Genomic DNA, 72,089 nt, shown 5'->3' on the forward strand with positions numbered 1-72,089 from the left:
TTTGTTGGTATTTTTGCTAATACACAAGAGGTATTTTTTTTGTTAATTGGCTAATTTGTTAATTTATTTTTTCCAATAGCTGATTGTTAATTAGCTCATTTGTTAATTTACAGAACAGACAATATTTCGTTCATTACTGAGGGTAACTGAGTATCATGTGTTATTTGGAATTGAGAGTTATTGTTAACTTTTGTTAAGTGAGGGATGTTTAGATGAGACATTATTTCTTTCATTGTGCTATTCATTCATTACAGGAAATGTTAACTTAAGCATTTTGAATAAATGCATTTTGAATAAAATTATCATTTTTTTATTGGAGTTTTTGTTGTTGCCTTTTACTGAAAAGCATTTTTAATAAACCAACTGTAAATATGTTATTGTAGGATTACGTGGGCCTATGTTAAGTGAGTGCATGCCACAGTATATGTGTTATATGTTCCCTCTTGCATTAACCCATGAATTATTTGGGACCATTCCAAATTAAAAGTGAAGCCAAGAAAACCAAATTGAGCAGATTTCACTGATCTACTGCATTGAGAGATGGACACTAAGGAAAAAAGTAAGTGTTCCTAAATGTTTCAAATCTGCAGGGATTAAACCATTACTTAAGAAACCTAATCTTGACCCTAGTGTATTGAAAAACTATCGGCCAATATCAAATCTATCATTTTTCTATAAAATTCTGGAAAAAGTGGTGTAGGGTTAGGGTTAGGGTTAGGGTCTTACTGAGAATAATCTCTTTGAGCCACTGCAGTCTGCTTTTAGAAAATATCATTCCACAGAGACGGCTCTCACTAAAGTGGTGAATGATATTCTGCTTACAATGGATTCGGACACCACTACGGTTCTGTTGCTGTTAGATCTCAGTGCTGCATTTGATATAGTGGATCATCATATTCTACTTGATAGGCTGGAAAATCATTTGGGGATTACTGGGAGTGCCCTTGCATGGCTGACGTCATACTTGACCAGTCGTTCTCACTGTGTTTTGTACAGTAACACTACCTCTCGTAGTGAGAGGTACGATTTATGTGAATCTCGTTCACATAAATTCTTAGAAGATTGCCTTGCAGCAGTGAGAAGTTGGATGTCTAGAAACTTCCTACTTTTAAACTCTGATAAGACTGAAATGGTGGTTCTTGGTCCAGTGAGACATAGGCATCAATTTGACCAGTTAACGCTGAGCCTCGGCTCATGCGTCATACATCACACTGACAAAGTGAGGAACCTTGGGGTAATTTTTGATCCTTTGTTGTCCTTTGGCCTCCACATTAGAAATATTACTAGGACTGCTTTCTTCCACCTGAGAAATATAGCGAAGATTCGTCCCATCCTGTCTATGGCTGATGCTTAGACCCTGATTCATGCATTCATCTCATCTAGATTGGATTACTGCAATGTTCTATTTTCTGGTTTACCGCAGTCTAGCATTAGGGGTCTCCAATTGGTTCAAAATGCTGCAGCCAGACTTTTGACATGAAGCAGAAAGTACAACCACATTACACCCATTTTGGCATCCCTTCACTGGCTTCCTGTCCCTGTGAGATCAGATTTTAAGGTTCTGCTACTAACCTATAAAATTATTCATGGACTGGCACCTCCCTACCTAGCTGACCTAATTAAACCTTACGTACCGACTCGGGCTTTACGATCTCAGGGTGCAGGACTACTTAGTGTCCCTAAGGTGAATAAGAAGTCTGCAGGTCACAGAGCTTTCTCTTATCGTGCCCCTGTTCTGTGGAATGATCTCCCTGCATCAATAAAATAGTCAGATTCTGTGGGAGATTTTCAAGTCTAGACTTAAGATGCACTTATTTTCCCTTTTATATGGCTAGCATACTGGTACAGTTTTGTTTTACGCTTTTTACTCTTTTAATTCATTTATTAGTAATTGGAAGGGGCCGCGGCCTCAACTTTACCTAAATTCTGGATCTTTTAGTGAAGTTTAGGGCTAGTGGCCGGTGATCATCTTAGTATTTCTCTGTTTTTCTTGTTGTTTAATGCTGGCAAATTATACAGTATTTTTGTCTTTCTGATGCCTGATTTGTTTTTTCTCTCTGTTTAAGGTGCAGCTCCATCCAGAGATGGGAGTTGTATTTGTGTTGGCGATCCTCCTGTCCTGTGTGCCAATAGCATTTCTTGTATATTTGTCCGTGAATTGTTCTCTAATTTATGTTTGTAGCATGGCCCAAGCAGAGGGTCACCCCTTTGAGTCTGGTCTGCTTGAGGTTTCTTCCTCAGAGGGAGTTTTTCCTTACCATTGTTGCTCTGGGGGTTGGTAAGGTTAGACCTTGCTTGTGTGAAGCGCTTTGAGGCAACTCTGTTGTGATTTGGCACTATATAAATGAAAAGAAATTGAAATTGAAAAGTGCTACAAAACAAAAGTGTCTGCTTCTATATTTATAATTCATTCATGAGGTGTTAATAAATTACTTAGAAATACATATGTCATAAAATATTATTCATTTCAGACTCTCTAAAACCCATGTTAATACATTGTTGCATTTCTGCTGGGGTTATGTGAGGTTAAGAGCGATGACTGTCAGCACGTTTGCACTGGGTCAATATGTTCTTGATATCTGCACAGTAAGTTTTTGTACTTTTGTCCGCACCAAAAGAATATCTTGTAAAAGCTAAGCGCCATTCATTATCTTGTTATCGTGTGAAAAGATGTAAACAGCAGGCAACAGTTCCACATTACACAAGGCCCTACTTTTCACATCTTTAAAGTTTGACCTAGTTAGCCACATGGCCTATAAATGACGTGCCATTTTTTTAATCACGTAAGCACACACATGGGGGGATCACTTCTTTATCAATGATGTCAGTTGAAGTATCATTTCAAGTTGACCTGAATTGGAAACCATGCCGAGGATGCCCAAAGCAAGCTGATAAGGATGTGAATGAGATTTTGCCTATCAAAGGATAGGCAAAATAAAATAACAAAATTTTAACTATTAGAGAAAAATTACTCATAACCATCCCAAAGACGTATTGTTATCTTTGGCTGCTTTCAGTGATGCCGGTATTTGGTTAGAGTCTTTCTCTCAGATTGTTCTGTCTGAGTTATTTTCATTAGTTACTTCATCCAAACCATCAACATGTCTATTAGACTTCATTCCTACCAGGCTGCTCAAGGAAGCCCTACCATTATTTAATGTTTCGATCTTAAATATGATCAATCTATCTTTATTAGTTGGCTATGTACCACAGGCTTTTAAGGTGGCAGTAATTAAACCATTACTTAAAAAGCCATCACTTGACCCAGCTATCTTAGCTAATTATAGGCCAATCTCCAACCTTCCTTTTCTCTCAAAAATTCTTGAAAGGGTAGTTGTAAAACAGCTAACTGATCATCTGTGTTGTGTGGGCCGCTGAAGAGGAGGTACTGCTGGCCCACCACCACCAGAGGGCGCCCTGCCTGGAGTGCGGGCTCCAGGCACCAGAGGGCGCTGCCGCCGACGAAGGCTGTCAGGATGACAGCTGTCACCCATTACTGGACACAGCTGACTGCACTCAGGACGGAGTATATCAGCAGGACAGCGTCTCCACCTCAGTGCCGAGATATCGCCTTGAGCCTAAGGTAATCTTCTCTGCAGCTTATTTAAGTAAAATATTATAAATACGTGTTAAACCTTTCAGGACAGCTGACTACCGAAAGCCGAGTGATCGGATAAGTACTCACCTTCCTGCTTATTGTGACAAGAGGTGGAGGCGGCTTGCCCCTCTCATCTACTGGGTGCGGTCGCATCCCAACCTGTGTGTTTGTGTTCTTTCCCGCCAGCAGTACCGGATCCGACGAGCGAAGGCAGTGGCCACCTGGGAATTCGGGACTTGGCGGTTCCAGTACTTCTGGGTTTCGGTGGCAGAGGAAATCTGGGTGGTTCCGGTTCGACTAGGACGGACGTCTCCTACCTTCGGGCCTGCCCACAGGACACCAGCAGATTTCGGCTTACACCTCCAAATTGTGCATTATTGTATCAGTTGTGCTGATTTCACAACAGTAAAACTTGTTATTCACCTTTCTCCATTGTCCGTTCATTGCGCCCCCTGTTGTGGGTCCGTGTACCTACACTTTCACAACAATCTGCAGAGGAATGGTCTATTTGAAGAGTTTCAGTCAGGTTTTAGAATTCATCATAGTACAGAAACAGCATTAGTGAAGGTTACAAATGATCTTCTTATGGCCTCGGACAGTGGACTCATCTCTGTGCTTGTTCTGTTAGACCTCAGTGCTGCTTTTGATACTGTTGACCATAAAATTTTATTACAGAGATTAGAGCATGTCATAGGTATTAAAGGCACTGCGCTGCGGTGGTTTGAATCATATTTATCTAATAGATTATAATTTGTTCATGTAAATGGGGAATCTTCTTCACAGACTAAGGTTAATTATGGAGTTCCACAAGGTTCTGTGCTAGGACCAATTTTATTCACTTTATACATGCTTCCCTTAGGCAGTATTATTAGACGGTATTGCTTAAGTTTTCATTGTTACGCAGATGATACCCAGCTTTATCTATCCATGAAGCCAGAGGACACACACCAATTAGCTAAACTGCAGGATTGTCTTACAGACATAAAGACATGGATGACCTCTAATTTCCTGCTTTTAAACTCAGATAAAACTGAAGTTATTGTACTTGGCCCCACAAATCTTAGAAACATGGTGTCTAACCAGATCCTTACTCTGGATGGCATTACCCTGACCTCTGGTAATACTGTGAGAAATCTTGGAGTCATTTTTGATCAGGATATGTCATTCAAAGCGCATATTAAACAAATATGTAGGACTGCTTTTTTGCATTTACGCAATATCTCTAAAATTAGAAAGGTCTTGTCTCAGAGTGATGCTGAAAAACTAATTTATGCATTTATTTCCTCTAGGCTGGACTATTGTAATTCATTATTATCAGGTTGTCCTAAAAGTTCCCTGAAAAGCCTTCAGTTAATTCAAAATGCTGCAGCTAGAGTACTAACGGGGACTAGAAGGAGAGAGCATATCTCACCCATATTGGCCTCTCTTCATTGGCTTCCTGTTAATTCTAGAATAGAATTTAAAATTATTCTTCTTACTTATAAGGTTTTGAATAATCAGGTCCCATCTTATCTTAGGGACCTCATAGTACCATATCACCCCAATAGAGCGCTTCGCTCTCAGACTGCAGGCTTACTTGTAGTTCCTAGGGTTTGTAAGAGTAGAATGGGAGGCAGAGCCTTCAGCTTTCAGGCTCCTCTCCTGTGGAACCAGCTCCCAATTCAGATCAGGGAGACAGACACCCTCTCTACTTTTAAGATTAGGCTTAAAACTTTCCTTTTTGCTAAAGCTTATAGTTAGGAACCATCCCATAGTTATGCTGCTATAGACTTAGACTGCTGGGGGATTCCCATGATGCACTGAGTGTTTCTTTCTCTTTTTGCTCTGTATGCACCACTCTGCATTTAATCATTAGTGATTGATCTCTGCTCCCCTCCACAGCATGTCTTTTTCCTGGTTCTCTCCCTCAACCCCAACCAGTCCCAGCAGAAGACTGCCCCTCCCTGAGCCTGGTTCTGCTGGAGGTTTCTTCCTGTTAAAAGGGAGTTTTTCCTTCCCACTGTCGCCAAGTGCTTGCTCACAGGGGGTCGTTTTGACCGTTGGGGTTTTTACGTAATTATTGTATGGCCTTGCCTTACAATATAAAGTGCCTTGGGGCAACTGTTTGTTGTGATTTGGTGCTATATAAATAAAATTGATTGACTGATTGAAAGGAGAACAAAGGTGAGAGGACAGTGCAGTGGGTGGACCGTGAAGATGGATGGGACTCTGACCAATCAACAGAGAGCAAATTCTGATTATAAAATGTAGTGTAGTCAGAGAGGCTTCAGTCTTTTCTGCTGTCTCCTCTGCTGGTGATTTGCTAAGAATTACATTAGGAAGAGCCAGCCGAATGGATCCACAGAATTCTGTGTCTAGTAAAGTTATCTTTACTCACTCTGTTTGTTTGAATAATAATTTGTTGTTAAATTACCGAGTAAGAGGTCTGTCTTCCGGGACAATGTACATTTTAAATTGAGACTAACTTCCTTATTTTGCATCAACGGACACATGGGGTGTGTGACCTAAGGTAAATAGTTTTGCTGTTTACATGTTGTTTGGGTTCACAGATATTTGACAGAAGTAAACAAATCCGCTCCAACCAGGAGGCTGATGTCTTGGGTTTTCAGTTAAATACCGTGGTAAAAGTTCCGCTCCAACATGTGAAAAGGTAAAAACTCTACAAGGTATTAGGTTTCACACTCCAACAGAGGCAAACAAAATGTCAACAACACTTGGTAGGTGCAACTTGGAGTGGTGGCCAGTGTTTGTTCTGCCTTTGTTCATCTTTTGGCGCAAGTTTTAGGGAGTGATACGTTAATTTAAATAACTTTAAGTGATACATTAATTCAAATGACTTTAATGTATATTTAAACTCTTTATCTTTAAAAATGTATCTCTAAACTGTTTCACTCCATAAATGAAAAGTTTTTTATGGACTGATACGTTAATTTATATAACTTTAAGTGATAAAGTCATTTGAATTAATGTATCTTTAAACTCTCCATCATTAAAATGTATCTCTAAACTAATGTTTCACTCCATAAATTAAAACTTTTCTTATGGAGTGTGGAGGAAAGTATTTGCTCACCTTTTGGTACATATATATATTTTTTTTCCAAAACTTTATTTCATCAAATACAATAAACAAACGAATAAAACACAAGGCCAAAGAGATATACAAGAAAAAAAGTTCCTTATGGAGAAGGTGTCAGCATTTTGTGTTCAAAATTGTTCGTTTTCGCTCACACTTTATTTACATTTGTAACTTTTTTTTTTATTGATAAGTTGCGCAACACTGCATTTTTTTTCCTTTTGGCATATTAATCGTATGATAATCGCGTGAATGACAGAGTTAGGGCTGACTTTAGCCACTTTTCCACTACAAAGCTCCAGCACTACTCGGTCTGGTTCCAAGCGCGAGCTTTTCCACTGCAAATGGCAAATGGTACCTCTTCAACGTGGGCGGGGTCAGCAGAGCGAACTGCAGTGACGTCGTTTTATACGCGACACAAACAAAGGCGAATTCCGTGTGTTTACTGCTGTGAGTTTTTAAGAGAAAGTTGCTGGCGGTGAGAAAAACACGCTTGAGACGTATAGAAGACTTTGGGAATTCATATGAAGACGATTAGATACAAGCTGCTAGAGATGAAAAGGCAAAGCATGACGGTAAGTTAATCGTTAGCTTCCTAAGTAGCTCGTCAATAACTGCAGGCTGTCGCTATTACAATTTTAATAGTTAATAATTAACTATTAAAATTGTGGCTGTCAAAATAAAGCGTTAATTTAGATTAATTACAATACCTATCAGGCCTTCAGTCACACTTGGCTCCATTTTGTTTTGACGTCAGTGACTTGGTCTGTGAATAAAGACGCGTTTCTGAGCAATAAACGTGATAATGTCAATACACAATCTCAAATTTACTGACGTTCACGCACAAAATGATTCGGTTTTAATGACCGTTAATTAACGTCGTCACTGAACTGGAACAGGCTTAAAACACGTTTGTTTTTCATCTGGATTTTAATGTTCAATGGACAAATTTAAAATATGAAATCTAATAAGATAATTATTAAAGGAGTTATATTGTGCAGAAAGAATCAGCCTCCAAACTCCCACAATTCTGTATATAGACACTTTATAATATATCCTTTAATTGTCATTGTTAACAAATACAATGAAATTTGCCTGCATTTAACCCATCCAAATTACACTTAGACAGTTCTCCCAATTTAAGACCAATTTACAGCTTGTTTAATACCTCCTTGATATGTAACAAAAATAACCCTGATCCTTTTTTACCTGATTATTAAATGCCCCAAACACACACAGATCTGTTTTTTTTTAATATACCTGCAATTAAATGATTTAGATTAATCACAAACCCTGTAATCACTTACATTATTTTTTTAATAACCTGACAGCACTAATTAAAATGTATGCTGTATGTGTGTGTGTTTCAGATGGTTTTCTCAGAGTCACCCCTGCAGAGGTTCATGCCACAGAATGGGACACCTTTGTCATCATCATGTTATACACCAGTTATGTTTCACTGTGAAGTTTGAATAAATTATTGTACTTTTTGCTAAAATGTCTCCACTTGTATAACATCAGTTTGATTTGTAAAAGTTACCAAGGTTTACTGATTTAAAGGCTAACAGTTTAAGCATAATCCAGTAGTAAAATAAGTTTTACATTTAATGGGGTCATAAATGTAACAGACAGTAAAACTGGTTGTTCAAAATTCCTTGATGTAATGGTGCCTTCACTGAAGTGAGTAAACCTTTTTGTTTATGTTAAATACCATTTGGTAAAATCTCAGTTTAGACATGATTATTCCAGCATCTGTGTAAAGATTCAGCCAGGTGTCATGTGCAGTGTCTTCTGGAGAGGCTAAAACCCAAATTAAAAATTCTTACAAATGAACCAAAATGTTTTTTACCGTTGACTCAGAATGAAATGACAAATTATGATACAGTCACATGAGTCAAATTGTTTACTGCAACAAAAAAGAGCAAATACACACACACAAAAGAAGCAACACAAACTATACAAAAGTTTCATGTGTCGATCACACTGAAACCAGTTCAGCTTCAGCCTCAATGTCACTGAAGATGGTCAGATTCTCCGGCTCCCTTTATCTCTTGCCTGGACAATAATGAAGGTAGAAATGGGAAAGATAGTTAAAAAAAAAAACCTTCAATCTCTGTATGATCATTCCCCAGAGTTGCAGTTATCTTATGTTCTTTCAAACTTATCCTCTAACAAATCATCATTTGGAGCATCTATTTGAAAGAACATGACTTTTATGCAAAGCGATCAAGATAACTGAAACTTTGCAAAGGTCCAGCAAAATTTGCTGGATTCTTCGACAAAAACACAAAATGGCGACATGTCAAAAAAAAAAAAAAACATCACCGTAATGGCACTAAATGAGTCAAATGTACACGTTTGTTGTCTTGCTGACTTGAGGTGTTTTTCTGTCAGAAGTTAATACTTTAAAGCGGAGCACGGAGTTAGCTAGCTCGCTAGTTAGCAGTCAGCTAGCTCACTGTGTCCGCGTACATGAGACAACGATGTTACTTTAACACAAGTTTAGACACAATCTTCGGTTGTTAAAGTGTACTTCCCACCAATGTAAAAGGAACGTTAAACGGTGCTTTCAAGCAGACTACAGTCACAAAAACACTTACCATCCGTCGCTTCCAAGCCGAGTCGCGGTCATTCTGCCTCCCGTTGCTCGCCGGTCGGTGTCCGTAAACAGCGTTCCTGCGGTCGAACCGTTTCCAGCCCTTTTACGGTCCGACCTACTCCGGTCATTGTGGTCCTTTAATCAGTTTTAAGCTTTTTCAGCTGTTCTCTGAGTTGATGTAATGTCCGGTGAGCCGAGTGCGGCCTCATTTCGGATCGCTTCATCCACTCTGTATTTTCTCATCCGCCACCAAACATAAACGTCCGCAGCTCATCCACAGACCACGGTGTGGTTTTGTGCGAGTATAAAAAAAAAAAAAAAAAAAAACTCGCCGTGAAACGAAAGAAAACGACGGTCGCTGTGACTATTTAAAAATGGCGGGTTTTGATTTTCCTCTCGGACGGCGCACTTTGTAGTATCGGCTCAGCTCGCTTGGAACCGCTCCCGAGCAGATACTAAAAAAAACCTACCCGGTACTAAAAACTACCCTAATGGAAAAACGAAAAAACCGAGTAGAGTCGAACCGAGTAGTGCTACTACTTTTGTGAAGTGGAAAAGCGCCTTTTGTGATTGGCTCGCTGTCGGGCTACCTCGTTCCTGGTTGGAGGAATGTCGAGGCGTAATGCGTGATTTCGTCATGAGCCAGCGTATGGCGTGATTTCGTCATTGTCAAAATGGCTGCCTGATTCGTTCAGCCCGACAACGACTAGCTTCCGAAGCTATAGTTAGCTATTTGCAAACTAAAAAAAAAAAAAAAAAAATCTCAGACACAGTTTAAGATTCACTCTGTAAGTCTCTAACTTGTTTCTTAAGTGGTTCCAGAGCCACAAAATCGGAAGAAGGCGGATTAGCGCAGAAAGTCACATAGCTGAGAAGTGGCTAACGTTATAAAAAAAGCACAGCGCGTAAAGAAGAAAATAGTGTTAAGAAGCGCGTTAAAGTGTTGGATGCTGTTTTCAAGCCTGAAGTTCGCTGATGCAGAGCAGGTTTGTTCCCTAAACTTCACTTTGGACCGACACTAAAAACGCAAAATCTTATCAAATATATTTGTCTGCTTCACCGAACAGTGTTTTTCTCTATTGAAAAATATTGAAGTTTGAAATACTGTAAAAATTGAAGATTCAATTAGGCAATGTTATTTTAATAATTTTCTTCAGGGGTTAATGATTTCATAAAAAAAAATGTTTACACAAAAGATATTTATTCTCCTGACTTATGTGGCGCTGACAACATACATGTATTAAATTGCAATTATAAATATACTGAGAGTTTTAATGACTATAATAAAACACTTTAATTCAATTAAAATAGATACTTATGCTATGTACAATGTAGAAATATTCATTATAGGACCTCTAATTATAAATAAACAACAAATTAGTAACAGTTCACAGTATTTCTATATTTCTAATGTTCATTATAGTACCTGCTATTATGAATAAGCAACAAATTGCTAACAGTTCATACTATTTCTGTGTGTGTGTGTGTGTGTGTATAAAATATAAATTTGATTCTTACTTTGAGATTTGTAATCGGTGTCACAACAATATAGAAGCTGGTGCATGTGTCAGATTTCACCTGCTTCAGTTACTTTTACGACTATCTGAAGAATACAGGATTACTGCACAGGGTATAAGTGTACGACCCCCCCCCCCCCCCCCCTTTTCTTTTTCTTTGCTTGCTTTGAAGGATTACATCAAAACTATTTCACGGATTGTGACCAAATTTGCCCCGCAGATAGATATTGGAAGACTCTACTGAATTTTGGAGGTGATGTGGATCCATATTGGTAGACATCAGAAATCTCTGATTGCTCTTGTGGTATATTATTTTTTATATAGTATTGTTTAAAAAAAAATCAGTTTTATTATAGCAGGGGTGGTGGCCAAGTGGTTAATGCACTTGGTTTTCAAATCCCACCCCTGCCACATTTCTTCATGTAATGTGGAGTTGCGTCAGGAAGGGCATCTGGTGTAAAACCTGTGCCAATTCAACATGCACATCCACCTTGGATTTGCTGTGGCGACCCTGAGTGCAAACAAGGGAGCAGCAGAGGGACTTAATATTATCACTTATCAGGGCTGTGAAAACTCAGCGGATATGCGGAATTCTGCACATTTCATCATTGGGGGGGGGGGTTAGTGTTGTACTCTGTGATTGTCACTGAGTTTATAAAATGCCTATCGCAAAGTGTTCTTTTTTACAACATTGTGCAAGTTTTAGAAATCCGTGAACACTGATCTGTATAATAGATACAGCTCAGTGCCTGTGGATCCGCAGAGGAAAAATGCCTCACTCAAAGCGTGGCTGTTACATTTGTCGTAAAGCGGGACTGGTTGGTTGCTACAGTGACGTTGTTTGCCTCCTGCTACAAGACGCTGTTCTTAAGCTAAAAGTAGCATGTGGGGCAGCAGTGCAACCCAGAAAGGAACCATGCTGCCACAAGGAATTATATCTACCTGAAATTTAACTTGTGAAGTGATTTTGGTCATACTTTAAGTGTAATAAGATTTTGTATCAAAATGAGACAAATACTTGTAAGATTTTGTTTTTCCAGTGAACTGCCACATCAAATTTATACCTGTTAGTTTATGTTGAATTTATTATAGAATCAACACCATGTCAGCAAAACATTCAAGATTCAAGATTGTCTTTATTCTCTATCAAAACACTCTGAAATGCTGTGTGAAATGAAATTATGTTGCATAAGTCCACCATAACAGAGAACTATCACCTTCAGCAGCCATAATACTTAATCTCGAGCTGCTTAAACTTTATAGAAGTATAAATCTAGGATCATTTAAATATGCACTTCTTTTGGGCTTGTAATGTAGCAACCACACATTCCAAAAAATGCACACATTTTGCACATTATTTTCCTTCAGATAGAACAGAGTAACAGCCTGTTACACTGCTGCCTGAAAAAATTATGCTGGATTTGGGCCATTAGATTGTTTTTGAGGGTGTGTAATGGGAAAATGGTCATTTCTCTATGTTGATTGTGAACTCTGGTTCTGATTTAGAAGCAGTGTGTCCACTATTTATTCATCAACCTCTGTCAAAGCCATTTAAAGATGTCAGTTGTGACTCATCTTTTAAAGTCACTAAACGGGATTCTTTTCTGTTGTTGCGGGCAGAAGCGAGAATCGTTCACCGCTTCCCACAGTATTCGTTTGTCATTGACATGCCTTTTTTGTTGGGCAGCCAATGACGCGTTTCTCTGGCGTGAACTGAACCATTAATATGTCTCACTTCACTGGTTTGTAAGCTGAATTTATTGTCCCTCCTGTAAAGGAAAATAACAATAATAATGTCCTCTGCTCCGTGTGTGTTGTGGGATTTGCTGTGGCTCTCTGCTGTGTGTAGTTGGAAGGATGATCATTACGGAATCAATACCTTCAAAGCGAATCACCGTTTTAAATCAAAAGACACTTCTTTCCAAACATTGTAAAAGAGACAACAAACTACAACTGACTGAAACTGTTTTTTCCCCAAAATGAGACATACTCTGTTCTGTGGGAGAGAATTCAGCATGCACAGCCATGCAGCGGGTGCTACAGATGCAAGTGTTGTAGGGGCGACCAGAGGCATTGTCCCCCAGAAAAATTTTAAATTCATAACCCTCTGAAACACTATTGCTTGCATTTTGAGGGCCAGATTTTGTGAAGTAAAGCCATAATTTTTAAAAATCTTTGTTACAGCTTTACTTTAAGCCAAAAAGAAACGAGGCATCAGGTCAAAACACAGTAGAGCAGGGATAGGCAACCTGTTCCAGAAAGAGCCATGAGGGTGCAGGTTTTCTTTGCAGCCACTGACTCCACCAGGTGATTAACTGATTCCATCTGCTCAAAGTGATATTAATCAGTAAAATCACCTGGTGGAGTCAGTGGCTACAAAGAAAACCTGCACCCTCATGGCTCTTTCTGGAACAGGTTGCCTACCCCTGCAGTAGAGTGTAGAAATATGTGACGGGCATCAGGTCAAAACACAGTAGAGTGTAGAAATGTGTGACAGGAGCATCAGATCTGCTAATTTATACACAGCAGTTTTCAAAAGAAAATCCTTACAAATGGCTTTTTTTTACTTCAAGATTAATTTCTGATTACTGTACATTTTGAAGTTAAAAAAACATTTCTTGCATTTAAAAACTTGTAATTAAATTAGTTTTAAGAAAAATCTTAAGAGATCTTTGTGAATTAAACCATATCTTATCTGTTGTTATTGTTTCAGATGAGATGATTTTTTTTGATTGACATTATAAAGAACCTTTGGCATTTATTTTCAGACAAATAAAATGGCATGAAAGTAATATGTACATTTTTAAGTCTGGTAGATTCATTAATTCATGTCTAGATTTCAACCAGGAAAAAAGACACTGTAAATATAAATATTTATTATAAACACAACAGGAGATGATGATACAGTGTGTCTGTTAGGATTAAGATTTCTAAATGTGACATAAACCTCATATTTTTTTATTTAGTCACTTCAGCATTTAATTTTGTCCTCATTGACTATGTGATTGATTTTAATGTTGTAATCAGTACATAGTAATTACTAAAATATGAATTTGACTATTCTTGTGATTGTGAATGATTTGAAATTATGCACAAAGGGGTGGGGCTTCTACCTGTGCGAATGTCTTATTGACTAAACTTTGACTTTATGGACTTGTTTATTGATTCATTCATTTAATGTTAAAATATAAAAGGAAACAGCTTTTTCAAGTAATAAAATAGTTGCTTTTTAAAGAGCCTTTGTTTTATTTAGAAGCATAGCAGCAGGTGTGGGTTTTCAGAGATGACAGGTGAGCTGGGCCCTCAGCACATTTTACCAGACGTCTCCTCTGAAGCTTTGACCTGTTGGAGTTTTTGGAGACATTTTCCTCACATTTTGAAGTGCAGAGATGTTCTCTTCAGGTTTTGGTATATTTAGACTTACAAAGAAGGACTTTTAGAAGCCCATAATGCTAATGCTTTTGGGGGGGGGGGGGGGGGGGGTGCCTAAGCAGCCCACGTTCCCTCTGCTTTTTAAGGTGATTCTTCTCAGAACCCTGCAGTTGGAAGGAATCTGTCACAGAACTGCACACCTGCACCAAAGGGCTCTGGTGCCATCTGAGGGCAGGAAAGCAAACAGATTGTGACAGGGGTGTTTTGAGTCCCTGATGATGTTTTTTTGCCCTTGACAGTGTTGTTTGGTAAGCTCTCCAATAGGTGGCAGTGTGACCCCATTAGTCCTCTCAGCTGACCGTCCTACTCTGGGACTTTTCCTCTGAGGCACTGTTACTCTCATGCCAAAGAGAGTTGCTGCTTGTTAATACACTTTCATTGGTTCCCCTGTAGAAGGTGGTGAGGACCGATGGACTGAAGTGGGCCTTTTTCATTCTCCTAAAAAAAAATATAGGCATTGGTCGGCTTTTTTAATGAGGAAGTATGCAGGGACCAGGTTAGGCAGTCGATCACATGACATCAGGCAGACTGTTTTATGATGGACTTTGGAGGTTCCTTGTGAGTCACTGTTTGACTTTGTGTGAAATAAATGGTTACTTAGGGAGACTCCATTGAGGAGGATGACTTAATTTGTGCCGCAACATCAGCTATGACACTTTGGCCATCTGCAGCATTTCTCTGGTCATGCTCCAGAGTGCGGACGACAGTGTTGAGGACCCCAGTAACTGGAAAAGGCAAAAGACATGCCCAAATATCACTTAGATGGCTACTTTTTTACAAGTTTTGATGGAGTGGTGCAGCCACATGGGGTGTGCAGCCAGTACATTCTGAGTGCCGGTCCCAAGCCCGGATAAATGAGGAGGGTTGCGTCAGGAAGGGCATCCGGCGTAAAACAAGCCAACCCAACTATGCAGACTCGGAACCGAATTCCCATACCGGATCGGTTGCGGCCCGGGTTAACAACGTCCGCCACCGGTGCTATTGCCCAACAGGGTGCCGGTGGAAATTGGGCTACTGCTGGGCGAAGACGACGAAGAAGAGGAGGAAAACGTTGCCACGAACAGCGGGAGAAGAAGAAAACTAGAAGGGTGGAAATGAGAGTGGGGACTTTGAATGTTGGTAGTATGACTGGTAAAGGGAGAGAGCTGGCTGATATGATGGAGAGGAGAAAAGTAGACATATTGTGTGTGCAAGAAACCAAGTGGAAGGGAAATAAGAGCAGGAGCATCGGCGGTGGGTACAAGTTGTTGTACCATGGTGAGGACAGGATGAGAAATGGTGTTGGGGTCATTTTAAAGGAAGAGTATGTAAAAGTGAAGTTAAGCGAGTGTCTGACAGTGTGATGAGTGTGAAGTTGGAAATTGAAGGGGTGATGATGAATATCATCAGTGCATATGCCCCACAGGTAGGTTGTGAGATGAAGGAGAAAGAAGATTTCTGGAGTGTGTTAGATGAGGTGGTGGAGAGTGTGCCCAAGCATGAAAGAGTGGTGATAGGAGCAGACTTCGGTGGGCATGTTGGTGAAGGGAACAGAGGTGATGAGGAAGTAATGGGTAGATATGGTATCAAGGATAGGAATGGGGAAGGACAGATGGTAGTTGATTTTGCAAAAAGGATGGAAATGGCTGTGGTGAATACCTACTTTAAGAAAAGGGAGGAGCACAGGGTAACATATAAGAGTGGAGGAAGGTGCACACAGGTGGACTACATTCTTTATAGGAGATGCAAGCTAAAAGAAATCACAGACTGTAAGGTGGTAGCAGGAGAGAGTGTCACTAGACAGCATAGGATGGTTGTTTGTAGGATGACTTTAGAGGTAAAGAAGAAGAAGAGAGTGAGAGCTCAACAAAGGATCAGATGGTGGAAGCTGAAGGAGGAAGACTGTTGTGTGAAATTTAGTGAGCAGGTGAGAGAAGCACTGGTTGGAGGGGAAGCAATTTTGGACAACTGGAAAAGTACTGCAGATGTCGTGAGGGAGACAGCTAGGGCAGTACTGGGTATGACATCTGGACAGTGGAAGGAAGACAAGGAGACTTGGTGGTGGAATGAAGAGGTCCAGGAAAGCATAAGGAGAAAGAGGTTGGCGAAAAAGTTTTGGGATAGTCGGAGAGATGAAGAAAGTAGACAGGAGTACAAGGAGATGCAGCGTAAGGCGAAAAGAGAAGTGGCAAAAGCAAAGGAAAAGGCATATTACGAACTGTACAAGAAGTTGAATAGTAAGGAAGGAGAAAAGGAATTGTACCGATTGGCCAGACAAAGGGACAGAGCTGGAAAGGATGTGCAGCAAGTTAGGGTGGTAAAAGATGCACATGGTAATGTGCTGACAAGTGAGGAGTGTGTGCTGATAAGGTGGAGGGAATATTTTGAAGAGCTGATGAATAAAGAAAATGAGCGAGAGAAAAGGCTGGATGATGTGGTGAGAGTAAATCAGGAAGTACAAGAGATTAGCAAGGAAGAAGTGAGGGCTGCTATGAAGAGGATGAAGAGTGGAAAGGCAGTTGGTCCAGATGGACATTCCAGTGGAGGCATGGAAATGTCTAGGAGAGATGGCAGTAGAGTTTCTAACCAGATTGTTTAATAAAATCTTGGAAAGTGAGAGGATGCCTGAGGAGTGGAGACGAAGTGTGCTGGTTCCTATTTTCAAGAACAAGGGTGATGTGCAGAGCTGCAGTAACTACAGAGGCATAAAGCTGATCAGCCACAGCATGAAGTTATGGGAAAGAGTAGTAGAAGCTAGGCTTAGAAAACAGGTGAAGATCTGTGAGCAGCAATATGGTTTCATGCCGAGAAAGAGCACTACAGATGCAATGTTTGCTCTGAGAATACTGTTGGAAAAGTACAGAGAAGGACAGAAAGAGTTACATTGTGTGTTGGTGGACTTAGAAAAAGCTTATGATAGGGTGCCAAGAGAAGAGTTGTGGTATTGTATGAGGAAGTCTGGAGTGGCAGAGAAGTATGTTAGGGTAGTGCAGGACATGTACAAGAATAGTGTGACAGCGGTGAGATGCGCAGTCGGAATGACAGACTCATTCAAGGTGGAGGTGGGATTACACCAAGGATCAGCTCTGAGTCCTTTCTTGTTTGCAGTGGTGATTGACAGGTTGATGGATGAGATCAGACAGGAGTCCCCATGGACTGTGATGTTTGCAGAGGACATTGTGATCTGTAGTGAGAGTAGAGAGCAAGTTGAGTCTAGTCTGGAGAAGTGGAGATATGCTTTGGAGAGAAGGGGAATGAAAGTCAGTAGAAGCAAGGCTGAGTACATGTGTGTGAATGAGAGGGAGCCCAGTGGAATAGTGCAGTCACACGGAGTAGAAGTGGTGAAAGTAGATGAGTTTAAATATTTGGGGTCAACTGTTCAAAGTAATGGAGAGTGTGGTAGAGAGGTGAAGAAGAGAGTGCAGGCAGGATGGAGTGGGTGGAGAAAGGTGGCAGGAGTGATTTGTGACCGAAGAATATCAGCAAGAGTGAAGGGGAAAGTTTACAAAACAGTAGTGAGACCAGCTATGTTGTATGGTTTAGAGACGGTGGCACTAACAAAAAGACAGGAGGCAGAGCTGGAGGTGGCAGAGCTGAAGATGTTGAGATTCTCTTTGGGAGTGACAAGAATGGACAAGATTAGGAATGAAGTCAGAGAGGTGAGATTGAGATGGTTTGGACCTGTGCAGAGGAGGGACCCAGTATATATAGGGAGAAGGATGCTGAGGATGGATCCACCAGGCAGGAGGAGAAGAGGGAGACCAAAGAGGAGGTTCATGGATGTGCTGAGAGAGGACATGCAGGTGGTTGGTGCGACAGAGGAAGATACAGAGGACAGGGTGAGATGGAAACGATTGATTTGCTGTGGCGACCCCTAACGGGAACAGCCGAAAGACAAAGAAGAAGGTGGCTTTGCAGATTTGTTAATAACCAGGATCCAGTGCAGTTCATTACTGTTGTGGAAGCAGCAATATAAAATACCAGCACATGCTCCCAAACCTGAACTGAATTCCTTAGTATGCTGTAGTTGGGTCACTGACATGCCAATCTAATGCTTTATCTTAATGTTTTCTGAATTTTATTCATTTAAATTCTTCCTTGCAGACATGCAGCAGCTGTTGGCGAGTAAAGAAGAAGTTCTCCTGAGCAGCAGGAAGGGAATCTGTGTTTGTACGAGATGGGCACTGAGCTTCCAATCATTAAAGAGGAACAGGAGGAACTCTGGGTAAGTTAAAGAAGAAGTTCTCCCTGAGCAGCAGGAAGGGAATCTGTGTTTGTACGAGATGGGCACTGAGCTTCCAATCATTAAAGAGGAACAGGAGGAACTCTGGGTAAGTCAGAAGGGAAAGCAGCTTCATGAGCTGGGGGAGGCTGGTATCACTCAGGACTTGTTCACATTGCCAACCCGAATCCTTCATTCATTCATTTTCCTTCATTCACTGGTTATCTGTGTCTTGGTTGCGGTGGAGGAGACCCAACAGCTCATCCCACACTTTCCTATCCTTGACCACATCCTCTAACACATCCTGGGGGATCCAGAGGCATTCCCAAGCCAGCTAGGAGATATAATCCCTCCAGCATGTCCTGGGTCTTCCCCTGGGCCTACCACCATTTGGACGTACCTGGAAGATCTCCCTAGAAAGTAGACCTGGGGTTTTCCTCAGCAGATGCCCGAACCACGTCGGCTGGGTACTTTCAGTATGAAGAAGCAGTGGCTTAACTCCAAGTCCCTCCTGCGTAGTTGAGGTTCTCACCCTGTCCTAGAGTGTAAATACCCAACATAAGAACCTCATTTTCACACCTTGTACCTTGTTCTTTCAGTCATTACCCATAGTTCATGATCATAGTTGAGGATAGGAGCATAAATCAACTGGTAAATCGAGAGTCTCACCTTTTGACTCAGGTTCTTCCTCACAACTACGGTCTGGCATGACATTGGCAGGACCTCACATGCTGTCCCAATCCATCTCCCGATCTCACGCTCCATCTTACTCACTTGTGAAGAAGACCCAGAGATACTTGAACTCCACTTGGGGCAGTAACTGCCTCCTGACCCAGAGAGGACAATCCGCCCTTTTCCGATAGAGGATCATGGTCTCAGACTTGGAGGTGCTGACATTCATCCCAGTTGCTTCAGACTCTGCCCCAAACCTGCTCAATGCACATCGGAGGTAACTGTCTGATGAACCACATCATCCATAAAAAGCAGAGATGGAATTCTGAGGTCACCAAACTAGACACCCTCCAGTCCCCGACTGCGCCTTTTAATCACATTCATGAACATCATGAACAAGATTGGTGACAGCGGATAGCCGTGGCGGAGTAAAACACCCACCGCAAACAGATCCAATGTGATGCAGAGAATGTAGACGCGGGTTCTTCTTTGGTCACGCGGTTTGTAGCAGTTTTGGTACCCATACTGTCATAGCGCCTTGTGGTACATGGTTGTACGTCTTTTCCAAGTTCACAAAAGTCATGGAGACTGGTTGGACATACTGCCAAGACTTTTCCAATATCCTTGCCACTGTAAAGAGCTGCTCCACCGTTCCATGACCAGGTCAGAACCTGCATTGCTCCTCCTGAATCTGAGGTTCGACTTATTGTCTAAGTCTCCTCTCTCGTAACCCAACATAGGTTTTCCCAGGGAGGCTGAGTAGTGTGAGTCTGTTATAATTGGAACACACTCTTCTGTCCCCTTTTTGGATTACCTCTGTGACTTCCGCAAGGGTAATTGCACCAGATCTGTCAGAGTGTTCCATCAATACCTTCTCAACGGATGGCATGTCAGTAGGGTTGAGGAGATCCTTAAAGTGTTCTTTCCACCGCCTGTTTGTTATTCTCCTAAGTCCAGTTCAGCAGCTCTCCTTTCTCATTGAACACAGCCTGGGCTACAAACTGCCTCCCTTTCATGAGTTGTCTGACAGTTTGCCAGAACCGCTTGGAGGCTGACCAAAAACCCCTATCCAAACTCCTCCCACACCCAAGTTTTTATTTCAGCAACCACTGAGGCTGCAGTCCTTCTGGCTTGCCAGTACCCACCCAATGATTCCGGTGACCTCTGTGCCAACCAGGCATGAAAGGCATCCTTCTTCAGCCCGGTGGCTTCCCTTGCCACAGGTATGCACCAGTGGGTTCTTGGGTTGCTGCCACGACAAGTGCTGACAACCGTCTGGTCACAGCTCAAACCAGCTGTCTCAACGTGGGAGGCCTTGAACATGGACCACACTGTTTCCATGTCCCTGACCTCCCTTGGAATGTGGGGGAAGTTTCTTTGGATGTTTAAGTTGAAGGCCTTTTGGGTGGGTTCTTCCACCAAACATTCTAGCCCAAATCTGATTTTTATTTATCCAGACTGTTTTTAGATTTTATTGAATTATTTTTGGTCATCTGAATGACAAAGAACCACAAGTCTTTCTATAATCAGTCAGAGGTCTGTGTGAGTAACAGAGTGCAGCAGTCATGTGTCTCTTTACATATGTGTGACTGCATTACAAAAGTAATTGATGTGGATCAGAGTTAAATGTGGATTGTCAGACAGACACACAGATTGCATCTGATCACTTGCTATATACATAATGTGGACAGTCAATGAGTGACATCAGATTTGAATCTCTCTTTCTCTGAAGAGTGAAGATGAAGAAAAACCACAGTCATCACAGCTTCATCAAAGCCAAAGAGATGAAGTGGAGCTTCTTTACAACAACTCAACCGAACACAGAACAGTGAAAACAGAAGCCTCATGGAGACGACTGTGGAGGATCAGAACCAGCCAACAACTCAGGTCCACGCAGACACTTAAAACCATGTATTGGTAAGTGTGAAATCTGGGATTGACTCAATTTACATCATCCAACGTAAAATAACTTTTTTGTCCTTTTCATCAGTGAATGTCTAAATATATAAAATGGTCAGTTTAGGCTCAAACCAAAGAGTGAGTGTGTTGTTTTTATTGTTTGTGATTAGAGCACGTATTCAGTTCATGGAGTCAGTGAGTGGGTCTGCAAAAGTAACTATAAAAGTCTATAAAAACTAAGCTATATTCAGCTCTTACATGTTTGAGATCTGATAGATACAGGTGAAGACCAGTGAACCTGCTATTTTGAACAATGTTGATGCATTTTAACATACTTAATGACCATCTGATAAAGATGTGATTGCTGCTGCTGATTGGACAGTGAAATACTGGCCTCTAGTGGTGAGACTGTAGCACTAATCACAGGGTCCTGGTGGCCACAGTTGCTTCTGTTTATCTACAACATGTAGGTTGTCATTCACTTGGCTCCAGTGTGGGAGCCTGGTCCCTTAGAGTGCTTTGGGTGCTGTTGGCGCTCGCCATGACACGTCGTCCTGCAGCCTATTTGCCCGCTTCTGTTGTGGGGTTTCACATCTTGTCTGTTGTTGGAACTTGGGGCCTGTGTCCTTTATCAGTGTTGCTTTGCTCCAGTCTCTATAGAGTGGTTGGGTGCACCCTTTCATTGTGTGGTTGCTTTGTGGTTTCTTTCGTCACCCCCACCACCACCAACAACAATGGTAACACTTGTGGGCTCTTGGAAGAATGTTGTTATAAAAATATGACATATTTTTCAGTGTTTTTAGTGTAAATTATTACATTAAATTCAGTGTTTTTTCTTCTTATTTTGGCTGAAACGATTATTCGAGTAACTTGAATAATTCGATTACAAAGAATGTTCGAGGCAAATTCTGTGCCTCGAAGCTCCATTTAACGTTGTAGTACATATGCCAGGCCTGTGTTTGGCGGTTGTAACATCTGCAGAAGAAGACTAGAGCATGCACATAAGCCGTGTAAATGCTAATCAAACTCAAAGCTTTATTGTCATATGCACAGTAAAGAAACATGTTTCCCTGCACAATGAAATTCTTACTTTGCCACCGAATGCCAAAAAGAAAAGTCTCTGAAAATGGAGGCAGCTCTCCTGTGGACTCTGCGGTGGTAAATGCTCTGCAGAGAGGGTTGTGGTGTCCAGATGACCTTAGATGCAGTTTTTACCAGTCTCTGCAGGCGTTTGCGGTCCTTCACAGTTGAGCTGCCATACCACACAGTGATGCAGGTGGTGAAGATGGACTCAATAATGCAGCTGTAGAAGTTGCTGAGGATCTTGGGTGATATGCCAAATTTCTTCAGCCTCCTCAGAAAGTACAGCCGCTGTTGAGCCCTCCTCACCACCAGTGTGATGTTCAGTGTCCAGGTGAGGTCATCACTGATGTGGACCCCCAAATATTTAAAGCTGCTCACCCTCTCCACTTCAAGGTCTCGGATAAACAGTGGCTGATGAGGTACCCTCTTCTTCCTCATGTCTATTATCATCTTCTTGGTCTTGTCTGTGTTGAGAATGAGGTTGTTGTCCCCACACCATGTTACCAGACTGTACACCTCCCTCCTGTAGGCCGCTTTGTCCCCACCAGTGGTACATCCTGTCACTGCAGTGTCGTCAGCAAACTTCAGGATGGTGTTGTCAGGTTGGGAGGCAACACAGTCATGGGTGAATAAGCTGTAGAGAATAGGGCTAAGGACACAGCCCTGTGAGGTTCCAGTGTTAGTGGTGATACTGGCTGAAGTCCTGTTCCCAATCCTGACAGACTGAGGCCTTGCCTGTCAGGAAATCCAGTCACAAAAGGTGGGGTGAAGTCCAAGTACTGACAGTTTGTGAGTGAGTTTGTGGCGAGACAACCGTGTTAAAAGCAGAACTGTAGTCAGTAAAGAGTATCCTGATGTAGGAGTCTTTATTTTCCAGTGAGAGAGGGAAATGTGAAGAGCAGCGGCAATGGCATCGGAGGTGGACCTATTGTGCCTGTAGGCGTACTGCAAGGGATCAGTAGTATCTGGTATACTGCTCTGAATGTGGGCCAGTACCACTCTCTCAAAGTACTTCATAATGATTGGAGTGAGTGCCACTGTCTGAAATCATTCAGGCAAATTGGGGGATGCTTCTTAGGTTGTGGAACAATGGTGGTGGTCTTGTAACAGGTGGGAATGATGCCTTGACTGAGGGAAAGGTTGAAAATGAATGTAAGAACATCAGCCACCTTGTTAGCCCAAACTCTGAGGGCGCTACCGGGTATAATTGTCTGGCCCGACAGCTTTCCGGGGCTGGATGCTCCTCAGGGCTTTAAGTACCTGTGCTGGTGGAATGACAAGCTGGGAGGAGGGAGGTGGTGGCTAAAGTGACTGATGGTGTGTATATATTCTGAGGTAATTGGGGAGGGACTCTCAAAGTGTTTGTTAAACACATTGAGGTCATCTGACAGGCTGCCTGAGGAACTAATATGGATGGTTCTAGATCCAGTCCTAAAGTCTGTGATGTGGTCCAGGCATTGTCACATCCTCCTGGGATCAGCATGAGAGTAGAAATCCTCCGTCCTGGCTCTATGCTGTCTTTTTGCCGCTCTTATGGCTTTCTCCAGTCTGTACTGCACAGCTTTGTACTCAGCTTCATTGCCAGATCTAAATGCAGTCAATCGAGCACGCAGCAAGTGCTGTACATCCCTGTTTAACCCAGGGCTCTTGGTTGGGAAACTTCCTGACTGTATGGTGGGCATGATGTTCTCTACACACGTGCTAATGTACCCAGCCACATACGGGGTACATTAGCATAGTCCTCTACACTAACAGAGGAGTCTTCCCGTGTGGCTGCAACTCGAAACACATCCCAGTCTGTTGTAGCAAAACAGTCCTGCAGAGTGCTCTCGGCCTCTAATCAATTTAGCATCAAAAGCTAAAGCTTTTCAACATGACAGAATTAAATAAAGCCTTTTAAGAGAGAGAGTCCACGCTGATCATCTGAAATAGTTTACTGCACATTTAAAGTGAAGCAGTGTGTTTGTGTATTTTTCTCTCAGTACTCCCCTCACCACCGGGTGAGTCACAGCTCCGTCCCTGGCCGCACTGACAAACAGTCTCTGAAAGATCCTCTCCGCAAAGTCCACTTTCTTCTGTGTTTTGCTCAGACTCGCACTTAATTTTCGCTTTTTTGGGCAGCACACAACGTTTCACAAATAGGGATGGGACCGAGCCAATCCCAAATTGGTATCGGGTTCTGATACCGACAGAATTCGCATATTGGAAAATACCGATCCAACCTGCGACATTTTCCAATACTGGAGAAGAGCCACTGTGAATCCTCTCAACTACTGTTGTTTGCTCTCTGCTTGTTTACTGCCAAGTGGGAGTAGGGGGAGATTTTCTGAAGCCGGGCTGATTGAGAGAGCTCTCTTCCACAGTGTTCTAGCTGTGGTTAGTGGCAAATTTCTGCTCAGCTCTCGGGTTCAAATTGTCTGCTTGTTGAGCACAGATTTTCTGAAAAATTAACTGAATTGTTGCTTGCATGTTCAACCTCCAACTGAAATGCTCTGCTGAATTGCAGAGAAAGAGGGATAAAAAAAAAAATCACGAAGGGGACCCAGTCCACCAACCTTTATTAAAAAAAAAAAAAAAAAAAAAAAAAACCCTCAAATTATAAGTTCAGGAAAAAACAAAACAAAGCCACATTCCATCACCATTTCAGCAATACGTCAAGACTTTGGCGCAGCAACATCATGCCATTGCTTAGAGTCCTGGATTATGATGTTTAAAAACGCAAAAGTACTTTTCACCCGATTACTCGATTAATCGCCAGAATAATCGATATAACTTGATTCCTAAATGATCAATAGCTGCAGCCCTACTTCTTATTTTAATGTTTGACATTATTACCTCCCCCAACAAAGTTGGATGTTTTCACACCTGTTGTCTGTCTGTTTGTTTGTATACAGCCTGTAACCCACAGTTTTTCATATGTTATTTTTTTCTTTTTACAAAGGATTCATATCCTGATAGGCAAGAACTGATTCAGTTTTCAAGGTCCAAGGTCAGAGTCAGGAAAATGGTGAAAATGGGGAAAAATCCCATTTAAATGAATTTTCAAGAATTCATAACTCTGTCAAAAAAGCTCAGATGTCTTATGTAGGATGGTGTCCTTTACCGACTGACAAAGTCTGGTCCGGATCTGATCTGGATTACAGGTTTTGTGGCCTTTCAAATGTAACATTGAAAATCCCATTTAATGTATATTTTACATTCTTAATCAAATGTGCCCCAATCCCTGTCATATTTGAAAATAAGGTGCAGCCTAGCACTCACTATCACCTGACAAAGTTTGATCAGGATCTGATTTGGATTGTGGATTTTGTTGACATTTGAAGTTAATATTGAAAACCATTTGTATATTTTGCATTATATCTCAATCAAAAGTCCCTGAGTACCCCATTGTAAACACGGGACAAAGCGTGTGTCTGAGACCCCCTCCCCGGTTAAGGCTGGGTTTCAACTGTTTTACAAAGAATGCTTCCTTGACACCTCTCTCAAACCATTTCTTCTCTCTGGCTAAGATTTTAACTTCCTTGTCCTCAAATGTGTAGTTAGTGTCTTTCAGGTGGAGATGAACTACAGACTGAGGTCCACTGGCACCCTCTCTGCAGTGCTGGTATAGCCTTTTGTGTAAAGGTCGCTTAGTCTCACCTATGTAGTGTTCATTACAATTTTCCTGACATCTGATAGAATACACTACATTGCTCTGTTTGTAACTAGGGATCCTGTCCTTAGGGTGAACTAATTTCTGTCTCAAGGTGTTAACCGGTTTAAAGTAAACTGGGATTTTGTGCTGTCTGAAGATCCTCTGTAGTTTTTCCCTTACTCCTGCTAAATAAGGGAGAGACACTCTTCTTCTTGTCTCCATCTCCTGTCTGTCTGGTCTCTTTGTTTTCTGGGACTTCTGCACTTTGTCCAGGGACCATCGTGGGTACCCACATACTGTGAGGCTTTCCGTACAAGTTGTTGTTCTTTAGCCCTTCCCTCTGCAGTTGTGGGGCAGAAGATTTTTTATCATTGTTGTTCAGTAGGAAACATTAAATCCTAATTTAGTGCTTTTCCATCAGGCACCTTATTGGGCAGCAAGGGCCCTTGAAGCAACCTGTTGCTTTTTACTCCTTTTTTCTCAATTTTTCCCTGCTAAACATTAAAGAGCATGTATCTGTGAGTAATACCTTTTTATGATAAACTGACCTGTTATGGTCTTCTGAAACGTTGATAGATGTACTGTATAACATAGACAGGAGCGATGCTAACGCGTAGCGTGTCTGTGGCATTTTCAGTGTTAAAGTTAGCATTAAGCTGTTCCCATCTCAGCACGTTTGTGTGCATTTGTTTTTAAACTGAATGTTTGGACACTGCTTTAACTCCTCACCCACAGTTTTTTTTTTTTTTAAACTTTAAGAAGAGTGAGTTAGTATGGTCTTGACAGTGACATTATGAATCTTTGTGCAACACTGACATCCTTTCAGAGCACCTTCAGCCACAGACTGAAACCACTGAGGTGCACCACAGAATGCCACAGGTGGTCTTTCCTACCTGTGGCAGTCAGACTGTATAATTCCAACCCCCTCTGCAGGATGCATACATAATGAACAGAGTTATTCAGTTACTCAGAGTTCTGTGCAATATTGTCAAATATCTTGTGCAGATGTCTTTAAAAAAAGCATTGCTCACTGTGTACTGTCCACTGTTTCGGTGCTCTGGCAAATTTCTTTTGGTAAATAGTTATTGTTACCTTATTCTTTCTTGGGTCACACTCAACACTATGCAGATTAATCTATGTTTTAATGAATGATGTTCTAAATGTTATCAATTTCACTGCTTTTTGCAGACATGCAGGAGTTGTTGCTGATTGAAGACATTCTCCCCTGAACAGCAGAAATGGAATCTGAGTGTTGACCAGGAAGACATTAAAGAGGAACAAGAAAAACTCTGGGTCATTCAGCAGGGACAGCAGCTTCACCCGCTGGAGGACGCGGATATCACTGAGACCCCTTTCACTGTTGTCCTTGTGAAGAGTGAAATTGATGATGAAAAACCACAGACATCACAGATCATCAAAGTCAAAGTGATGACGGCACAGAGGCCGAGCCTGTAGCCAGCTGCTCAAGCTGGCTACAGGCTCAGCACAGGATGCTAAAGCACACGCTGATGTAGAGGAGTATGGAGGACTACAACCAGCCAGCAACTCCGGTCCAGGTAGTAATTTCCAACCAGATTCTAATGGTAGAAGTTCACACAGTTCTGAAACTCACATGGACAACAGTGGTGATTGGAATGAGACCAGAGAATTCAGTTCAGATTTGAACTGTTTGGAAAACAAGAATGTCTCCGTTAGTCCCAGCATTTGCAACATTGTCAGGATAAACATAATTACTCTGGATATGGAAAACTATGTAGTCGCATGCACTGTTCAGAGCTATCCAAAGGGAAGGCAAGCAAGTGAGAAACTATTTAGTTATCCTATCTGGGGTAAAAGTGGAGACAAAAGAGCACTCGGAACAGACAAATGAGAATTTATACAGGAGAGAAACATTTATCTGTTCTGAGTGTGGTAAAAGATTTGTACACAAGGGCAATCTTAACGCACACATGAGAATTCATACTGGGAGAGAAACCATTCAAGTGTTCTGAGTGTTGTAAAACCTTTGGAATCAAGGGAAGTCCCTGAGCGTACACATGCGAATTCATACAGGAGAGAAAGCCATTTATTTGTTCTGAGTGGTGGCAAAAAGATTTGGACAAAGGGGCAGTCTCTTGGGACACCTGAGAATTCACGCAGGACAGAAACCATTTAAGTGTTATAAGTTGTGGTAAAAGATTTGTACACAAGAGGTAATTTAACAGACACATGAGAATTCATAAGGAGAGAAACCTTTCCGGTGTTCTGAGTGTTGTAAAACATTTGGACACAAGGGAAGGTCTGAGCGTACACATGCGAATTCATACAGGAGAGAACCATTTATTTGTTCTGAGTGTGGCAAAAGATTTGGACAAAGGGGTGGTCTGATCGGACACATGAGAATTCACACAGGACAGAAACCATTTAGCTGTAATGAGTGTGGTAAAAGATTTGTACACAAGAGCAGTCTTAACATGCACATGAGAATTCATACACGAAACAAACCATTCAGGTGTTCTGAGTGTTGTAAAACATTTGGACACAAATTAACTCTGAGGGTACCACATGCGAGTTCATACAGGAGAGAAAACATTTATCTGTTCTGAGTGTGGCAAAAGATTTGGACAAAAGAGCACTCTGACTGGACACATGAGAACTCATACAGGACAGAAACCATTTCAGTGTTCTTATTGTGGTAAAAGATTTGGACAAAAGGGCTGTCTGATTGCACACATGGGAATTCACACAGGGCAGAAACTGTTCAGTTGTTCTGAGTGTGGTAAGAGTTTGGACAAAAGGGCGATCTGAATAGGAACATGAGAATTCACTCAGGACAGAAACCATTTGTCTGTTCAGAGTGTGGTAAAACATTTGTCCAAAATGGCACTCTAACCAGACACATGTTAACTCATACAGGACAAAAACCATTTCGTGTTCTGATTGTGGTAAGAGATTTGGACAAAAGGGTTTGCTCTGAACATACACATGAGAATTCATACAGGAGAGAACCATTTGTCTGTTCTGAGTGTAGCAAAAGATTTGGTCAAAAGGGCAGTCTGACCAGACACATGAGAATTCATGAAGCTAAGTCATTGTAAATTGGTCCATTGGGGAGAAGAAAAAGATCTTTCACTGCTTCGCTTACTCGAGGCATGAGAAGTGGGGCAGGAGATCAAAGGCAGTATTTGAGGAGATGGGTCACCATCTTGAAGAGAGGCTGCGGATACAATGCCAGTAATGTTAAGGGTGCAACTTTAGATCTCGGGTCTGTGGTCCATTGCACTTGATTAGAAGAAAATTCAAGACAAATGAAAAACAAAAAGGCATAAGCTGTTTGGATGTTCTTAGTGTGGTAAACACACAACAAAAGTGAACAAAAGTGATCTGTAGACAAATATGAGAATTCAATCAGGACAAAAGTATGTTTTGAGTGTGGTTTGGTGAGGGTGTGACAAATCCTCTTCTGGATGAGAAATTCTGCAGAAAAAAAAAATTGTTCAGGTCTTAACTCTGTAAAGCCACAGTAAATATAAGCAGTGTGATATGCTGTACAGCAAAGGTCTCAAACTGGTTCCAGAAAGGGCTGAGAGGGTGCAGATTTTCTGTGCAACCACCCACTCCAGCAGGCGATTTCACTGGTTAACATCACTTTGAGCAGGTGCACCCTCTCGGCCTACTGTACAGGGTTTGTATATGTGCTTGAAAATGCTTGAACTTAAATGCTGTGTTTTCAGGGTTTGAAAAGTGGTGGAATTCTGGATAAGGAGAAATTGTGGCCATTTCTTTCACAAGAAAAACCTATCTGATTGAATTGTTTGCTTATTAGTTCAGTGTGTTCCATAGTTGCTGTGGCAAGTGGAGTAAAGCTGCCAGCTGTTATAGCCATAATCTTAAATAATAAAATTTGTGATTTTGTGTGAGAGAGTGAGATTGCTCCAGTATAGGAATGTCATGGCTGCCATTGCCCCTTACTCTGGCCATAATTCCCTCAAAATGAATGTACACTGGTGTTCCAGCTACCCTTACCTTATTTGTCTAATGACAAAGACTTCACATTATTTGAATTAACAGTTGTGCCTTAAAGCACTCATTGGACTCTTCAAAACGCACTTCAGAGCTTAGCAGATGAGCATTTTGAAACCTAGTTATCAGTTGTTAACTTTATCTATCAAAGTTACGTTTATTTATTCAATGTGTTAGCAGACATCTGTGCTTTAAACTGAGCAGAATTGTGGTTGTTTTTCTAGCGCAGTTGTCGTGCAAAGCCCTTTTGGAATAAAGTCTCACAGGTCAAATTTGCTTACATTCCTTGGGACAATTCCTGAAAAAAAAGTTGATTGAAAAATTCATGGTTAAAAATGTCTTGATTCAAAATACAATAAAACTTGCATATAATGGATTCAGCCGGACCAGCGAATTTTGTCTGTTATAATTGATATCTATTATGTAAAAAATGGACAAAATCCGTTATATGTATCTCACAGATTAGTTCCAGTCAGGAGACAACAAATGATCTACGGGGAATCCTGAATTGGGACCTGCCTCATTTCAGGACCAGGTCAAAACTTGGTCTGAAAAATTAAACGCCGGCCTTAAATACGCGTCAGACATTATGCGCATTAAGAAGATTACATTTGGACGAGTTGATCTATTTTATTCAGTCCGCTGCGGCGTGGTACTTTAAAATCCTAAAGCCTGATTTATGTTTTGCAACTCTAATTCTGTGGCCATGTAATGATGTTGACATGTGCGTCAATCTTTTAAAGTTCTCCATCTCATCTTGATACAATTTGCTGCTGAACAGTGGCCTTTTCTGGATTAATTTTTCCCTCAACAAGCTTCTTTAATCTACATCCAAACCAATGGTACAATATGTACAGTTTCCTCCATGAATTGCGGGCAAGTGTCTTTTCTGACTTTGTCTTGTAAAGTTGGTCATATTTGCAGACTTTTCTGCCAAACATATTTGATCCATGATTGAAATGAATCTGCATGCACACTGCAAAATCTTTTGAAATATGATGGGAGAGGAAGGAGAGAAACCAGAAAAGTGACAAATCCCAGCCCTTTGTGGATTTTACAGGCGTGCTGGTCGCAAGAAAGCAGAGGGGCTGCGATCTAAACTGGCTTAGTTTGCCACACCCAGGGAATATGTGGGAAAGGACACCATATTTCAGTGCATCAAACAACACAGCGTTTTTTCATCACTGGCCTTGAATTAAGCCCGTTCTCGTTGAGGCAGTGGGTCTGAGCACAGTTTGGAAAAAATAAATGGCCAGTCTTTTTAATTATGGAAATATGGTAAGCACTTTCCTCGAACTGGCAAGTGTTCATGCTGAATTTCATTTGATGTCTCTATTAGGCATGCGTCGAATGCTTTGTCCGGTATATGGGGGAGGTTTTCAGTGAAAATGCATTGCAATCGGACGGAACATTTTGTCCGATGTGAGCGAAAATCTGTTATACAAAATCTGTTATAGGCAGTGTTATTATGTGGAATTCCATACAAAAGCATTGGGACATTTCATTTTGTCCGGTGAGTGCGAATATCCGGTTTACACGACGATGATTTAGGCAAGTTTTACTATATCATATTGGTCCATATCAATATTTTGCTGGAGTCATAAATAACTCAGTGATTTGAAGGTTAAGAAGGGTCCACAAGTTCTCAATAGGGTTTAAGTCACGTGACTGTCATTATTCTGTCGTCTTTGCTGGCTTGCCGAGCAGTGGAGTACTTGCATGCTTGTGATGGAACATTGTCCTGCATATAAATCAATGCCACCTTGAATTATGTGTAATTATTCCTGTAATACTGCTTGGAGAAGATTTCTTCCAACAACCAGGGGTTTTAAATATATCGATCTAAAACTCAAAAAGGTACAGCTAGCTCATCCTAAACAATAGCAGCACATTCCAGTACCCGTCCAAGTATGGGTAAGAGGTGCTGTGTGTCCAGCCACAGGCCCGCATATCTAGTCCCTCGAGTCATTTGTTCTGTACTTAATATTTGCAATATCTGTGTTTAGATATTTCTTGTCCCAATCTTGATGTTTCAGCATGTGATTCTTGCTAAATGGTGGTTGTGTTTCACCCTTCCTTACCTTTGCCGTGTCTCTGAGCACTGAAATGCCTTGTAATTCTGATACTCCATTTAGGTTCCCGCTCTGGAATGTGGTGGCACTGGAGGATAATTGATTCCTGGTAGCGTCGCGTTTAATTGTACTCAAGTCTTTTGCAGTTAATTTTCATCTTTTCTTCTGCACGTTTCTTGCAACCCACTTAACTATTTGCAACAAAACGTTTGTTTGCCGATCACTCCTCAATAGCATTGCTGTTTCAAGTGTGTTGCATCCCTCTGAAAGCCATTTCACAATTTTTGAAGTTTTGGTGTTTTTATTCTTTTTTTTTAGCAGGTACAGCTCAAGCTGAACACAATGAAACCTCGTTATAATTCTTTACAATTCTGAAGGAGCTTTAAAGCTACAACGGCCAATAATAAGTCTGAAGAAGAGCGAAAGACAAGTTAGTGCAAAATAGTCCAACAACTGAGCAGGCTGCAGAAAAATTAATCATGATGACATCATCATTCACTTAAAAGGGGCGAAACATCTGTGAATGGTGGTCCCATGGCTGATGACCCCACAGCTAGCCTATGTTGATATTCTGAGATATTAAAGATTTATATTTTTGGAGCAGTCTGGGGGGGATGATGACATTATCGAGCAAAAATAAAACTCTTAATATCTTTGAAACTATTGCAGCACAAATGAAAATTTTAACAGCACAAATCAGCAAAAATGAAGCACTAAAAAGTAGACCAGTCTGTTTAATTTTGGAGCAAGCTGAGGGCATGATGTCCTCTGAATGACCTAAAAAATAGTCTTTAATCTCTCAAAAACCATAGCAGCACAAAGAAAAATTTAATGGCACAAATCTGCACGAACGAAGCACAAACCATTCAGTGTGTTTGCTTGGATTTTTTTTTTTATGTGGGTGGTTGTGGTCAGCTTCACTGAGCCCTTTTCCCACGCTCAAGGAGCTGTTTCCTCTGAGTGCGCATGTGCAGAGATAATTTGCTTGCACAGTTAATATCTACACCTGTGAAATAATCTAATACCTGATGCGACTGGCAGACTTCGGCATCTTCATATGGCCACAATTTAAATTTGTCTAGGTGTAGTTTAACCTTATTAATGTCATCCACTTGCATTTTATAGCTTCTATGAAATCATGCCCGAAAACCTTAATTTTAAAGAGGTTTTTTTTTCCTCCTTGGTTCACATACAGATACAGATTCTTTGTCATTGTAACCAGTACAAGGAAAGGTAAGGTGCAAGCCTTTCAGTACAAATACGTATGGAAACCACATGCAGACTTGAAAGGTCTGGAGAAGAAAATAAAATTAACAAAATTTAACAAAATGGAAGAGGCATGTCCAGAGCGCAAATTAAAAAGAAAAAAATTGTAAGAACGTAGTAGCAAAAAAGATTGCATATAAAAAAAGAAAAGTATATACAAAACTGGATATTTCAGTGACAGTGGATATTGCACATAAACAATATTGCACTTATTTCAAGTGTGGCGTGTGACATGGCTATTTGGTTACAGTGGCATTCAAAACTCTAAGCAGTTGGGTAGAAACTGTTCTTCAATCTATATGTACTTGCTTTAATGGCCCTGTACCGTCTGCCTGATGGCAGTCGGTCCAAGAGAGTGGCCATAGTGGGATGAGTCCTTGAGGATAGTCTTGGCTCTCCTGAGACATTAAGAGCTGTGAAGGTCCCCCAGTGAGGGTAGAAGGCACCTAATGATCTTTTCTGCCATTTTGGTAACACTCGAGTTCTTTCTTGTTTGCCACCTTGCAGCTGGCAAACCACGTACAGAGGCAGTATGTGAGGATGCTCCCCATGGTAGAGCTGTAAAAAGATATGAGCAATCTCTGGTTCATGTTATTTTTCCTGAGGATTCTCAGAAAGTGGAGTCTTTGCTGTGACATCTTTGCCAAGTGTGTGGCATTCCTGTCCCAGGTCAGTTTCTCCTCTATGTGATCTCCAAGGAAAGGAAGTCCCTGACCCTTTCCACACAGGTCCCTCCAATGATAATGGGACTGAGAAGACTCAGCTGTAATACTCCTCTCGCACGAAAATCCAATTTTAAAAGATTGTGTCGACTAGCTGGTAATAGTGTGATGATTAGGATGTACATAACAACAAATAAATAAACCAGTGAAAGCACAGAGCCGCTGCGTCCAGAAGTGCCACCATCGTCTATTTGTCATGGAATAACCATGAAAATACCAATTAATTTAATTGGTATTGTTATCGTAGCAATTATATTGGTGAATTTGCTACCAGGCAGCAATAAATAGCGTGAAATTGAAATTATGTCATGATTGCACAGTGAAGGCCGAGTTGGTATTAGGTTGCTATCCCGACTCCAGCCAAAAGGTGACAGTAATCCACCATCCTGCGAGTAGGAAGAAAAATGAGTTTCGTTTTAGCTAGTTAGCCGGAAAAGTTGAAACACTCAAACGATTATTTTAAACTTCAATCTGTAAACTTATGTTTCTTAAATCATTTTCGAGCCACGAAACGTCAACGAACTGGAGGAAGAAGAAATTAGCGCAAAACGTCCAACTGGAAAGGTTTTTGAAACAGCTGCTAACAAAGAAAAAATATCTCAGATCACCGTGAAGAATTAGTGGATTAAAAGAAAAGAAACGAGTCAAAGTGCTGGATGCTGTTTTGAAGCTTGTTGACACAAAGCAGGTTTGTTCACTAAACTTTATTTTTTAAAACATAAATAGCACCGTGGTGAAGTTATAGCACGCGACGCTAAGAGTAAACTGGCAGCTCTTGTAAATGTACATTGAAGTGAATACATGTGCTGTACGCGTGTGAGCCCAGACGTAGAATACTTAGTACTGTGTTGAAAATGTTTGTGATTTGTGTATTTTAGTGCTTGTCAATCCGCAAGTGTAACCAAAACGCGCCACGCTAAACAAGCGTTAGCCTGCGACACTCAGTCATAGCTACCGCCATCTTTGTTGTGTGCGCGGCATTCTGGGAAGGCAAGGAGGCAAACTTCGTGTTGCCAGGCAGACCTTTTTAACGACCTTCTTTTCTAAAAAAGCCACCAGCGATAGTGCAGCAGATAACAGAATATTTACAGAGGAATACTTCAAATGGTGACAAAAGCACCAAATTTGGCAGAAGTACACCTTAGATGCTACTCTTTTGAAAAAACGATGGGGTCAATTGAAGAATTACATAGGGGTCAAATATAAAAAGGCTCCAGTCATATTGAAAATTATACCACATTATTTGTCTGATTGTAAAGATTCCAAAAAGGTATAGTAGCTATGACTGAATTCTATAGAGTTATGGGGTAAAAAACAACAAGAATGGTGACAAAGTTCAGTTTGTACAGGGGTCAAAAGTTAGAGTTGCTCCCATTTTGTTCAAAGGTGATGCAAATTATTGGTTGAGTTAATAGGGTTTCACAAAGGAATAGTTTGCACCATGTATCATGCTTAGTTATCACGTTACGGTAACATATGTCACTTCAATGGACGTCAACATTATTTGACCTTTACTTAAGAGACCAAGCATTCAACACACTCAAAACTATTCCATTTATTACTCCAAGTAGCTCAATCAACAATTTGCACAATTTTTTACTAAAATTGGAGCAACTTTAATTTTTGACCCCTATACAAACCGAAATTGACCTTTGTCACCATTCTTAAGGTTTTTACCCCATAACTCCATAACATTCAGTCATAGATACTCCAAACTATACCTTTTTGGAATCTTTACAATCAGACAAATAATGTGGTATAATTTTCAATATGACTGGAGGCTTTTTATATTTTGACCCCTATGTAATTTTTCAATTAACCCCTACGTGGCTGCCTATTGAAAATTCAAGTGGCCCATTGTTTTGTTTTTTTTTCTTCAAAAGAGTAATGTCTAAGGAGAATTTGTGCTGGATTTGGTGCTTTTATCACCATTTAAAGTATTGTTCAGTTATTTGCTGCGCTAAGAGAAGTCCCGCTGCTTTTTCTGGTATTATTTGAGACTTTGAGCAGACGGGCAGCGTTGCCAACTCCTCAGTAGGAAAAGTAGCTGTTGGCTGTCATAAAAGTTGCCAGAAGTTGCTAAATGATGGCATCATCTCATTTGAATATTATTTGCATAGTATGACATCATCACATATGCTGTAGGGAAGAAAAGGTGGGAGAGATCATTTAATACATTATCATCGTTTTAGTATTGTTTGGTAAATTCCATATTCATAAATGCAGAGTATTGAAAAGGAATTTACAGACTTCTGGCTGAATTAGAATATATATCAACAGTATTAAGCTTATAGACTCTCCCAAATGTCATAAAACAGGAATATTTTGAAGAGAATTAATGTTAAAGAATGCCTTTACTTTTGTTATTGTACTTTTTTTTTTTTTTTTGTATCTCTTTGTGGCCTCATCTTTTGTTCATTTGCTGTTCATTTGACTATTAATGAATTTGTTGGAAAAAAAACACACGTCACAGACAAAGTGAGTAAAACACCTTAATATTGAACTAAAATAAACTTGATTGTTGGTTTGTTTGCTTATTTTACCATTAAAATTGGCTGTCACTTCTCAAATAGCATAACTTCTCAAAGCCAGAGATCCTCAAAGTCTGGAGACTAGTCACGGCGCAGCAAACGAGGTGAGTAGGCTTGAGCGAGTCTGGTTTGTCATTCAATGCAGGAACAGCCGCAGAGGCATTGCGTGTGCGTGTTTGAACGCGGAGGATTGTAGATATCCCTCCACTCAGTGCTTTGCAGCCTCTGTGGCTTTGCAGCAGCAGCGGAGGTGGGAGACTCGCTGCCACTTGGTGAGAACAGAGACTAGATCTAAGTCGCCAAACACTAGAAAACTCTCCACTGACCCCAGGAAAAGTAACTAGATTTGTCACTAGTCGCTTGTGAGAAAACCTCGTCAAGACAGTTTGGAATGTTGCCAGGTTTAGCGAGAAGGTCACCAAGTTGGCAACACTGAGTCAGTGATTCCGTGGGACTGGGTCCCTCCCTCATCCTCAGCCCCCTTCTCTGCTTGCTAAAGTAGGCAGACTTTTTATGGGAATGTATTTTTTGCAAAGAAGCAATCTCTAATCTGTTTTCTAAGGTCAAAATATAGTATTTAGGTCTCCAGAATCCACTAGAATGCATCGTTTAGGGTCTAGTTTTTCAAAATTTTCCTGGACCCCCTATGGGTTGGCTGCAGGCGACGTTGGTCAGAGCCTAAAATTTTCGACACCCTTTTGGACACCACATTTTAATTCTTCCTTGCAGACATGCAGCAGTTGTTAGAAAATAAAGAAGACATTCTCCCTGAGCAGCACGAATGGAATCTGAATATTGTCCAAAAGGACTCTGAGCCTCCAAACATTAAAGAGGAACAGGAAGAACTCTGGGTAAGTGAGTGACATCAACCTCCTCCAGCCTGTGAAGCTGCTTTCCCGCCAAAGTTCTCTTTCACCGTTTTCTCATTGAAGAGTGAAGATGAAGACAAACCACAGTCATCACAGCTTCTTCAAAGCCAAAGAGATGTGAACACAGAAGTGCATCTTCTTGTCAGAAACTCGACTGAACACAGGACACTGAAATTGGAAGTGAAAGAAGACTGTAGCTGACCTAATTAAACCTTACGTACCGACTCGGCTTTACGATCTCAGGGTGCAGGACTACTTAGTGTCCCTAAGGTGAATAAGAAGTCTGCAGGTCACAGAGCTTTCTCTTATCGTGCCCCTGTTCTGTGGAATGATCTCCCTGCATCAATAAAATAGTCAGATTCTGTGGGAGATTTTCAAGTCTAGACTTAAGATGCACTTATTTTCCCTTTTATATGGCTAGCATACTGGTACAGTTTTGTTTTAACGCTTTTTACTCTTTTAATTCATTTATTAGTAATTGGAAGGGGCCGCGGCCTCAACTTTACCTAAATTCTGGATCTTTTAGTGAAGTTTAGGGCTAGTGGCCGGTGATCATCTTAGTATTTCTCTGTTTTTCTTGTTGTTTAATGCTGGCAAATTATACAGTATTTTTTGTCTTTCTGATGCCTGATTTGTTTTTTCTCTCTGTTTAAGGTGCAGCTCCATCCAGAGATGGGAGTTGTATTTGTGTTGGCGATCCTCCTGTCCTGTGTGCCAATAGCATTTCTTGTATATTTGTCCGTGAATTGTTCTCTAATTTATGTTTGTAGCATGGCCCAAGCAGAGGGTCACCCCTTTGAGTCTGGTCTGCTTGAGGTTTCTTCCTCAGAGGGAGTTTTTCCTTACCATTGTTGCTCTGGGGGTTGGTAAGGTTAGACCTTGCTTGTGTGAAGCGCTTTGAGGCAACTCTGTTGTGATTTGGCACTATATAAATGAAAAGAAATTGAAATTGAAAAGTGCTACAAAACAAAAGTGTCTGCTTCTATATTTATAATTCATTCATGAGGTGTTAATAAATTACTTAGAAATACATATGTCATAAAATATTATTCATTTCAGACTCTCTAAAACCCATGTTAATACATTGTTGCATTTCTGCTGGGGTTATGTGAGGTTAAGAGCGATGACTGTCAGCACGTTTGCACTGGGTCAATATGTTCTTGATATCTGCACAGTAAGTTTTTGTACTTTTGTCCGCACCAAAAGAATATCTTGTAAAAGCTAAGCGCCATTCATTATCTTGTTATCGTGTGAAAAGAGTAAACAGCAGGCAACAGTTCCACATTACACAAGGCCCTACTTTTCACATCTTTAAAGTTTGACCTAGTTAGCCACATGGCCTATAAATGACGTGCCATTTTTTAATCACGTAAGCACACATGGGGGGATCACTTCTTTATCAATGATGTCAGTTGAAGTATCATTTCAAGTTGACCTGAATTGGAAACCATGCCGAGGATGCCCAAAGCAAGCTGATAAGGATGTGAATGAGATTTTGCCTATCAAAGGATAGGCAAAATAAAATAACAAAATTTTAACTATTAGAGAAAAATTACTCATAACCATCCCAAAGACGTATTGTTATCTTTGGCTGCTTTCAGTGATGCCGGTATTTGGTTAGAGTCTTTCTCTCAGATTGTTCTGTCTGAGTTATTTTCATTAGTTACTATCCAAACCATCAACATGTCTATTAGACTTCATTCCTACCAGGCTGCTCAAGGAAGCCCTACCATTATTTAATGTTTCGATCTTAAATATGATCAATCTATCTTTATTAGTTGGCTATGTACCACAGGCTTTTAAGGTGGCAGTAATTAAACCATTACTTAAAAAGCCATCACTTGACCCAGCTATCTTAGCTAATTATAGGCCAATCTCCAACCTTCCTTTTCTCTCAAAATTCTTGAAAGGGTAGTTGTAAAACAGCTAACTGATCATCTGTGTGTGGGCCGCTGAAGAGGAGGTACTGCTGGCCCACCACCACCAGAGGGCGCCCTGCCTGGAGTGCGGGCTCCAGGCACCAGAGGGCGCTGCCGCCGACGAAGGCTGTCAGGATGACAGCTGTCACCCATTACTGGACACAGCTGACTGCACTCAGGACGGAGTATATCAGCAGGACAGCGTCTCCACCTCAGTGCCGAGATATCGCCTTGAGCCTAAGGTAATCTTCTCTGCAGCTTATTTAAGTAAAATATTATAAATACGTGTTAAACCTTTCAGGACAGCTGACTACCGAAAGCCGAGTGATCGGATAAGTACTCACCTTCCTGCTTATTGTGACAAGAGGTGGAGGCGGCTTGCCCCTCTCATCTACTGGGTGCGGTCGCATCCCAACCTGTGTGTTTGTGTTCTTTCCCGCCAGCAGTACCGGATCCGACGAGCGAAGGCAGTGGCCACCTGGGAATTCGGGACTTGGCGGTTCCAGTACTTCTGGGTTTCGGTGGCAGAGGAAATCTGGGTGGTTCCGGTTCGACTAGGACGGACGTCTCCTACCTTCGGGCCTGCCCACAGGACACCAGCAGATTTCGGCTTACACCTCCAAATTGTGCATTATTGTATCAGTTGTGCTGATTTCACAACAGTAAAACTTGTTATTCACCTTTCTCCATTGTCCGTTCATTGCGCCCCCTGTTGTGGGTCCGTGTACCTACACTTTCACAACAATCTGCAGAGGAATGGTCTATTTGAAGAGTTTCAGTCAGGTTTTAGAATTCATCATAGTACAGAAACAGCATTAGTGAAGGTTACAAATGATCTTCTTATGGCCTCGGACAGTGGACTCATCTCTGTGCTTGTTCTGTTAGACCTCAGTGCTGCTTTTGATACTGTTGACCATAAAATTTTATTACAGAGATTAGAGCATGCCATAGGTATTAAAGGCACTGCGCTGCGGTGGTTTGAATCATATTTATCTAATAGATTATAATTTGTTCATGTAAATGGGGAATCTTCTTCACAGACTAAGGTTAATTATGGAGTTCCACAAGGTTCTGTGCTAGGACCAATTTTATTCACTTTATACATGCTTCCCTTAGGCAGTATTATTAGACGGTATTGCTTAAGTTTTCATTGTTACGCAGATGATACCCAGCTTTATCTATCCATGAAGCCAGAGGACACACACCAATTAGCTAAACTGCAGGATTGTCTTACAGACATAAAGACATGGATGACCTCTAATTTCCTGCTTTTAAACTCAGATAAAACTGAAGTTATTGTACTTGGCCCCACAAATCTTAGAAACATGGTGTCTAACCAGATCCTTACTCTGGATGGCATTACCCTGACCTCTGGTAATACTGTGAGAAATCTTGGAGTCATTTTTGATCAGGATATGTCATTCAAAGCGCATATTAAACAAATATGTAGGACTGCTTTTTTGCATTTACGCAATATCTCTAAAATTAGAAAGGTCTTGTCTCAGAGTGATGCTGAAAAACTAATTTATGCATTTATTTCCTCTAGGCTGGACTATTGTAATTCATTATTATCAGGTTGTCCTAAAAGTTCCCTGAAAAGCCTTCAGTTAATTCAAAATGCTGCAGCTAGAGTACTAACGGGGACTAGAAGGAGAGAGCATATCTCACCCATATTGGCCTCTCTTCATTGGCTTCCTGTTAATTCTAGAATAGAATTTAAAATTATTCTTCTTACTTATAAGGTTTTGAATAATCAGGTCCCATCTTATCTTAGGGACCTCATAGTACCATATCACCCCAATAGAGCGCTTCGCTCTCAGACTGCAGGCTTACTTGTAGTTCCTAGGGTTTGTAAGAGTAGAATGGGAGGCAGAGCCTTCAGCTTTCAGGCTCCTCTCCTGTGGAACCAGCTCCCAATTCAGATCAGGGAGACAGACACCCTCTCTACTTTTAAGATTAGGCTTAAAACTTTCCTTTTTGCTAAAGCTTATAGTTAGGAACCATCCCATAGTTATGCTGCTATAGACTTAGACTGCTGGGGGATTCCCATGATGCACTGAGTGTTTCTTTCTCTTTTTGCTCTGTATGCACCACTCTGCATTTAATCATTAGTGATTGATCTCTGCTCCCCTCCACAGCATGTCTTTTTCCTGGTTCTCTCCCTCAACCCCAACCAGTCCCAGCAGAAGACTGCCCCTCCCTGAGCCTGGTTCTGCTGGAGGTTTCTTCCTGTTAAAAGGGAGTTTTTCCTTCCCACTGTCGCCAAGTGCTTGCTCACAGGGGGTCGTTTTTGACCGTTGGGGTTTTTACGTAATTTATTGTATGGCCTTGCCTTACAATATAAAGTGCCTTGGGGCAACTGTTTGTTTGTGATTTGGTGCTATAGAAATAAAATTGATTGACTGATTGAAGGAGAACAAAGGTGAGAGGACAGTGCAGTGGGTGGACCGTGAAGATGGATGGGACTCTGACCAATCAACAGGAGAGCAAATTCTGATTATAAAATTAGTGTAGTCAGAGAGGCTTCAGTCTTTCTGCTGTCTCCTCTGCTGGTGATTTGCTAAGAATTACATTAGGAAGAGCCAGCCGAATGGATCCACAGAATTCTGTGTCTAGTAAGTTATCTTTACTCACTCTGTTTGTTTGAATATAATTTGTTGTTAAATTACCGAGTAAGAGGTCTGTCTTCCGGGACAATGTACATTTTAAATTGAGACTAACTTCCTTATTTGCATCAAGGACACATGGGGTGTGTGACCTAAGGTAAATAGTTTTGCTGTTTACATGTTGTTGGGTTTCACAGATATTGACAGAAGTAAACAAATCCGCTCCAACCAGGAGGCTGATGTCTTGGGTTTTCAGTTAAATACCGTGGTAAAAGTTCCGCTCCAACATGTGAAAAGGTAAAAACTCTACAAGGTATTAGGTTTCACACTCCAACAGAGGCAAACAAAATGTCAACAACACTTGGTAGGTGCAACTGGAGTGGTGGCCAGTGTTTGTTCTGCCTTTGTTCATCTTTTGGCGCAAGTTTTAGGGAGTGATACGTTAATTTAAATAACTTAAGTGATACATTAATTCAAATGACTTTAATGTATATTTAAACTCTTTATCTTTAAAAATGTATCTCTAAACTGTTTCACTCCATAAATGAAAAGTTTTTTATGGACTGATACGTTAATTTATATACTTTAGTGATAAGTCATTTGAATTAATGTATCTTAAACTCTCCATCATTAAAATGTATCTCTAAACTAATGTTTCACTCCATAAATTAAAACTTTTCTTATGGAGTGTGGAGGAAAGTATTTGCTCACCTTTTGGTACATATATATATTTTTTTTCCAAAACTTTATTTCAACAAATACAATAAACAAACGAATAAAACACAAGGCCAAAGAGATATACAAGAAAAAAAGTTCCTTATGGAGAAGGTGTCAGCATTTTGTGTTCAAAATTGTTCGTTTTCGCTCACACTTTATTTACATTTGTAACTTTTTTTTTTATTGATAAGTTGGCGCAACCACTGCATTTTTTTTCCTTTTGGCATATTAATCGTATGAATAATCGCGTGAATGACAGAGTTAGGGCTGACTTTAGCCACTTTTCCACTACAAAGCTCCAGCACTACTCGGTCTGGTTCCAAGCGCGAGCTTTATTCCACTGCAAATGGCAAATGGTACCTCTCAACGTGGGCGGGGTCAGCAGAGCGAACTGCAGTGACGTCGTTTTATACGCGACACAAACAAAGGCGAATTCCGTGTGTTTACTGCTGTGAGTTTTTAAGAGAAAGTTGCTGGCGGTGAGAAAAACACGCTTGAGACGTATAGAAGACTTTGGGATTCATATGAAGACGATTAGATACAAGCTGCTAGAGATGAAAAGGCAAAGCATGACGGTAAGTTAATCGTTAGCTTCCTAAGTAGCTCGTCAATAACTGCAGGCTGTCGCTATTACAATTTTAATAGTTAATAATTAACTATTAAAATTGTGGCTGTCAAAATAAAGCGTTAATTTAGATTAATTACAATACCTATCAGGCCTTCAGTCACACTTGGCTCCATTTTGTTTTGACGTCAGTGACTTGGTCTGTGAATAAAGACGCGTTTCTGAGCAATAAACGTGATAATGTCAATACACAATCTCAAAATTTACTGACGTTCACGCACAAAATGATTCGGTTTTAATGACCGGTTAATTAACGGTCGTCACTGAACTGGAACAGGCTTAAAACACGTTTGTTTTTCATCTGGATTTTAATGTTCATGGACAAATTTAAAATATGAAATCTAATAAGATAATTATTAAAGGAGTTATATTGTGCAGAAAGAATCAGCCTCCAAACTCCCACAATTCTGTATATAGACACTTTATAATATATCCTTAATTGTCATTGTTAACAAATACAATGAAATTTGCCTGCATTTAACCACTCCAAATTACACTTAGACAGTTCTCCCCAATTTAAGACCAATTTACAGCTTGTTTAATACCTCCTTGATATGTAACAAAATAAACCCTGATCCTTTTTTACCTGATTATTAAATGCCACAAACACACACAGATCTGTTTTTTTTTTAATATACCTGCAATTAAATGATTAGATTAATCACAAACCCTGTAATCACTTACATTATTTTTTTAATAACCTGACAGCACTAATTAAAATGTATGCTGTATGTGTGTGGTTTCAGATGGTTTTCTCAGAGTCACCCCCTGCAGAGGTTCATGCCACAGAATGGGACACCTTTGTCATCATCATGTTATACACCAGTTAGTTTCACTGTGAAGTTTGAATAAATATTGTACTTTTTGCTAAAATGTCTCCACTTGTATAACATCAGTTTGATTTGTAAAAGTTACCAAGGTTTACTGATTTAAAGGCTAACAGTTTAAGCATAATCCAGTAGTAAAATAAGTTTACATTTAATGGGGTCATAAATGTAACAGACAGTAAAACTGGTTGTTCAAAATTCCTTGATGTAATGGTGCCTTCACTGAAGTGAGTAAACCTTTTTGTTTATGTTAAATACCATTTGGTAAAATCTCAGTTTAGACATGATTATTCCAGCATCTGTGTAAAGATTCAGCCAGGTGTCATGTGCAGTGTCTTCTGGAGAGGCTAAACCCAAATTAAAAATTCTTACAAATGAACCAAAATGTTTTTTACCGTTGACCTCAGAATGAAATGACAAATTATGATACAGTCACATGAGTCAAATTGATTTACTGCAACCAAAAAGAGCAAATACACACACACAAAAGAAGCAACACAAACTATACAAAGTTTCATGTGTCGATCACACTGAAACCCGTTCAGCTTCAGCCTCAATGTCACTGAAGATGGTCAGATCTCTCCGGCTCCCTTTATCTCTTGCCTGACAATAATGAAGGTAGAAGGGAAAGATAGTTAAAAAAAAAAAACCTTCAATCTCTGTATGATCATTCCCCAGAGTTGCAGTTATCTTATGTTCTTTCAAACTTATCCTCTAACAAATCATCATTTGGAGCATCTATTTGAAAGAACATGACTTTATGCAAAGCGATCAAGATAACTGAAACTTTGCAAAAGGTCCAGCAAAATTTGCTGGATTCTTCGACAAAAACACAAAATGGCGACATGTCAAAAAAAAAAAAAAAACATCACCGTATGGCACTAAATGAGTCAAATGTACACGTTTGTTGTCTTGCTGACTTGAGGTGTTTTTCTGTCAGAAGTTAATACTTTAAAGCGGAGCACGGAGTTAGCTAGCTCGCTAGTTAGCAGTCAGCTAGCTCACTGTGTCCGCGTACATGAGACAACGATGTTACTTTAACACAAGTTTAGACACAATCTTCGGTGTTAAAGTGTACTTCCCACCAATGTAAAAGGAACGTTAAACGGTGCTTTCAAGCAGACTACAGTCACAAAAACACTTACCATCCGTCGCTTCCAAGCCGAGTCGCGGTCATTCTGCCTCCCGTTGCTCGCCGGTCGGTGTCCGTAAACAGCGTTCCTGCGGTCGAACCGTTTCCAGCCCTTTTACGGTCCGACCTACTCCGGTCATTGTGGTCCTTTAATCAGTTTTAAGCTTTTTCAGCTGTTCTCTGAGTTGATGTAATGTCCGGTGAGCCGAGTGCGGCCTCATTTCGGATCGCTTCATCCACTCTGTATTTTCTCATCCGCCACCAAACATAAACGTCCGCAGCTCATCCACAGACCACGGTGTGGTTTTGTGCGAGTATAAAAAAAAAAAAAAAAAACTCGCCGTGAAACGAAAGAAAACGACGGTCGCTGTGACTATTTAAAAATGGCGGGTTTTGATTTTCCTCTCGGACGGCGCACTTTGTAGTATCGGCTCAGCTCGCTTGGAACCGCTCCCGAGCAGATACTAAAAAAACCTACCCGGTACTAAAAACTACCCTAATGGAAAAACGAAAAAACCGAGTAGAGTCCGAACCGAGTAGTGCTACTACTTTTTGTGAAGTGGAAAAGCGCCTTTTGTGATTGGCTCGCTGTCGGGCTACCTCGTTCCTGGTTGGAGGAATGTCGAGGCGTAATGCGTGATTTCGTCATGAGCCAGCGTATGGCGTGATTTCGTCATTGTCAAAATGGCTGCCTGATTCGTTCAGCCCGACAACGACTAGCTTCCGAAGCTATAGTTAGCTATTTGCAAACTAAAAAAAAAAAAAAAAAAAATCTCAGACACAGTTTAAGATTCACTCTGGTAAGTCTCTAACTTGTTTCTTAAGTGGTTCCAGAGCCACAAAATCGGAAGAAGGCGGATTAGCGCAGAAAGTCACATAGCTGAGAGTGGCTAACGTTATAAAAAAAGCACAGCGCGTAAAGAAGAAATAGTGTTAAGAAGCGCGTTAAAGTGTTGGATGCTGTTTTCAAGCCTGAAGTTCGCTGATGCAGAGCAGGTTTGTTCCCTAAACTTCACTTTGGACCGACACTGTAAAAACGCAAAATCTTATCAAATATATTTGTCTGCTTCACCGAACAGTGTTTTTCTCTATTGAAAAATATTGAAGTTTGAAATACTGTAAAAATTGAAGATTCAATTAGGCAATGTTATTTTAATAATTTTCTTCAGGGGTATGATTTCATAAAAAAAAAATGTTTACACAAAAGATATTTATTCTCCTGACTTATGTGGCGCTGACAACATACATGTATTAAATTGCAATTATAAATATACTGAGAGTTTTAATGACTATAATAAAACACTTTAATTCAATTAAAATAGATACTTATGCTATGTACAATGTAGAAATATTCATTATAGACCTCTAATTATAAATAAACAACAATTAGTAACAGTTCACAGTATTTCTATATTTCTAATGTTCATTATAGTACCTGCTATTATGAATAAGCAACAAATTGCTAACAGTTCATACTATTTCTGTGTGTGTGTGTGTGTGTGTATAAAATATAAATTTGATTCTTACTTTGAGATTTGTAATCGGTGTCACAACAATATAGAAGCTGGTGCATGTGTCAGATTTCACCTGCTTCAGTTACTTTTACGACTATCTGAAGAATACAGGATTACTGCACAGGGTATAAGTGTACGACCCCCCCCTTTTCTTTTCTTGCTTGCTTTGAAGGATTACATCAAAACTATTTCACGGGATTGTGACCAAATTTGCCCCGCAGATAGATATTGGAAGACTCTACTGAATTTTGGAGGTGATGTGGATCCATATTGGTAGACATCAGAAATCTCTGATTGCTCTTGTGTATATTATTTTTTATATAGTATTGTTTAAAAAAAAATCAGTTTTATTATAGCAGGGGTGGTGGCCAAGTGGTTAATGCACTTGGTTTTCAAATCCACCCCTGCCACATTTCTTCATGTAATGTGGAGTTGCGTCAGGAAGGGCATCTGGTGTAAAACCTGTGCCAATTCAACATGCACATCCACCTTGGATTTGCTGTGGCGACCCTGAGTGCAAACAAGGGAGCAGCAGAGGGACTTAATATTATCACTTATCAGGGCTGTGAAAACTCAGCGGATCTGCGGAATTCTGCACATTTCATCATTGGGGGGGGGGTTAGTGTTGTACTCTGTGATTGTCACTGAGTTTATAAAATGCCTATCGCAAAGTGTTCTTTTTTACAACATTGTGCAAGTTTTAGAAATCCGTGAACACTGATCTGTATAATAGATACAGCTCAGTGCCTGTGGATCCGCAGAGGAAAAATGCCTCACTCAAAGCGTGGCTGTTACATTTGTCGTAAAGCGGGACTGGTTGGTTGCTACAGTGACGTTGTTTGCCTCCTGCTACAAGACGCTGTTCTTAAGCTAAAAGTAGCATGTGGGGCAGCAGTGCAACCCAGAAAGGAACCATGCTGCCACAAGGAATTATATCTACCTGAAATTTAACTTGTGAAGTGATTTTGGTCATACTTTAAGTGTAATAAGATTTTGTATCAAAATGAGACAAATACTTGTAAGATTTTGTTTTTCCAGTGAACTGCCACATCAAATTTATACCTGTTAGTTTATGTTGAATTTATTATAGAATCAACACCATGTCAGCAAAACATTCAAGATTCAAGATTGTCTTTATTCTCTATCAAAACACTCTGAAATGCTGTGTGAAATGAAATTATGTTGCATAAGTCCACCATAACAGAGAACTATCACCTTCAGCAGCCATAATACTTAATCTCGAGCTGCTTAAACTTTATAGAAGTATAAATCTAGGATCATTTAAATATGCACTTCTTTTGGGCTTGTAATGTAGCAACCACACATTCCAAAAAATGCACACATTTTGCACATTATTTTCCTTCAGATAGAACAGAGTAACAGCCTGTTACACTGCTGCCTGAAAAAATTATGCTGGATTTGGGCCATTAGATTGTTTTTGAGGGTGTGTAATGGGAAAATGGTCATTTCTCTATGTTGATTGTGAACTCTGGTTCTGATTTAGAAGCAGTGTGTCCACTATTTATTCATCAACCTCTGTCAAAGCCATTTAAAGATGTCAGTTGTGACTCATCTTTTAAAGTCACTAAACGGGATTCTTTTCTGTTGTTGCGGGCAGAAGCGAGAATCGTTCACCGCTTCCCACAGTATTCGTTTGTCATTGACATGCCTTTTTTGTTGGGCAGCCAATGACGCGTTTCTCTGGCGTGAACTGAACCATTAATATGTCTCACTTCACTGGTTTGTAAGCTGAATTTATTGTCCCTCCTGTAAAGGAAAATAACAATAATAATGTCCTCTGCTCCGTGTGTGTTGTGGGATTTGCTGTGGCTCTCTGCTGTGTGTAGTTGGAAGGATGATCATTACGGAATCAATACCTTCAAAGCGAATCACCGTTTAAATCAAAAAGACACTTCTTTCCAAACATTGTAAAAGAGACAACAAACTACAACTGACTGAAACTGTTTTTTTCCCCAAAATGAGACATACTCTGTTCTGTGGGAGAGAATTCAGCATGCACAGCCATGCAGCGGGTGCTACAGATGCAAGTGTTGTAGGGGCGACCAGAGCATTGTCCCCCAGAAAAATTTTAAATTCATAACCCTCTGAAACACTATTGCTTGCATTTTGAGGGCCAGATTTTGTGAAGTAAGCCATAATTTTTAAAAATCTTTGTTACAGCTTTACTTTAAGCCAAAAAGAAACGAGGCATCAGGTCAAAACACAGTAGAGCAGGATAGGCAACCTGTTCCAGAAAGAGCCATGAGGGTGCAGGTTTTCTTTGCAGCCACTGACTCCACCAGGGTGATTAACTGATTCCATCTGCTCAAAGTGATATTAATCAGTAAAATCACCTGGTGGAGTCAGTGGCTACAAAGAAAACCTGCACCCTCATGGCTCTTTCTGGAAGCAGGTTGCCTACCCCTGCAGTAGAGTGTAGAAATATGTGACGGGCATCAGGTCAAAACACAGTAGAGTGTAGAAATGTGTGACAGGAGCATCAGATCTGCTAATTTATACACAGCATTTTCAAAAGAAAATCCTTACAAATGGCTTTTTTTACTTCAAGAGTAAGTTCTGATTACTGTACATTTTGAAGTTAAAAAAACATTTCTTGCATTTAAAAACTTGTAATTAAATTAGTTTTAAGAAAAATCTTAAGAGATCTTTGTGAATTAAACCATATCTTATCTGTTGTTATTGTTGCAGATGAGATGATTTTTTTGATTGACATTATAAGAACCTTTGGCATTTATTTTCAGACAAATAAAATGGCATGAAAGTAATATGTACATTTTTAAGTCTGGTAGATTCATTAATTCATGTCTAGATTTCAACCAGGAAAAAAGACACTGTAAATATAATATTTATTATAAACACAACAGGAGATGATGATACAGTGTGTCTGTTAGGATTAAGATTTCTAAATGTGACATAAACCTCATATTTTTTTATTTAGTCACTTCAGCATTTAATTTTGTCCTCATTGACTATGTGATTGATTTTAATGTTGTAATCAGTACATAGTAATTACTAAAATATGATTGACTATTCTTGTGATTGTGAATGATTTGAAATTATGCACAAAGGGGTGGGGCTTCTACCTGTGCGAATGTCTTATTGACTAAACTTTGACTTTAGGGACTTGTTTATTGATTCATTCATTAATGTTAAAATATAAAAGGAAACAGCTTTTTTCAAGTAATAAAATAGTTGCTTTTTAAAGAGCCTTTGTTTATTTAGAAGCATAGCAGCAGGTGTGGGTTTCAGAGATGAACAGGTGAGCTGGGCCGTCAGCACATTTTACCAGACGTCTCCTCTGAAGCTTTGACCTGTTGGAGTTTTTGGAGACATTTTCCTCACATTTTGAAGTGCAGAGATGTTCTCTTCAGGTTTTGGTATATTTAGACTTACAAAGAAGGACTTTTAGAAGCCCATAATGCTAATGCTTTTGGGGGGGGGGGGGGGGGGGGTGCCTAAGCAGCCCACGTTCCCTCTGCTTTTTAAAGGTGATTCTTCTCAGAACCCTGCAGTTGGAAGGAATCTGTCACAGAACTGCACACCTGCACCAAAGGGCTCTGGTGCCATCTGAGGGCAGGAAAGCAAACAGATTGTGACAGGGTTGTTTTGAGTCCCTGATGATGTTTTTTTGCCCTTGACAGTGTTGTTTGGTAAGCTCTCCAATAGGTGGCAGTGTGACCCCATTAGTCCTCTCAAGCTGACCGTCCTACTCTGGGACTTTTCCTCTGAGGCACTGTTACTCTCATGCCAAAGAGAGTTGCTGCTTGTTAATACACTTTCATTGGTTCCCCTGTAAAGGTGGTGAGGACCGATGGACTGAAGTGGGCCTTTTTCATTCTCCTAAAAAAAATATAGGCATTGGTCGGCTTTTTTAATGAGGAAGTATGCAGGGACCAGGTTAGGCAGTCGATCACATGACATCAGGCAGACTGTTTTATGATGGACTTTGGAGGTTCCTTGTGAGTCACTGTTTGACTTTGTGTGAAATAAATGGTTACTTAGGGAGACTCCATTGAGGAGGATGACTTAATTTGTGCCGCAACATCAGCTATGACACTTTGGCCATCTGCAGCATTTCTCTGGTCATGCTCCAGAGTGCGGACGACAGTGTTGAGGACCCCAGTAACTGGAAAAAGGCAAAGAGACATGCCCAAATATCACTAGATGGCTACTTTTTTAACAAGTTTGATGGAGTGGTGCAGCCACATGGGGGGTGCAGCCAGTACATTCTGAGTGCCGGTCCCAAGCCCGGATAAATGAGAGGGTTGCGTCAGAAGGGCATCCGGCGTAAAACAAGCCACCCAACTATGCAGACTCGAACCGAATTCCCATACCGGATCGGTTCGCGGCCCGGGTTAACAACGTCCGCCACCGGTGCTATTGCCCAACAGGGTGCCGGTGGAAATTGGGCTACTGCTGGGCGAAGACGACGAAGAAGAGGAGGAAAACGTTGCCACGAAACAGCGGGAGAGAAGAAAAACTAGAAGGGTGGAAATGAGAGTGGGGACTTTGAATGTTGGTAGTATGACTGGTAAAGGGGAGAGAGCTGGCTGATATGATGGAGAGGAGAAAAGTAGACATAGTGTGTGTGCAAGAAACCAAGTGGAAGGGAAATAAGAGCAGGAGCATCGGCGTGGGGTACAAGTTGTTGTACCATGGTGAGGACAGGATGAGAAATGGTGTTGGGGTCAGTTTAAAGGAAGAGTATGTAAAAGTGAAGTTAAGCGAGTGTCTGACAGTGTGATGAGTGTGAAGTTGGAAATTGAAGGGGTGATGATGAATATCATCAGTGCATATGCCCCACAGGTAGGTTGTGAGATGAAGGAGAAAGAAGATTTCTGGAGTGTGTTAGATGAGGTGGTGGAGAGTGTGCCCAAGCATGAAAGAGTGGTGATAGGAGCAGACTTCGGTGGGCATGTTGGTGAAGGGAACAGAGGTGATGAGGAAGTAATGGGTAGATATGTATCAAGGATAGGAATGGGGAAGGACAGATGGTAGTTGATTTTGCAAAAAGGATGGAAATGGCTGTGGTGAATACCTACTTTAAGAAAAGGGAGGAGCACAGGGTAACATATAAGAGTGGAGGAAGGTGCCACAGGTGGACTACATTCTTTATAGGAGATGCAAGCTAAAAGAAATCACAGACTGTAAGGTGGTAGCAGGAGAGAGTGTCACTAGACAGCATAGGATGGTTGTTTGTAGGATGACTTTAGAGGTAAAGAAGAAGAAGAGAGTGAGAGCTCAACAAAGGATCAGATGGTGGAAGCTGAAGGAGGAAGACTGTTGTGTGAAATTTAGTGAGCAGGTGAGAGAAGCACTGGTTGGAGGGGAAGCAATTTTGGACACTGGAAAAGTACTGCAGATGTCGTGAGGGAGACAGCTAGGGCAGTACTGGGTATGACATCTGGACAGTGGAAGGAAGACAAGGAGACTTGGTGGTGGAATGAAGAGGTCCAGGAAAGCATAAGGAGAAAGAGGTTGGCGAAAAGTTTTGGGATAGTCGGAGAGATGAAGAAAGTAGACAGGAGTACAAGGAGATGCAGCGTAAGGCGAAAAGAGAGTGGCAAAAGCAAAGGAAAAGGCATATTACGAACTGTACAAGAAGTTGAATAGTAAGGAAGGAGAAAAGGAATTGTACCGATTGGCCAGACAAAGGGACAGAGCTGGAAAGGATGTGCAGCAAGTTAGGGTGGTAAAAGATGCACATGGTAATGTGCTGACAAGTGAGGAGTGTGTGCTGATAAGGTGGAGGGAATATTTTGAAGAGCTGATGAATAAAGAAAATGAGCGAGAGAAAAGGCTGGATGATGTGGTGAGAGTAAATCAGGAAGTACAAGAGATTAGCAAGGAAGAAGTGAGGGCTGCTATGAAGAGGATGAAGAGTGGAAAGGCAGTTGGTCCAGATGACATTCCAGTGGAGGCATGGAAATGTCTAGGAGAGATGGCAGTAGAGTTTCTAACCAGATTGTTTAATAAAATCTTGGAAAGTGAGAGGATGCCTGAGGAGTGGAGACGAAGTGTGCTGGTTCCTATTTTCAAGAACAAGGGTGATGTGCAGAGCTGCAGTAACTACAGAGGCATAAAGCTGATCAGCCACAGCATGAAGTTATGGGAAAGAGTAGTAGAAGCTAGGCTTAGAAAACAGGTGAAGATCTGTGAGCAGCAATATGGTTTCATGCCGAGAAAGAGCACTACAGATGCAATGTTTGCTCTGAGAATACTGTTGGAAAAGTACAGAGAAGGACAGAAAGAGTTACATTGTGTGTTGGTGGACTTAGAAAAGCTTATGATAGGGTGCCAAGAGAAGAGTTGTGGTATTGTATGAGGAAGTCTGGAGTGGCAGAGAAGTATGTTAGGGTAGTGCAGGACATGTACAAGAATAGTGTGACAGCGGTGAGATGCGCAGTCGGAATGACAGACTCATTCAAGGTGGAGGTGGGATTACACCAAGGATCAGCTCTGAGTCCTTTCTTGTTTGCAGTGGTGATTGACAGGTTGATGGATGAGATCAGACAGGAGTCCCCATGGACTGTGATGTTTGCAGAGGACATTGTGATCTGTAGTGAGAGTAGAGAGCAAGTTGAGTCTAGTCTGGAGAAGTGGAGATATGCTTTGGAGAGAAGGGGAATGAAAGTCAGTAGAAGCAAGGCTGAGTACATGTGTGTGAATGAGAGGGAGCCCAGTGGAATAGTGCAGTCACACGGAGTAGAAGTGGTGAAAGTAGATGAGTTTAAATATTTGGGGTCAACTGTTCAAAGTAATGGAGAGTGTGGTAGAGAGGTGAAGAAGAGAGTGCAGGCAGGATGGAGTGGGTGGAGAAAGGTGGCAGGAGTGATTTGTGACCGAAGAATATCAGCAAGAGTGAAGGGGAAAGTTTACAAAACAGTAGTGAGACCAGCTATGTTGTATGGTTTAGAGACGGTGGCACTAACAAAAAGACAGGAGGCAGAGCTGGAGGTGGCAGAGCTGAAGATGTTGAGATTCTCTTTGGGAGTGACAAGAATGGACAAGATTAGGAATGAAGTCAGAGAGGTGAGATTGAGATGGTTTGGACATGTGCAGAGGAGGGACCCAGTATATATAGGGAGAAGGATGCTGAGGATGGATCCACCAGGCAGGAGGAGAAGAGGGAGACCAAAGAGGAGGTTCATGGATGTGCTGAGAGAGGACATGCAGGTGGTTGGTGCGACAGAGGAAGATACAGAGGACAGGGTGAGATGGAAACGATTGATTTGCTGTGGCGACCCCTAACGGGAACAGCCGAAAGACAAAGAAGAAGGTGGCTTTGCAGATTTGTTAATAACCAGGATCCAGTGCAGTTCATTACTGTTGTGGAAGCAGCAATATAAAATACCAGCACATGCTCCCAAACCTGAACTGAATTCCTTAGTATGCTGTAGTTGGGTCACTGACATGCCAATCTAATGCTTTATCTTAATGTTTTTCTGAATTTTATTCATTTAAATTCTTCCTTGCAGACATGCAGCAGCTGTTGGCGAGTAAAGAAGAAGTTCTCCCTGAGCAGCAGGAAGGGAATCTGTGTTTGTACGAGATGGGCACTGAGCTTCCAATCATTAAAGAGGAACAGGAGGAACTCTGGGTAAGTTAAAGAAGAAGTTCTCCCTGAGCAGCAGGAAGGGAATCTGTGTTTGTACGAGATGGGCACTGAGCTTCCAATCATTAAAGAGGAACAGGAGGAACTCTGGGTAAGTCAGAAGGGAAAGCAGCTTCATGAGCTGGGGGAGGCTGGTATCACTCAGGACTTGTTCACATTGCCAACCCGAATCCTTCATTCATTCATTTTCCTTCATTCACTGGTTATCTGTGTCTTGGTTGCGGTGGAGGAGACCCAACAGCTCATCCCACACTTTCCTATCCTTGACCACATCCTCTAACACATCCTGGGGGATCCAGAGGCATTCCCAAGCCAGCTAGGAGATATAATCCCTCCAGCATGTCCTGGGTCTTCCCCTGGGCCTACCACCATTTGGACGTACCTGGAAGATCTCCCTAGAAAGTAGACCTGGGGTTTTCCTCAGCAGATGCCCGAACCACGTCGGCTGGGTACTTTCAGTATGAAGAAGCAGTGGCTTAACTCCAAGTCCCTCCTGCGTAGTTGAGGTTCTCACCCTGTCCTAGAGTGTAAATACCCAACATAAGAACCTCATTTTCACACCTTGTACCTTGTTCTTTCAGTCATTACCCATAGTTCATGATCATAGTTGAGGATAGGAGCATAAATCAACTGGTAAATCGAGAGTCTCACCTTTTGACTCAGGTTCTTCCTCACAACTACGGTCTGGCATGACATTGGCAGGACCTCACATGCTGTCCCAATCCATCTCCCGATCTCACGCTCCATCTTACTCACTTGTGAAGAAGACCCAGAGATACTTGAACTCCACTTGGGGCAGTAACTGCCTCCTGACCCAGAGAGGACAATCCGCCCTTTTCCGATAGAGGATCATGGTCTCAGACTTGGAGGTGCTGACATTCATCCCAGTTGCTTCAGACTCTGCCCCAAACCTGCTCAATGCACATCGGAGGTAACTGTCTGATGAACCACATCATCCATAAAAAGCAGAGATGGAATTCTGAGGTCACCAAACTAGACACCCTCCAGTCCCCGACTGCGCCTTTTAATCACATTCATGAACATCATGAACAAGATTGGTGACAGCGGATAGCCGTGGCGGAGTAAAACACCCACCGCAAACAGATCCAATGTGATGCAGAGAATGTAGACGCGGGTTCTTCTTTGGTCACGCGGTTTGTAGCAGTTTTGGTACCCATACTGTCATAGCGCCTTGTGGTACATGGTTGTACGTCTTTTCCAAGTTCACAAAAGTCATGGAGACTGGTTGGACATACTGCCAAGACTTTTCCAATATCCTTGCCACTGTAAAGAGCTGCTCCACCGTTCCATGACCAGGACAGAACCTGCATTGCTCCTCCTGAATCTGAGGTTCGACTTATTGTCTAAGTCTCCTCTCTCGTAACCCAACATAGGTTTTCCCAGGGAGGCTGAGTAGTGTGAGTCTGTTATAATTGGAACACACTCTTCTGTCCCCTTTTTGGATTACCTCTGTGACTTCCGCAAGGGTAATTGCACCAGATCTGTCAGAGTGTTCCATCAATACCTTCTCAACGGATGGCATGTCAGTAGGGTTGAGGAGATCCTTAAAGTGTTCTTTCCACCGCCTGTTTGTTATTCTCCTAAGTCCAGTTCAGCAGCTCTCCTTTCTCATTGAACACAGCCTGGGCTACAAACTGCCTCCCTTTCATGAGTTGTCTGACAGTTTGCCAGAACCGCTTGGAGGCTGACCAAAAGCCCCTATCCAAACTCCTCCCACACCCAAGTTTTTATTTCAGCAACCACTGAGGCTGCAGTCCTTCTGGCTTGCCAGTACCCACCCAATGATTCCGGTGACCTCTGTGCCAACCAGGCATGAAAGGCATCCTTCTTCAGCCCGGTGGCTTCCCTTGCCACAGGTATGCACCAGTGGGTTCTTGGGTTGCTGCCACGACAAGTGCTGACAACCGTCTGGTCACAGCTCAAACCAGCTGTCTCAACGTGGGAGGCCTTGAACATGGACCACACTGTTTCCATGTCCCTGACCTCCCTTGGAATGTGGGGGAAGTTTCTTTGGATGTTTAAGTTGAAGGCCTTTTGGGTGGGTTCTTCCACCAAACATTCTAGCCCAAATCTGATTTTTATTTTATCCAGACTGTTTTTAGATTTTATTGAATTATTTTTGGTCATCTGAATGACAAAGAACCACAAGTCTTTCTATAATCAGTCAGAGGTCTGTGTGAGTAACAGAGTGCAGCAGTCATGTGTCTCTTTACATATGTGTGACTGCATTACAAAAGTAATTGATGTGGATCAGAGTTAAATGTGGATTGTCAGACAGACACACAGATTGCATCTGATCACTTGCTATATACATAATGTGGACAGTCAATGAGTGACATCAGATTTGAATCTCTCTTTCTCTGAAGAGTGAAGATGAAGAAAAACCACAGTCATCACAGCTTCATCAAAGCCAAAGAGATGAAGTGGAGCTTCTTTACAACAACTCAACCGAACACAGAACAGTGAAAACAGAAGCTCATGGAGACGACTGTGGAGGATCAGAACCAGCCAACAACTCAGGTCCACGCAGACACTTAAAACCATGTATTGGTAAGTGTGAAATCTGGGATTGACTCAATTTACATCATCCAACGTAAAATAACTTTTTTGTCCTTTTCATCAGTGAATGTCTAAATATATAAAATGGTCAGTTTAGGCTCAAACCAAAGAGTGAGTGTGTTGTTTTTATTGTTTGTGATTAGAGCACGTATTCAGTTCATGGAGTCAGTGAGTGGGTCTGCAAAAGTAACTATAAAAGTCTATAAAAACTAAGCTATATTCAGCTCTTACATGTTTGAGATCTGATAGATACAGGTGAAGACCAGTGAACCTGCTATTTTGAACAATGTTGATGCATTTTAACATACTTAATGACCATCTGATAAAGATGTGATTGCTGCTGCTGATTGGACAGTGAAATACTGGCCTCTAGTGGTGAGACTGTAGCACTAATCACAGGGTCCTGGTGGCCACAGTTGCTTCTGTTTATCTACAACATGTAGGTTGTCATTCACTTGGCTCCAGTGTGGGAGCCTGGTCCCCTTAGAGTGCTTTGGGTGCTGTTGGCGCTCGCCATGACACGTCGTCCTGCAGCCTATTTGCCCGCTTCTGTTGTGGGGTTTCACATCTTGTCTGTTGTTGGAACTTGGGGCCTGTGTCCTTTATCAGTGTTGCTTTGCTCCAGTCTCTATAGAGTGGTTGGGTGCACCCTTTCATTGTGTGGTTGCTTTGTGGTTTCTTTCGTCACCCCCACCACCACCAACAACAATGGTAACACTTGTGGGCTCTTGGAAGAATGTTGTTTATAAAAATATGACATATTTTTCAGTGTTTTTAGTGTAAATTATTACATTAAATTCAGTGTTTTTTCTTCTTATTTTGGCTGAAACGATTATTCGAGTAACTTGAATAATTCGATTACAAAGAATGTTCGAGGCAAATTCTGTGCCTCGAAGCTCCATTTAACGTTGTAGTACATATGCCAGGCCTGTGTGTGGCGGTGTAACATCTGCAGAAGAAGACTAGAGCATGCACATAAGCCGTGTAAATGCTAATCAAACTCAAAGCTTTATTGTCATATGCACAGTAAAGAAACATGTTTCCCTGCACAATGAAATTCTTACTTTGCCACCGAATGCCAAAAAGAAAAGTCTCTGAAAATGGAGGCAGCTCTCCTGTGGACTCTGCGGTGGTAAATGCTCTGCAGAGAGGGTTGTGGTGTCCAGATGACCTTAGATGCAGTTTTTACCAGTCTCTGCAGGCGTTTGCGGTCCTTCACAGTTGAGCTGCCATACCACACAGTGATGCAGGTGGTGAAGATGGACTCAATAATGCAGCTGTAGAAGTTGCTGAGGATCTTGGGTGATATGCCAAATTTCTTCAGCCTCCTCAGAAAGTACAGCCGCTGTTGAGCCCTCCTCACCACCAGTGTGATGTTCAGTGTCCAGGTGAGGTCATCACTGATGTGGACCCCCAAATATTTAAAGCTGCTCACCCTCTCCACTTCAAGGTCTCGGATAAACAGTGGCTGATGAGGTACCCTCTTCTTCCTCATGTCTATTATCATCTTCTTGGTCTTGTCTGTGTTGAGAATGAGGTTGTTGTCCCCACACCATGTTACCAGACTGTACACCTCCCTCCTGTAGGCCGCTTTGTCCCCACCAGTGGTACATCCTGTCACTGCAGTGTCGTCAGCAAACTTCAGGATGGTGTTGTCAGGTTGGGAGGCAACACAGTCATGGGTGAATAAGCTGTAGAGAATAGGGCTAAGGACACAGCCCTGTGAGGTTCCAGTGTTAGTGGTGATACTGGCTGAAGTCCTGTTCCCAATCCTGACAGACTGAGGCCTTGCCTGTCAGGAAATCCAGTCACAAAAGGTGGGGTGAAGTCCAAGTACTGACAGTTTGTGAGTGAGTTTGTGGCGAGACAACCGTGTTAAAAGCAGAACTGTAGTCAGTAAAGAGTATCCTGATGTAGGAGTCTTTATTTTCCAAGTGAGAGAGGGAAATGTGAAGAGCAGCTGCAATGGCATCGGAGGTGGACCTATTGTGCCTGTAGGCGTACTGCAAGGGATCAGTAGTATCTGGTATACTGCTCTGAATGTGGGCCAGTACCACTCTCTCAAAGTACTTCATAATGATTGGAGTGAGTGCCACTGTCTGAAAATCATTCAGGCAAATTGGGGGATGCTTCTTAGGTTGTGGAACAATGGTGGTGGTCTTGTAACAGGTGGGAATGATGCCTTGACTGAGGGAAAGGTTGAAAATGAATGTAAGAACATCAGCCACCTTGTTAGCCCAACTCTGAGGGCGCATCCGGGTATAATTGTCTGGCCCGACAGCTTTCCGGGGCTGGATGCTCCTCAGGGCTTTAAGTACCTGTGCTGGTGGAATGACAAGCTGGGAGGAGGGAGGTGAGTGGCTAAAGTGACTGAGGTGTGTATATATTCTGAGGTAATTGGGGAGGGACTCTCAAAGTGTTTGTTAAACACATTGAGGTCATCTGACAGGCTGCCTGAGGAACTAATATGGATGGTTCTAGATCCAGTCCTAAAGTCTGTGATGTGGTCCAGGCATTGTCACATCCTCCTGGGATCAGCATGAGAGTAGAAATCCTCCGTCCTGGCTCTATGCTGTCTTTTTGCCGCTCTTATGGCTTTCTCCAGTCTGTACTGCACAGCTTTGTACTCAGCTTCATTGCCAGATCTAAATGCAGTCAATCGAGCACGCAGCAAGTGCTGTACATCCCTGTTAACCCAGGGCTCTTGGTTGGGAAACTTCCTGACTCGTATGGTGGGCATGATGTTCTCTACACACGTGCTAATGTACCCAGCCACATACGGGGTACATTAGCATAGTCCTCTACACTAACAGAGGAGTCTTCCCGTGTGGCTGCAACTCGAAACACATCCCAGTCTGTTGTAGCAAAACAGTCCTGCAGAGTGCTCTCGGCCTCTAATCAATTTAGCATCAAAAGCTAAAGCTTTTCAACATGACAGAATTAAATAAAGCCTTTTAAGAGAGAGAGTCCACGCTGATCATCTGAAATAGTTTACTGCACATTTAAAGTGAAGCAGTGTGTTTGTGTATTTTTCTCTCAGTACTCCCCTCACACCGGGTGAGTCACAGCTCCGTCCCTGGCCGCACTGACAAACAGTCTCTGAAAGATCCTCTCCGCAAAAGTCCACTTTCTTCTGTGTTTTGCTCAGACTCGCACTTAATTTTCGCTTTTTTGGGCAGCACACAACGTTTCACAAATAGGGATGGGACCGAGCCAATCCCAAATTGGTATCGGGTTCTGATACCGACAGAATTCGCATATTGGAAAATACCGATCCAACCTGCGACATTTTCCAATACTGGAGAAGAGCCACTGTGAATCCTCTCAACTACTGTTGTTTGCTCTCTGCTTGTTTACTGCCAAGTGGGAGTAGGGGGAGATTTTCTGAAGCCGGGCTGATTGAGAGAGCTCTCTTCCACAGTGTTCTAGCTGTGGTTAGTGGCAAATTTCTGCTCAGCTCTCGGGTTCAAATTGTCTGCTTGTTGAGCACAGATTTTCTGAAAAATTAACTGAATTGTTGCTTGCATGTTCAACCTCCAACTGAAATGCATCTGCTGAATTGCAGAGAAAGAGGGATAAAAAAAAAAATCACAAGGGGACCCAGTCCACCAACCTTTATTAAAAAAAAAAAAAAAAAAAAAAAAAAACCTCAAATTACAAGTTCAGGAAAAAACAAAACAAAGCCACATTCCATCACCATTTCAGCAATACGTCAAGACTTTGGCGCAGCAACATCATGCCATTGCTTAGAGTCCTGGATTATTGATGTTTAAAAACGCAAAAGTACTTTTCACCCGATTACTCGATTAATCGCCAGAATAATCGATATAACTTGATTCCTAAAATGATCAATAGCTGCAGCCCTACTTCTTATTTTAATGTTTGACATTATTACCTCCCCCAACAAAGTTGGATGTTTTCACACCTGTTTGTCTGTCTGTTTGTTTGTATACAGCCTGTAACCCACAGTTTTTCATATGTTATTTTTTTCTTTTTTACAAAGGATTCATATCCTGATAGGCAAGAACTGATTCAGTTTTCAAGGTCCAAGGTCAGAGTCAGGAAAATGGTGAAAATGGGAAAAATCCCATTAAATGAATTTTCAAGAATTCATAACTCTGTCAAAAAAGCTCAGATGTCTTATGTAGGATGGTGTCCTTTACCGACTGACAAAGTCTGGTCCGGATCTGATCTGGATTACAGGTTTTGTGGCCTTTCAAATGTAACATTGAAAATCCCATTTAATGTATATTTTACATTCTTAATCAAATGTGCCCCAATCCCTGTCATATTTGAAAATAAGGTGCAGCCTAGCACTCACTATCACCTGACAAAGTTTGATCAGGATCTGATTTGGATTGTGGATTTTGTTGACATTTGAATTTAATATTGAAAACCATTTGTATATTTTGCATTATATCTCAATCAAAAGTCCCTGAGTACCCCATTGTAAACACGGGACAAAGCGTGTCTGAGACCCCCTCCCCGGTTAAGGCTGGGTTTCAACTGTTTTACAAAGAATGCTTCCTTGACACCTCTCTCAAACCATTTCTTCTCTCTGGCTAAGATTTTAACTTCCTTGTCCTCAAATGTGTAGTTAGTGTCTTTCAGGTGGAGATGAACTACAGACTGAGGTCCACTGGCACCCTCTCTGCAGTGCTGGTATAGCCTTTTGTGTAAAGGTCGCTTAGTCTCACCTATGTAGTGTTCATTACAATTTTCCTGACATCTGATAGAATACACTACATTGCTCTGTTTGTAACTAGGGATCCTGTCCTTAGGGTGAACTAATTTCTGTCTCAAGGTGTTAACCGGTTTAAAGTAAACTGGGATTTTGTGCTGTCTGAAGATCCTCTGTAGTTTTTCCCTTACTCCTGCTAAATAAGGGAGAGACACTCTTCTTCTTGTCTCCATCTCCTGTCTGTCTGGTCTCTTTGTTTTCTGGGACTTCTGCACTTTGTCCAGGGACCATCGTGGGTACCCACATACTGTGAGGGCTTTCCGTACAAGTTGTTGTTCTTTAGCCCTTCCCTCTGCAGTTGTGGGCAGAAGATTTTTTATCATTGTTGTTCAGTAGGAAACATTAAATCCTAAATTTAGTGCTTTTCCATCAGGCACCTTATTGGGCAGCAAGGGCCCTTGAAGCAAACCTGTTGCTTTTTACTCCTTTTTTCTCAATTTTTCCCTGCTAAACATTAAAGAGCATGTATCTGTGAGTAATACCTTTTTATGATAAACTGACCTGTTATGGTCTTCTGAAACGTTGATAGATGTACTGTATAACATAGACAGGAGCGATGCTAACGCGTTAGCGTGTCTGTGGCATTTTCAGTGTTAAAGTTAGCATTAAGCTGTTCCCATCTCAGCACGTTTGTGTGCATTTGTTTTAAACTTGAATGTTTGGACACTGCTTTAACTCCTCACCCACAGTTTTTTTTTTTTTTAACTTTAAGAAGAGTGAGTTAGTATGGTCTTGACAGTGACATTATGAATCTTTGTGCAACACTGACATCCTTTCAGAGCACCTTCAGCCACAGACTGAAACCACTGAGGTGCACCACAGAATGCCACAGGTGGTCTTTCCTACCTGTGGCAGTCAGACTGTATAATTCCAACCCCCTCTGCAGGATGCATACATAATGAACAGAGTTATTCAGTTACTCAGAGTTCTGTGCAATATTGTCAAATATCTTGTGCAGATGTCTTTAAAAAAAAGCATTGCTCACTGTGTACTGTCACTGTTTCGGTGCTCTGGCAAATTTCTTTTGGTATAAATAGTTATTGTTACCTTATTCTTTCTTGGGTCACACTCAACACTATGCAGCTTAATCTATGTTTTAATGAATGATGTTCTAAATGTTATCAATTTCACTGCTTTTTTGCAGACATGCAGGAGTTGTTGCTGATTGAAGACATTCTCCCTGAACAGCAGAAATGGAATCTGAGTGTTGACCAGGAAGACATTAAAGAGGAACAAGAAAAACTCTGGGTCATTCAGCAGGGACAGCAGCTTCACCAGCTGGAGGACGCGGATATCACTGAGACCCCTTTCACTGTTGTCCTTGTGAAGAGTGAAATTGATGATGAAAAACCACAGACATCACAGATTCATCAAAGTCAAAGTGATGACGGCACAGAGGCCGAGCCTGTAGCCAGCTGCTCAAGCTGGCTACAGGCTCAGCACAGGATGCTAAAAGCACACGCTGATGTAGAGGAGTATGGAGGACTACAACCAGCCAGCAACTCCGGTCCAGGTAGTAATTTCCAACCAGATTCTAATGGTAGAAGTTCACACAGTTCTGAAACTCACATGGACAACAGTGGTGATTGGAATGAGACCAGAGAATTCAGTTCAGATTTGAACTGTTTGGAAAACAAGAATGTCTCCGTTAGTCCCAGCATTTGCAACATTGCTCAGGATAAACATAATTACTCTGGATATGGAAAACTATGTAGTCGCATGCACTGTTCAGAGCTATCCAAGGGAAGGCAAGCAAGTGAGAAACTATTTAGTTATCCTATCTGGGGTAAAAAGTGGAGACAAAAGAGCACTCGGAACAGACAAATGAGAATTTATACAGGAGAGAAACCATTTATCTGTTCTGAGTGTGGTAAAAGATTTGTACACAAGGGCAATCTTAACGCACACATGAGAATTCATACGGGAGAGAAACCATTCAAGTGTTCTGAGTGTTGTAAAACCTTTGGAATCAAGGGAAGTCTGAGCGTACACATGCGAATTCATACAGGAGAGAAGCCATTTATTTGTTCTGAGTGTGGCAAAAGATTTGGACAAAGGGGCAGTCTCTTGGGACACATGAGAATTCACGCAGGACAGAAACCATTTAAGTGTTATAAGTGTGGTAAAAGATTTGTACACAAGAGTAATTTTAACAGACACATGAGAATTCATACAGGAGAGAAACCTTTCCGGTGTTCTGAGTGTTGTAAAACATTTGGACACAAGGGAAGTCTGAGCGTACACATGCGAATTCATACAGGAGAGAAACCATTTATTTGTTCTGAGTGTGGCAAAAGATTTGGACAAAGGGGTGGTCTGATCGGACACATGAGAATTCACACAGGACAGAAACCATTTAGCTGTAATGAGTGTGGTAAAAGATTTGTACACAAGAGCAGTCTTAACATGCACATGAGAATTCATACACGAAACAAACCATTCAGGTGTTCTGAGTGTTGTAAAACATTTGGACACAAATTAACTCTGAGGGTACACATGCGAGTTCATACAGGAGAGAAACCATTTATCTGTTCTGAGTGTGGCAAAAGATTTGGACAAAAGAGCACTCTGACTGGACACATGAGAACTCATACAGGACAGAAACCATTTCAGTGTTCTTATTGTGGTAAAAGATTTGGACAAAAGGGCTGTCTGATTGCACACATGGGAATTCACACAGGGCAGAAACTGTTCAGTTGTTCTGAGTGTGGTAAGAGTTTTGGACAAAAGGGCGATCTGAATAGACACATGAGAATTCACTCAGGACAGAAACCATTTGTCTGTTCAGAGTGTGGTAAAACATTTGTCCAAAATGGCACTCTAACCAGACACATGTTAACTCATACAGGACAAAAACCATTTTCGTGTTCTGATTGTGGTAAGAGATTTGGACAAAAGGGTGCTCTGAACATACACATGAGAATTCATACAGGAGAGAAACCATTTGTCTGTTCTGAGTGTAGCAAAAGATTTGGTCAAAAGGGCAGTCTGACCAGACACATGAGAATTCATGAAGCTAAGTCATTGTAAATTGGTCCATTGGGGAGAAGAAAAAGATCTTTCACTGCTTCGCTTACTCGAGGCATGAGAAGTGGGGCAGGAGATCAAAGGCAGTATTTGAGGAGAGGATGGGTCACCATCTTGAAGAGAGGCTGCGGATACAATGCCAGTAATGTTAAGGGTGCAACTTTAGATCTCGGGTCTGTGGTCCATTGCACTTGATTAGAAGAAAATTCAAGACAAATGAAAAACAAAAAGGCATAAGCTGTTTGGATGTTCTTAGTGTGGTAAACACACAACAAAAGTGAACAAAAGTGATCTGTAGACAAATATGAGAATTCAATCAGGACAAAAGTATGTTTTGAGTGTGGTTTGGTGAGGGTGTGACAAATCCTCTTCTGGATGAGAAATTCTGCAGAAAAAAAAAAATTGTTCAGGTCTTAACTCTGTAAAGCCACAGTAAATATAAGCAGTGTGATATGCTGTACAGCAAAGGTCTCAAACTGGTTCCAGAAAGGGCTGAGAGGGTGCAGATTTTCTGTGCAACCACCCACTCCAGCAGGCGATTTCACTGGTTAACATCACTTTGAGCAGGTGCACCCTCTCGGCCTACTGTACAGGGTTTGTATATGTGCTTGAAAATGCTTGAACTTAAATGCTGTGTTTTCAGGGTTTGAAAAGTGGTGGAATTCTGGATAAGGTGAAATTGTGGCCATTTCTTTCACAAGAAAAACCTATCTGATTGAATTGTTTGCTTATTAGTTCAGTGTGTTCCATAGTTGCTGTGGCAAGTGGAGTAAAGCTGCCAGCTGTTATAGCCATAATCTTAAATAATAAAATTTGTGATTTTGTGTGAGAGAGTGAGATTGCTCCAGTATAGGAATGTCATGGCTGCCATTGCCCCTTACTCTGGCCATAATTCCCTCAAAAATGAATGTACACTGGTGTTCCAGCTACCCTTACCTTATTTTGTCTAATGACAAAGACTTCACATTATTTGAATTAACAGTTGTGCCTTAAAGCACTCATTGGACTCTTCAAAACGCACTTCAGAGCTTAGCAGATGAGCATTTTGAAACCTAGTTATCAGTTGTTAACTTTATCTATCAAAGTTACGTTTATTTATTCAATGTGTTAGCAGACATCTGTGCTTTAAACTGAGCAGAATTGTGGTTGTTTTTCTAGCGCAGTTGTCGTGCAAAGCCCTTTTTGGAATAAAGTCTCACAGGTCAAATTTGCTTACATTTCCTTGGGACAATTCCTGAAAAAAAAAGTTGATTGAAAAATTCATGGTTAAAAATGTCTTGATTCAAAATACAATAAAACTTGCATATAATGGATTCAGCCGGACCAGCGAATTTTGTCTGTTATAATTGATATCTATTATGTAAAAAATGGACAAAATCCGTTATATGTATCTCACAGATTAGTTCCAGTCAGGAGACAACAAATGATCTACGGGGAATCCTGAATTGGGACCTGCCTCATTTCAGGACCAGGTCAAAACTTGGTCTGAAAAATTAAACGCCGGCCTTAAATACGCGTCAGACATTATGCGCATTAAGAAGATTACATTTGGACGAGTTGATCTATTTTATTCAGTCCGCTGCGGCGTGGTACTTTAAAATCCTAAAGCCTGATTTATGTTTTTGCAACTCTAATTCTGTGGCCATGTAATGATGTTGACATGTGCGTCAATCTTTTAAAGTTCTCCATCTCATCTTGATACAATTTGCTGCTGAACAGTGGCCTTTTCTGGATTAATTTTTCCCTCAACAAGCTTCTTTAATCTACATCCAAACCAATGGTACAATATGTACAGTTTCCTCCATGAATTGCGGGCAAGTGTCTTTTCTGACTTTGTCTTGTAAAGTTGGTCATATTTGCAGACTTTTCTGCCAAACATATTTGATCCATGATTGAAATGAAATCTGCATGCACACTGCAAAATCTTTTGAAATATGATGGGAGAGGAAGGAGAGAAACCAGAAAAGTGACAAATCCCAGCCCTTTGTGGATTTTACAGGCGTGCTGGTCGCAAGAAAGCAGAGGGGCTGCGATCTAAACTGGCTTAGTTTGCCACACCCAGGGAATATGTGGGAAAGGACACCATATTTCAGTGCATCAAACAAACAGCGTTTTTTCATCACTGGCCTTGAATTAAGCCCGTTCTCGTTGAGGCAGTGGGTCTGAGCACAGTTTGGAAAAAATAAATGGCCAGTCTTTTTAATTATGGAAATATGGTAAGCACTTTCCTCGAACTGGCAAGTGTTCATGCTGAATTTCATTTGATGTCTCTATTAGGCATGCGTCGAATGCTTTGTCCGGTATATGGGGGAGGTTTTCAGTGAAAATGCATTGCAATCGGACGGAACATTTTGTCCGATGTGAGCGAAAATCTGTTATACAAAATCTGTTATAGGCAGTGTTTATTATGTGGAATTCCATACAAAAGCATTGGGACATTTCATTTTGTCCGGTGAGTGCGAATATCCGGTTTACACGACGATGATTTAGGCAAGTTTTACTATATCATATTGGTCCATATCAATATTTTGCTGGAGTCATAAATAACTCAGTGATTTGAAGGTTAAGAAGGGTCCACAAGTTCTCAATAGGGTTTAAGTCACGTGACTGTCATTATTCTGTCGTCTTTGCTGGCTTGCCGAGCAGTGGAGTACTTGCATGCTTGTGATGGAACATTGTCCTGCATATAAATCAATGCCACCTTGAATTATGTGTAATTATTCCTGTAATACTGCTTGGAGAAGATTTCTTCCAACAACCAGGGGTTTTAAATATATCGATCTAAAACTCAAAAAGGTACAGCTAGCTCATCCTAAACAATAGCAGCACATTCCAGTACCCGTCCAAGTATGGGTAAGAGGTGCTGTGTGTCCAGCCACAGGCCCGCATATCTAGTCCCTCGAGTCATTTGTTCTGTACTTAATATTTGCAATATCTGTGTTTAGATATTTCTTGTCCCAATCTTGATGTTTCAGCATGTGATTCTTGCTAAATGGTGGTTGTGTTTCACCCTTCCTTACCTTTGCCGTGTCTCTGAGCACTGAAATGCCTTGTAATTCTGATACTCCATTTAGGTTCCCGCTCTGGAATGTGGTGGCACTGGAGGATAATTGATTCCTGGTAGCGTCGCGTTTAATTGTACTCAAGTCTTTTGCAGTTAATTTTCATCTTTTCTTCTGCACGTTTCTTGCAACCCACTTAACTATTTGCAACAAAACGTTTGTTTGCCGATCACTCCTCAATAGCATTGCTGTTTCAAGTGTGTTGCATCCCTCTGAAAGCCATTTCACAATTTTTGAAGTTTTGGTGTTTTTATTCTTTTTTTTTAGCAGGTACAGCTCAAGCTGAACACAATGAAACCTCGTTATAATTCTTTACAATTCTGAAGGAGCTTTAAAGCTACAACGGCCAATAATAAGTCTGAAGAAGAGCGAAAGACAAGTTAGTGCAAAAATAGTCCAACAACTGAGCAGGCTGCAGAAAAATTAATCATGATGACATCATCATTCACTTAAAAGGGGCGAAACATCTGTGAATGGTGGTCCCATGGCTGATGACCCCACAGCTAGCCTATGTTGATATTCTGAGATATTAAAGATTATATATTTTTGGAGCAGTCTGGGGGGGATGATGACATTATCGAGCAAAAATAAAACTCTTAATATCTTTGAAACTATTGCAGCACAAATGAAAATTTTAACAGCACAAATCAGCAAAAATGAAGCACTAAAAAGTAGACCAGTCTGTTTAATTTTGGAGCAAGCTGAGGGCATGATGTCCTCTGAATGACCTAAAAAATAGTCTTTAATCTCTCAAAAACCATAGCAGCACAAAGAAAAAATTTAATGGCACAAATCTGCACGAACGAAGCACAAACCATTCAGTGTGTTTGCTTGGATTTTTTTTTTTATGTGGGTGGTTGTGGTCAGCTTCACTGAGCCCTTTTCCCACGCTCAAGGAGCTGTTTCCTCTGAGTGCGCATGTGCAGAGATAATTTGCTTGCACAGTTAATATCTACACCTGTGAAATAATCTAATACCTGATGCGACTGGCAGACTTCGGCATCTTCATATGGCCACAATTTAAATTTGTCTAGGTGTAGTTTAACCTTATTAATGTCATCCACTTGCATTTTATAGCTTCTATGAAATCATGCCCGAAAACCTTAATTTTAAAGAGGTTTTTTTTTCCTCCTTGGTTCACATACAGATACAGATTCTTTGTCATTGTAACCAGTACAAGGAAAGGTAAGGTGCAAGCCTTTCAGTACAAATACGTATGGAAACCACATGCAGACTTGAAAGGTCTGGAGAAGAAAAGAAAAATTAACAAAATTTAACAAAATGGAAGAGGCATGTCCAGAGCGCAAATTAAAAAGAAAAAAATTGTAAGAACGTAGTAGCAAAAAAGATTGCATATAAAAAAAGAGAAAAGTATATACAAAACTGGATATTTCAGTGACAGTGGATATTGCACATAAACAAATATTGCACTTATTTCAAGTGTGGCGTGTGACATGGCTATTTGGTTACAGTGGCATTCAAAACTCTAAGCAGTTGGGTAGAAACTGTTCTTCAATCTATATGTACTTGCTTTAATGGCCCTGTACCGTCTGCCTGATGGCAGTCGGTCCAAGAGAGTGGCCATAGTGGGATGAGTCCTTGAGGATAGTCTTGGCTCTCCTGAGACATTAAGAGCTGTGAAGGTCCCCCAGTGAGGGTAGAAGGCACCTAATGATCTTTTCTGCCATTTTGGTAACACTCGAGTTCTTTCTTGTTTGCCACCTTGCAGCTGGCAAACCACGTACAGAGGCAGTATGTGAGGATGCTCCCCATGGTAGAGCTGTAAAAAGATATGAGCAATCTCTGGTTCATGTTATTTTTCCTGAGGATTCTCAGAAAGTGGAGTCTTTGCTGTGACATCTTTGCCAAGTGTGTGGCATTCCTGTCCCAGGTCAGTTTCTCCTCTATGTGATCTCCAAGGAAAAGGAAGTCCCTGACCCTTTCCACACAGGTCCCTCCAATGATAATGGGACTGAGAAGACTCAGCTGTAATACTCCTCTCGCACGAAAATCCAATTTTAAAAGATTGTGTCGACTAGCTGGTAATAGTGTGATGATTAGGATGTACATAACAACAAATAAAATAAACCAGTGAAAGCACAGAGCCGCTGCGTCCAGAAGTGCCACCATCGTCTATTTGTCATGGAATAACCATGAAAATACCAATTAATTTAATTGGTATTGTTATCGTAGCAATTATATTGGTGAATTTGCTACCAGGGCAGCAATAAATAGCGTGAAATTGAAATTATGTCATGATTGCACAGTGAAGGCCGAGTTGGTATTAGGTTGCTATCCCGACTCCAGCCAAAAGGTGACAGTAATCCACCATCCTGCGAGTAGGAAGAAAAAGATGAGTTTCGTTTTAGCTAGTTAGCCGGAAAAGTTGAAACACTCAAACGATTATTTTAAACTTCAATCTGTAAACTTATGTTTCTTAAATCATTTTCGAGCCACGAAACGTCAACGAACTGGAGGAAGGAAGAAATTAGCGCAAAACGTCCAACTGGAAAGGTTTTTGAAACAGCTGCTAACAAAGAAAAATAATCTCAGATCACCGTGAAGAAATTAGTGGATTAAAAGAAAAGAAACGAGTCAAAGTGCTGGATGCTGTTTTGAAGCTTGTTGACACAAAGCAGGTTTGTTCACTAAACTTTATTTTTTATAAACATAAATAGCACCGTGGTGAAGTTATAGCACGCGACGCTAAGAGTAAACTGGCAGCTCTTGTAAATGTACATTGAAGTGAATACATGTGCTGTACGCGTGTGAGCCCAGACGTAGAATACTTAGTACTGTGTTGAAAATGTTTGTGATTTGTGTATTTTAGTGCTTGTCAATCCGCAAGTGTAACCAAAACGCGCCACGCTAAACAAGCGTTAGCCTGCGACACTCAGTCATAGCTACCGCCATCTTTGTTGTGTGCGCGGCATTCTGGGAAGGCAAGGAGGCAAACTTCGTGTTGCCAGGCAGACCTTTTTAACGACCTTCTTTTCTAAAAAAGCCACCAGCGATAGTGCAGCAGATAACAGAATATTTACAGAGGAATACTTCAAATGGTGACAAAAGCACCAAATTTGGCAGAAGTACACCTTAGATGCTACTCTTTTGAAAAAACGATGGGGTCAATTGAAGAATTACATAGGGGTCAAAATATAAAAAGGCTCCAGTCATATTGAAAATTATACCACATTATTTGTCTGATTGTAAAGATTCCAAAAAGGTATAGTAGCTATGACTGAATTCTATAGAGTTATGGGGTAAAAAACAACAAGAATGGTGACAAAGTTCAGTTTGTACAGGGGTCAAAAGTTAGAGTTGCTCCCATTTTGTTCAAAGGTGATGCAAATTATTGGTTGAGTTAATAGGGTTTCACAAAGGAATAGTTTGCACCATGTATCATGCTTAGTTATCACGTTACGGGGTAACATATGTCACTTCAATGGACGTCAACATTATTTGACCTTTACTTAAGAGACCAAGCATTCAACACACTCAAAACTATTCCATTTATTACTCCAAGTAGCTCAATCAACAATTTGCACAATTTTTTACTAAAATTGGAGCAACTTTAATTTTTGACCCCTATACAAACCGAAATTGACCTTTGTCACCATTCTTAAGGTTTTTACCCCATAACTCCATAACATTCAGTCATAGATACTCCAAACTATACCTTTTTGGAATCTTTACAATCAGACAAATAATGTGGTATAATTTTCAATATGACTGGAGGCTTTTTATATTTTGACCCCTATGTAATTTTTCAATTAACCCCTACGTGGCTGCCTATTGAAAATTCAAGTGGCCCATTGTTTTGTTTTTTTTCTTCAAAAGAGTAATGTCTAAGGAGAATTTGTGCTGGATTTGGTGCTTTTATCACCATTTAAAGTATTGTTCAGTTATTTGCTGCGCTAAGAGAAGTCCCGCTGCTTTTTCTGGTATTATTTGAGACTTTGAGCAGACGGGCAGCGTTGCCAACTCCTCAGTAGGAAAAGTAGCTGTTGGCTGTCATAAAAGTTGCCAGAAGTTGCTAAATGATGGCATCATCTCATTTGAATATTATTTGCATAGTATGACATCATCACATATGCTGTAGGGGAAGAAAAGGTGGGAGAGATCATTTAATACATTATCATCGTTTTAGTATTGTTTGGTAAATTCCATATTCATAAATGCAGAGTATTGAAAAGGAATTTACAGACTTCTGGCTGAATTAGAATAATATATCAACAGTATTAAGCTTATAGACTCTCCCAAATGTCATAAAACAGGAATATTTTGAAGAGAATTAATGTTAAAGAATGCCTTTACTTTTGTTATTGTACTTTTTTTTTTTTTTTTTTGTATCTCTTTGTGGCCTCATCTTTTGTTCATTTGCTGTTCATTTGACTATTAATGAATTTGTTGGAAAAAAAAACACACGTCACAGACAAAGTGAGTAAAACACCTTAATATTGAACTAAAAATAAACTTGATTGTTGGTTTGTTTGCTTATTTTACCATTAAAATTGGCTGTCACTTCTCAAAATA

General features: G+C 41.1%; 1 protein-coding gene and 2 long non-coding RNA genes across 3 annotated transcripts; 1 reads left to right on the forward strand and 2 right to left on the reverse strand.

Moving 5' to 3' along the window:
- Window positions 1-8,561: 8,561 nt before the first annotated feature.
- LOC117505056 lies at window positions 8,562-9,315 on the reverse strand. The gene is made up of 2 exons (XR_004559018.1): window positions 9,272-9,315; window positions 8,562-8,726 (listed from the first exon to the last, which is right to left on the reverse strand). It is a non-coding gene; the product is annotated as an uncharacterized LOC117505056 (long non-coding RNA).
- Window positions 9,316-28,594: 19,279 nt separating this feature from the next.
- Window positions 28,595-43,869, reverse strand: LOC117505055. Its single transcript, XR_004559017.1, has 3 exons — window positions 43,859-43,869; window positions 43,650-43,655; window positions 28,595-28,771 (listed from the first exon to the last, which is right to left on the reverse strand). It is a non-coding gene; the product is annotated as an uncharacterized LOC117505055 (long non-coding RNA).
- Window positions 43,870-62,945: 19,076 nt separating this feature from the next.
- Window positions 62,946-64,514, forward strand: LOC117505046 (gastrula zinc finger protein XlCGF57.1-like). Its single transcript, XM_034164578.1, has one exon. The coding sequence runs from the start codon at window positions 63,037-63,039 to the stop codon at window positions 64,495-64,497; it is 1,461 nt and encodes a 486-aa protein (XP_034020469.1). The 5' UTR covers window positions 62,946-63,036; the 3' UTR covers window positions 64,498-64,514.
- Window positions 64,515-72,089: the final 7,575 nt, after the last annotated feature.

The sequence above is a fragment of the Thalassophryne amazonica genome, chromosome 23 (assembly GCF_902500255.1).
Source record: "Thalassophryne amazonica chromosome 23, fThaAma1.1, whole genome shotgun sequence".
Taxonomy (NCBI): Eukaryota; Metazoa; Chordata; class Actinopteri; order Batrachoidiformes; family Batrachoididae; genus Thalassophryne; species Thalassophryne amazonica.

Coding starts and splice junctions, on each gene's coding strand:
- LOC117505046 (XM_034164578.1), top strand. CDS start 63,037: ATGGACAACAGTGGTGATTGGAATGAGACCAGAGAATTCAGTTCAGAT.